The sequence below is a fragment of the Mya arenaria genome, chromosome 1 (assembly GCF_026914265.1).
Source record: "Mya arenaria isolate MELC-2E11 chromosome 1, ASM2691426v1".
Taxonomy (NCBI): domain Eukaryota; kingdom Metazoa; phylum Mollusca; class Bivalvia; order Myida; family Myidae; genus Mya; species Mya arenaria.
In genome coordinates, this window is record NC_069122.1 from 49,740,914 (window position 1) to 49,801,861 (window position 60,948).

General features: G+C 41.0%; 2 protein-coding genes across 9 annotated transcripts; one reads left to right on the forward strand and one right to left on the reverse strand.

Moving 5' to 3' along the window:
• Positions 1 to 7,313: 7,313 nt before the first annotated feature.
• Positions 7,314 to 54,654, reverse strand: LOC128240686 (GATOR complex protein WDR24-like). 7 transcript variants are annotated; one of them, XM_052957434.1, is made up of 21 exons: positions 54,587 to 54,633; positions 52,926 to 53,018; positions 52,074 to 52,179; positions 50,878 to 50,982; positions 50,282 to 50,398; positions 48,797 to 48,874; positions 39,184 to 39,290; positions 38,706 to 38,834; positions 37,327 to 37,458; positions 36,245 to 36,443; positions 35,436 to 35,606; positions 34,930 to 35,060; positions 34,082 to 34,192; positions 31,871 to 32,003; positions 31,138 to 31,203; positions 30,309 to 30,475; positions 29,372 to 29,519; positions 28,995 to 29,104; positions 28,656 to 28,758; positions 11,766 to 11,958; positions 7,314 to 9,538 (listed from the first exon to the last, which is right to left on the reverse strand). In XM_052957434.1, exons 3-21 carry the CDS (start codon positions 52,117 to 52,119, stop codon positions 9,403 to 9,405), a joined length of 2,382 nt encoding a protein of 793 aa, XP_052813394.1. In that variant the 5' UTR covers positions 52,120 to 52,179; positions 52,926 to 53,018; positions 54,587 to 54,633; the 3' UTR covers positions 7,314 to 9,402. The 7 variants fall into 7 exon arrangements, with proteins under 7 accessions (XP_052813394.1, XP_052813386.1, XP_052813424.1 ...); XM_052957426.1 differs by having other exon boundaries at positions 54,559 to 54,603; XM_052957464.1 differs by lacking the exon at positions 52,926 to 53,018 and having other exon boundaries at positions 34,945 to 35,060; positions 54,559 to 54,654.
• A 155-nt stretch (positions 54,655 to 54,809) lies between these two features.
• LOC128239040 (uncharacterized) lies at positions 54,810 to 60,419 on the forward strand. Of its 2 annotated transcripts, none has more exons than XM_052955596.1 (2): positions 54,810 to 55,388; positions 59,096 to 60,419. In XM_052955596.1, the coding sequence occupies exons 1-2, from the start codon at positions 54,906 to 54,908 to the stop codon at positions 59,138 to 59,140; spliced, it is 528 nt and encodes a 175-aa protein (XP_052811556.1). In that variant the 5' UTR covers positions 54,810 to 54,905; the 3' UTR covers positions 59,141 to 60,419. The 2 variants fall into 2 exon arrangements, with proteins under 2 accessions (XP_052811556.1, XP_052811472.1); XM_052955512.1 differs by lacking the exon at positions 59,096 to 60,419 and adding an exon at positions 55,885 to 58,890.
• The last annotated feature ends 529 nt before the right edge of the window (positions 60,420 to 60,948 follow it).

Below are 60,948 nucleotides of genomic sequence, written 5' to 3' on the forward strand. Positions count from 1 at the left end.
AAATTTGTAATCATTATTTTTGTAACTAGAATTCCGCGAAATTGTGTCACCTGTATAGAGTGCCAATCATCGGCAAATTAATAATAACATGGTCAAACTTGATTACAGTGTTTCGTGGCATTATGCCTCGGTCAAGTTTGATCTCGGGGTAAATCGCATCAATGATAGAGTTATGCCCCTTGTATGTTAAGCACTGGTCAAATAATGTCTTGTGCAGACACTTATTTCATTTTTATTATCCATGTTGTGATGGAACTTGGTAACAGCGCGTTTGGACGATATGAATACCGCTCAAGTTTGATTTTATGAGAAATCGCATCGGTAACTCAGTTTCCTACAAAGTTTAGCTCCATTTACATTTAAATTTATGATAAGTATTAGTGATGCCCCCGCCGACAATGACACCGCAACCAACACGAAACGAAATACTTATATGTTGCCTTTCTAGGCGACACAAAAACAATAGTATCAAACGCAATGAATTCAAATGTCTTAATCACATAAATCATAAAGAACACACAAAAAACACCCTTTCCTTTAATTGCAGGGGATATTTCAATAGAAGTGGGCAAAAGCACCGCAATAAATTTACCCGATTAGTCAAATCAGTCTCCTAATCCATGGTAAAGGTCTACCAGCGCCAATATACTTCCACCACCTCATTCCAAGTGCGGTGTTTGGAAACCTATAGGAGGATTTACCTCCACCTTTGCAGACGTTAGGCTGGGAAAATAAAATTAAACGTCACACAACCTGAAAATGGCGAAGAAAGATGGGTAATCCTCGGTCAAAGGAGGTCGACCAGAGTAAGTGCATCTAGCGTTGTAATGGCTTGTCTTCCTCAAAGATGATTCGGAGCAAACCTAATGGATGACCGCGTTTATAAGCTGCGTTATGCCTTCAATCCACCAAATCCCTTTTGCAGTTTATATCTACCGAGGGTCACATAATACACATACACCTTATGATTTCTTTCGAGGGTCACAGAATACACATACACCTCATGACATCTACCGAGGGTTGCAGAATACACATACACCTCGTGATATCTACCGAGGGTCGCAGAATCCACATACACCTTACGATATCTACCGAGGGTCGCATAATCCACATACTACTTATGATTTATTTCGAGGGTCGCAGAAAACACATACACTTCATGATATCAACCGAGGGTCGCAGAATCCTCATACACCTCATGGTATCAACCGAGGGTCGCAGAATCCACATACACCTTATGTTATCTACTGAGGGTCACAGAATACACATACACCTCATGATATCAACCGAGGGTTGCAGAATACACATACACCTCATGATATCTACTGAGGGTCACAGAATCCACATACACCTTATGTTATCTACTGAGGGTCACAGAATACACATACACCTCATGATATCAACCGAGGGTTGCAGAATACACATACACCTCATGGTATCAACCGAGGGTCGCAGAATCCACATACACCTTATGCTATCTACTGAGGGTCACAGAATACACATACACCTCATGATATCAACCGAGGGTTGCAGAAAACACATACACCTCATGATATCTACTGAGGGTCGCAGAATCCACATACACCTCATGATATCAACCGAGGGTTGCAGAATACACATACACCTCATGGTATCTACCGAGGGTTACATAATCCACATACACCTCGTGGTATCTATCGAAGGTCGCAGAATCCACATACACCTCATGATATCAACCGAGGGTTGCAGAATACACATACACCTCATGATATCAACCGAGGGTTGCAGAATCCACATACACCTCATGGTATCTACCGAGGGTCTCAGAATCCACATACACCTCATGATATCTACTGATGGTCACATAATAAACATACACCTCATGATACCAACCGAGGGTTGTAGAATGCTCATACACCTCATGATATTTACCGAGGGTCGCAGAATACACATACACCTCATGATATCTACCGAGGGTCGCAGAATACACATACACATGATATTTACCGAGGGTCCCAGAATCCACATACACCTTATGATATCAACCGAGAGTCGCAGAATCCACATACACCTCATGGTATCAACCGAGGGTCGCAGAATCCACATACACCTCATGTTATCTACCGAGGGTCACAGCATACACATACACCTCATGATATCAACCGAGTATTGCAGAACACACATACACCTCATGATATCTACCGAGGGTCACAGAATCCACATACACCTCATGGTATCTATCGAAGGTCGCAGAATACTCATACACTTTATGATATCAACCGACGGTCGCAGAATCCACATACACCTCATTATATCAACCGAGGGTTGCAGAATACACATACACCTCATGGTATCTACCGAGGGTTGCAGAATACACATACACCTCATGATATCTACTGAGGGTCACAGAATCCACATACACCTCATGGTATCTACCGAAGGTCGCAGAATCCACATACACCTCATTATATCAACCGAGGGTTGCAGAATACACATACACCTCATGGTATCTACCGAGGGTCACATAATCCACATACACCTCGTGGTATCTATCGAAGGTCGCAGAATCCACATACACCTCATGATATCAACCGAGGGTTGCAGAATACACATACACCTCATGATATCAACCGAGGGTTGCAGAATCCACATACACCTCATGGTATCTACCGAGGGTCTCAGAATCCACATACACCTCATGATATCTACTGATGGTCACAGAATAAACATACACCTCATGATACCAACCGAGGGTTGTAGAATGCTCATACACCTCATGATATTTACCGAGGGTCGCAGAATACACATACACCTCATGATATCTACCGAGGGTCGCAGAATACACATACACATGATATTTACCGAGGGTCCCAGAATCCACATACACCTTATGATATCAACCGAGGGTCGCAGAATCCACATACACCTCATGGTATCAACCGAGGGTCGCAGAATCCACATACACGTCATGTTATCTACCGAGGGTCACAGCATACACATACACCTCATGATATCAACCGAGTATTGCAGAACACACATACACCTCATGATATCTACCGAGGGTCACAGAATCCACATACACCTCATGGTATCTATCGAAGGTCGCAGAATACTCATACACTTTATGATATCAACCGACGGTCGCAGAATCCACATACACCTCATTATATCAACCGAGGGTTGCAGAATACACATACACCTCATGGTATCTACCGAGGGTCACAGAATCCACATACACCTCATGGTATCTATCTAAGGTCGCAGAATACTCATACACCTTATGATATCAACCGACGGTCGCAGAATCCACATACACCTCATGGTATCTACCGAGAGTTACAGAATACACATACACCTCATGATATCAACCGAGGGTTGCAGAATACTCATACACCTCATGGTATCTATCGAAGGTCGCAGAACCCGCATAAACCTCATTATATCTACCGAGGGTCACAGAATACACATACACCTCATGATATCTACCGAGGGTTGCAGAATCCACACACCTCATGATATCAACCGAGGGTCACAGAATCCACATACACCTCATGATATCAACCGAGGTTTGCAGAATACTCATGCACCTTATGATATCAACCGAGGGTGGAAGAATCCACATACACCTCATGATATCAACCGAGGGTCTAAGAATCCACATACACCTCATGATATTAACCGAGGGTTGCAGAATACTCATACACCTCATGATATCAACCGAGGATCGCAGAATCCACATACACCTCCAGATATCAACCGAGGGTTGCAGAATCCACATACACCTCATGATATCAACCGAGGGTTGCAGAATACTCATACACCTCATGATATCAACCGAGGGTCGCAGAATAAACATACACCTCATGGTATCAACCGAGGGTCGCAGAATCCACAGAGACATGATATATACCGAGCGTCGAAGAATACACATAGACATGATATATACCGAGGGTCACAGAATACTCATACGCCTCATGATATTTACCGAGGGTCGCAGAATACTCATACACCTCATGATATCAACCGATGGTTGCAGAATACTCATGCACCTCATTATATCTAACGAGGGTCGCAGAACACGCATTCATCTCATTATATCTACCGAGGACCAAACAGAATACACAGACATCTTATGATAGCTACGTAGGTTCGCAATACTATAACTCCTCATGATAGCTACGTAGGTTCGCACAATACCATGACTCCTCATAATAGCTACATGGGTTCGCAATACTATGACTCCTCATGATAACTACGTTGGTTCGCAGAATACTATGACTCGTCATGATAGCTACATGGGTTCGCAATACTATGACTCCTCATGATAGCTACGTAGGTTAGCAATACTATGACTCCTCATGATAACTACGTTGGTTCGCAGAATACTATGACTCGTCATGATAGCTACATGGGTTCGCAATACTATGACTCCTCATGATAGCTACGTAGGTTCGCAATACTATGACTCCTCATGATAGCTACGTAGGTTAGCAATACTATGACTCCTCATGATAGCTACGTAGGTTAGCAATACTATGACTCCTCATGATAGCTACGTAGGTTCGCAATACTATGACTCCTCATGATAGCTACATAGGTTAGCAATACTATGACTCCTCATGATAGCTACGTAGGTTCGCATAACTATGACTCCTCATGATAGCTACGTAGGTTTGCAATACTATGACTCCTCATGATAGCTACGTAGGTTCGCAATACTATTACACTTCATGATAGCTACGTAGGTTCGCAAAACTATTACACCTCATGATAGCTACGTAGGTTCGCCGAATACTATTACACCTCATGATATTTACCGAGGGTCGCAAAACACGCATTCATCTCATTATATCTACCGAGGTTAGCAGAATACACATACACATGATATTTACCGAGGGTCGCAGAATACACATACACCTCATGATATCTACCGAGGGTCGCAGAATACACATACACATGATATTTACCGAGGGTCGCAGAATACACATACACCTCATGATATCTACCGAGGGTCACAGAACACTCATATGCCTCATGATATTTACTGAGGGTCGCAGAATACATTTACACCTCATGATATCAACCAAAGGTTGCAGAAAACTCATACACTTAATTATATACACCTCATTTTATCTACGGAGGGTCCTAGAAAACTATTACACCTTATGATATCTACCGAGGGCCGCAGAATACACAGATATCTTATGATAGCTACGTAGGTTCGCCATTCTATGACACCTCATGATAGCTACGTAGGATCGCAGAATACTATTACACCTCATGATAGCTACCTAAGTTCGCAGAATACTATTACACCTCATGATATCTACCGAGGGCCGCAGAAAACTATTACTGTACACCTCATGATATCTACAGAGGGTCACAGAAAAACTATTACACCTCATGATATCTACAGAGGGTCACAGAAAACTATTACACCAGAAAACTATAACACCTCATGATATCTACAGAGGGCGGCTGAATACACATACATGTGATGGTAGCTATCGAGGGTCAATAAACGGATACAATAAAGAAGACTTGATATCATTATAGATTTAAGTGTACTTTTTTTATTTTTAAAACAAATATCACAGATAGAGCAAAATATAAAAAAAAACAAATACAGAAAAGCATATTGTATAGCATTTTTAGACATCAATGTGAAATAAATTTACTCTATATAAAGGTGAGCAGTGACATACTATTGGACATCCCATAAACACTATTTACAATTATAATCTAGAAATCCAAGAATCAAATATGTCGCTTGTCTGGAGCAACCATCGTTATCGTACCAATTGTTATAGCATTGTTGTTGTTAGTAGGAATGTGCCTTGAATACAACCTAGAAATTACTGTATTTTTAATGTTATTGGAATTCAAGGGTCAACATGCATGTGACAATTACTCGTCAATGGAATAATGCACAAGTTCCATTCTTGTGCATTTAAAATGAGCATTCAAACTATGTACCATGTTCTAGCAATAAAAGATCTGTCACAGGAACATGACAAATGCCCCCCTTTGAAGCATTGTCAGGCAGATACCTACATGCATTTATACAGTGTAAACAAAGGCCCATAAATTATGAATACCCAGGAATATGTTCTTCTGTGTCATTTAACCTACAACAATACAGACTCCATGGATTGCTGAAAGTTTGACAGTATTAACTATAGAAAAAAGTTGATCTCAACATAAAACTAAACCTTGTTTAACATTTTGTACATGTTTGAAGAGCCTCTACTACGTCTCTTAGGGCAGGACATTTAGTGATTATTCATATATAAAAAACAACAACAAAAAATCAAAGTTCAAAATTAAAGTGACACTCTCATTGAAAATCAATACATACACATGTATTACAATCATAAACTTTGAGTGATAAACCATTAACTACTTACTAAATAGTGTATTTATGAAAAATATTAATTACTGATAACAAAATTGTAACCAAGTATTTAATAACTGAACACGCAAAAATATTAAATGATTGGTGAGTGCTAAAAGATTTATAGTGATCAACTATCATCTCATACCGTATTTTCTGCACCATTCTTTCAAATTAAACTCGGTATCCTTCATAAGAACCATTGTTTTCGACATTTATTCATCTATTTTGGTACATCAAAACATTTGAATTGATTCTGGTAAATCTTATTTGGGAGTAAGAGTGCAGCTCTAAGGTAACAAGCATGAAAATTGTGGTTGATTCCATTCAATGGGCTATGAATCGGTTCTTTAGTAATGAAGAAACCAGTTCAAGATACAAGGGTTATAATAGCTGACAGTTGTAAATCCTGAAAAAATAGCTAGGGGCAGGGTTAAGGGGCTTAGACCTCTTAAGAAATTGTTTTCTACATAATTCATATTAATTTCAAGGTACTTCCTACTGTTTTTTGGATGCAAATATCCGAGCCAAAAAACAATCCTTTACAACTGTTCAATAGTCTGAAGATAAATGATCTCAATAGTGTTTTACGGATCAATCATGAACTTACAAACCCCTGAAGATACTCAAATAAGTCTTGAAATTCAAGTTTGAAGGAAAACAATAATGAAAAATAAAATTACTCATTTCAGTACAACAGTTGAAAAAGATATAGAATTGGTAGTACAGATACATATGCATGTATACATGATCATATTCACACAATTTGTACAATCATTATGATAACAGCAAGCAACAACACATAACTTTAACACAGGGGTGTAAGCAATATATAAACAAAATATTAACACAATTAAATGGGGGGAAAAGCTGCCATTAATAATCCTCTCACATCATGAGTGCGCAAAGCCCCCCCCCCCCCCCCCCCCCAAAAAAAAAAGAAAGTTTATTTAAACTTCAATAAAGGAGTAAAAAGGTAATAAAATACGCCCAAAATGCACTATTTTGGACAAAATTTTGATCAAATTTTCTAGGGGAAGCGTCCCCTGCCTATACTTTAAACTATATAGATTTTGGTTCTGAGAGAGGGGCGCAGGTCAAAAGGTTACGCCCCTAAGTTACGCCACCTCCTGGGTCCGCCCTTGTATTCATTTTAATCTTTCTGAACTTTAATGTGCTTCATCTCAATAGATAACATCATAATATGAGGAACAAGGTATATACCACATATTATTTTAAACACATGTGTATATATATGTTTCCAATGCAGTTCCACTCAATGGTTATTTACAGATATGTACCATTAACATAATTATTGTTGTTTGTTTGTTTTTTATTTCTAGTGACCCCATTTAATTTTGGAATCAATTAAAAGGTAATTGCTTGCTGACTACAGTAACTTATAATTTTACACAATATATATATATATATATTATATATGGTTAGATTGATTGATTGGACCATAAAATGTGGGCAAAACTTTCTGATGTAAGATTACTTCTTATGAAGAGTTCCCTTCTTCTTGACAGATAATCAAGATGTTCTTGGCAGTTTTGAAGTGTTTTTAAGTACGGTAAACTCAATGGGTATTTAGGCATACAACGTTCCTTGGTCGCCAATCAAATATACTCAAATATAAAGCAATCCATGCAAGAGTACTGGTTGAGAAGCAGTTTCCGACGGAAAGCAGTTTCCGACAAATCGCTTTTTCGCGTACCTTCCATAGATCTTCATAAAGAATGAACTGCAATTCAGCTATATGGTAACTAGGCAATCAAAAGCTGATTTTTTTTCCGAGACACGTAAAAAACTTTTATTATTATTTAATGTTTAATGTTTATTTTTCATTTTGTACACAAACTTGCACGTGGGGGATCTGCACGCGCAGCGTATTGCGCATGCGTGTGAACCTAATTTGCATATCTATGAATAGCTACAAGGTTTTCCTTAATTGACTTATACAAACGATGATCATTGTGTACATATTTGTGAACACTGGTGTCATGCTTGTTTCGCATCCACATTCACTTAGATGTATACAAACACAAGTTTTCATCAGAAATGAATAAAAAAAATCATTGATATTCAGTCTCTGCCTGATTTCGAGTATGAATTGAAAGTCGTAAATTTTAAGGTTTAAATTTTTTTGTAAATGCTGAAAAATTAAATAACATTTCTCTTATTACAGGATTATGTTTAGTTTATTAAATAAACGGATAATAAAAACACACAACAGGCACCTCAAATATGCCCCGCATTCAGATTGTCGGAAACTGCTTCTCATCACAAGCTAATCAGAACAACGTAAGTACCCTCTTTGCGCCCCTATTAGATACACTATTATGTGACGTCACACATGTTAGAAATATATCGACAATAGCAACTTGAGCTGTAGTTATATAAAATGTGAACACTTTCAGTAGATATTTAAACACGTATAAATAATTCAATAAAAACGTTTAAAAACTGTCGGAAACTGCTTCTCAACCAGTATTCACATTTATGGCAACACCCTGTGGAGTACTCAACGGTTCTTGTTATAACCAAATAAGTTGAGCTCACATATGACCTATGGAATGTTTCCCAACAGATATTCAGTACACTCAAATATATGACAACCTCCAGTGTAGCACTCAATGGTTCTTTATGGAGCTCAAGAAGTTGAAATCACATATGACAAACTCAGTGTTTCCAAACAGCCATCTATCATATTCACATATACATGTATATTGCAGCCTCTATTCAAAATTTTTTGGAAGCAAATGGGTCATGTTCAAATAAGGGGCATTCAATGTCTCTTGACAACTATCAAGTATACTTACTTGTACTTAAACATCCTGTGCAGCACTCAATGTTTATTCGATAGCCAATGAAGGAAATTCACATGTGGTGTGCCCAATATTTTGTGAAACCTTTTAAGTGCACACTAATTGCAAACTAATTGCAACCTCAAATGAGGCACTCAATATTTCTTAAAAGCCAATGAATTGTTTCCATATGTGGAGCACATAATGCTTTCTTAAAAAAAATCAAGTGTATTCGCATACATGGCCACACCCAGTGGGACACTCAATGTTTCTTGACAGCCAGTCTTTCATGTGTTGAATATGACCACCATGGGAGCAACCCTGACACCACAGAAACATCCCTTTTACTGGCAGTGAGCTACAAAGAAATACATACAGTGATGAAAACAAACTGTTTGTATAAAAGTTTACAAAATGTAAATTTATTATTCCATTAATTTTATGAAACACTCCAATGTGATATATGGTTATTTATGGAACGCCGGCACTGTCTTTCGTAGTCCAAAAACTTTAGTAAAATAAAGTTTTGTGTGTGTTTCTTATTACATTATGTACCAAGTGCTTTACATGGTGTACAAACATAGTTATGTTATGTCAGTTTATCTTAATATGTTGTGGTTTGTACTTATATTATGACAGTTTTTATTATATTATGCGGATACATCTATTATATACATATTATGTAGACATTTTAGGTCGCTTCAACTTATTTCTCATCTTATATATAAGCATAACTTTATGGCTGCATAGACAGAGTCATTGTTGGAACCCAATCTATATTGTTTGGTAACTCTACAGCTTAAAACATGGTAAAATAAGTTATGCATGACTATTCATATTAAACGATAACTTCTAAGCTACATGAATGTATGTATTTCTTGAGGTGTATCCCAGGCATCCAATCAAACGTCCAGATTTCAGCTCATTAATTATTCATGAGTATGAGGTTCTTGCAGTCTGTTTGCCAAGTGTATTAAATGCAGTTATACTTAATGAATAGACTCGGTACCAAAGATAAGATAAAATTCCCTTAAGCATTGTGATGGAACTAAACTTACAAAATGATTGATAATAGCTTGCATCTGATTGCAAGCTAGCTAGACATCTTCAAGTTATTATGGCCTTGAACCCAGCAACCACAAAGCAAGCCATAGTTTAGGAACAGTCCTAATTGAGGTATGTAAGATAACTTGAAGACTTAACCGAGCTTTGGCCCCAGTGAGAGAATTGGTCCTGTAAGGTTGTGGTACATCGCCCACAGACAGAATATTAACCTACGTCAGGTCTGCACTGGTTCTTTAATGTGTATTTCACTGACACATAGGACCCACCTTAAATGTATCCCCAACAAGACAATTTGGTATTTTTGGTTGAACCCATGACCCTGGGTTAACAGTCAGGAGTTTTAACTCATGACCCCTGGGTTGAAAGTCAGGAGTTTTACCCCATGACCCCTGGGTTGACAGTCAGGAGTTTTAACCTGAACCCATGACCCCTTTGTTGTCAGTCAGGAGTTTTAACCCATGACCCCTGGGTTGACAGTCAGGAGTTTAAACCCATGACCCCTGGGTTGACAGTCAGGAGTTTTAACCCATGACCCCTGGGTTGTCAGTCAGGAGTTTTACCCCATGTCCCCTGGGTTGACAGTCAGGAGTTTGAACCCATGACCCCTTGGTTGACAGTCAGGAGTTTTAACCCATGACCCCTGGGTTGACAGTCAGGAGTTTTAACCCATGTCCCCTGGGTTGACAGTCAGGAGTTTTAACCCATGACCCCTGGATTGACAGTCAGGAGTTTTACCCCATGACCCCTGGGTTGACAGTCAGGAGTTTGAACCTGAACCCATGACCCCTGGGTTGACAGTCAGGAGTTTGAACCCATGACCCCTGGGTTGACAGTCAGAAGTTTTAACCCATGACCCCTGGGTTGACAGTCAGGAGTTTTAACCCATGACCCCTGGGTTGACAGTCAGGAGTTTTAATCCATGACCCCTGGGTTGACAGTCAGGAGTTTGAACCCATGACCCCTGGGTTGACAGTCAGGAGTTTTAACCCATGACCCCTGGGTTGACAGTCAGGAGTTTTAACCCATGTCCCCTGGGTTGACAGTCAGGAGTTTTAACCAATGACCCCTGGGTTGACAGTCAGGAGTTTGAACCCATGTCCCCTGGGTTGACAGTCAGGAGTTTAAACCCATGACCCCTGGGTTGACAGTCAGGAGTTTTACCCCATGACCCCTGGGTTGAAAGTCAGGAGTTTTAACCCATGTCCCCTGGGTTGACAGTCAGGAGTTTAAACCCATGACCCCTGGGTTGACAGTCAGGAGTTTAAACCCATGACCCCTGGGTTGACAGTCAGGAGTTTTAACCCATGACCCCTGGGTTGTCAGTCAGGAGTTTGAACCCATGACCCCTGGGTTGACAGCCAGGAGTTTTAACCCATGACCCCTGGGTTGACAGTCAGGAGTTTAAACCCATGACCCCTGGGTTGACAGTCAGGAGTTTTAATCCATGTCCCCTGGGTTGACAGTAAGGAGTTGTACCCCTCAGCCACAGAATCCTTGATTTGTGACAGTAAATAACTTACCATATACAGCATCTGTTTATAATTGCCTTGCAGCGATCACACAGCCATCCAGATCTAGCAAGGGGTCTATTGCACATGTTACAGTTGACGTGTATCGAGGTAGATTGTTGATTAAGCATGGACACAGACGGAAGCTTGCTCATCTTGATGATAAAGTTGGCTATAGTCCACTGTTTAAACCTGCCCAGAAGTTCTGAAATTAAAGAAACTTATTTTTTTCAAAGTTCAAAGTTTGTAAATCTATTGTTAAAAATCCATATTATGCAAAAATAATTTTTAAAGGGACATGGTTTGTAAAATGCACTATTTTTTCACGAAATAAAGTGTGGAAAATCATTAGGAGTGTTAACACTAAGATACATGAGGAACCCTTCAGCAAATGGTGATATTTCCTCAAATAACTTCTTTGATGACCACAATTCTCCATAGCATTAATAATGGGTTTCAGCGATTTCGATGTTGCGTGATTGATGATTGACATTATCACGTGATGTTGTCAATGCATGGTTAAATGGTCAATATATCCATGTCTTTTAATTAAGTCCTTGTGGCCTATAGGTTAAGGCGCCAGTTTTCCAAATTTCTCTTTACTTCACCAGCACTGGTTCTCACCCTACTTAAACTAAAAATTTGTTTATACTTTAATCATATTTTTTATGCAACTTGCTATCATAGAGTGATGATAAAAATATCAATCTTATGGAGCTTTGTGTTAAAGACAGTTTACTTAACAAAAAATAGCTAGAAAGGTTAACCACATCTTTAGAAAGCTAGCCCATAAACTAGCCCATGCAACAAGCCCATGAACTAGCCCATGCAACAAGCCCATGAACTAGCCCATGCAACAAGCCCATGAACTAGCCCATGCAACTAGCCCGAGCAACTAGCCCATGAACTAGCCCATGAACTAGCCCATGCAACTAGCCCATGCAACAAGCCCATGAACTAGCCCATGCAACAAGCCCATGAACTAGCCCATGCAACAAGCCCATGAACTAGCCCATGCAACAAGCCCATGAACTAGCCCATGCAACTAGCCCATGCAACAAGCCCATGAACTAGCCCATGCAACAAGCCCATGCAACAAGCCCATGCAACTAGCCCATGAACTAGCCCATGCAACAAGCCCATGCAACTAGCCTGTGAACTAGCCCATGAACTAGCCCATGCAACAAGCCCATGCAACTAGCCTGTGAACTAGCCCATGCAACTAGCCCATGAACTAGCCCATGCAACAAGCCCATGCAACTAGCCTGTGAACTAGCCCATGAACTAGCCCATGCAACAAGCCCATGCAACTAGCCTGTGAACTAGCCCATGCAACTAGCCCATGAACTAGCCCATGCAACAAGCCCATGCAACTAGCCTGTGAACTAGCCCATGAACTAGCCCATGCAACAAGCCCATGCAACTAGCCTGTGAACTAGCCCATGCAACTAGCCCATGCAACAAGCCCATGCAACTAGCCCATGAACTAGCCCATGCAACAAGCCCATGAACTAGCCCATGCAACAAGCCCATGAACTAGCCCACAACTAGCCCACAACTAGCCCATGCAACAAGCCCATGCAACAAGCCCATGCAACTAGCCCATGAACTAGCCCATGCAACAAGCCCATGAACTAGCCCATGCAACAAGCCCATGAACTAGCCCATGCAACTAGCCCATGAACTAGCCCATGCAACAAGCCCATGCAACTAGCCCATGCAACAAGCCCATGCAACTAGCCCATGCAACTAGCCCATGAACTAGCCCATGCAACTAGCCCATGCAACTAGCCCATGCAACAAGCCCATGAAACAAGCCCATGCAACTAGCCCATGAACTAGCCCATGCAACTAGCCCATGAACTAGCCCATGCAACTAGCCCATGCAACAAGCCCATGCAACTAGCCCATGCAACTAGCCCATGCAACTAGCCCATGCAACAAGCCCATGCAACTAGCCCATGCAACTAGCCCACAACTAGCCCATGCAACTAGCCCATGCAACTAGCCCACAACTAGCCCATGCAACTAGCCCATGCAACTAGCCCATGCAACAAGCCCATGCAACTAGCCCATGCAACTAGCCCACAACTAGCCCATGCAACTAGCCCATGCAACTAGCCCACAACTAGCCCATGAACTAGCCCACAAACTAGCCCACAAACTAGCCCATGCAACTAGCCCACAACTAGCCCATGCAACTAGCCCACAAACTAGCCCATGCAACTAGCCCACAAACTAGCCCACGAACTAGCCCATGCAACTAGCCCACAACTAGCCCATGCAACTAGCCGAGCAACTAGCCCATGCAACTAGCCCAAGCAACTAGCCCACAACAAGCCCATGAACTAGCCCATGCAACTAGCCCATGCAACTAGCCCACAACTAGCCCATGCAACTAGCCCATGCAACTAGCCCACAACTAGCCCATGCAACTAGCCCACAACTAGCCCATGCAACTAGCCCACAACTAGCCCATGCAACTAGCCCACAACTAGCCCATGCAACTAGCCCACAACTAGCCCACAACTAGCCCATGCAACTAGCCCACAACTAGCCCATGCAACTAGCCCACAACTAGCCCACAACTAGCCCATGCAACTAGCCCATGCAACAAGCCCATGCAACTAGCCCATGAACTAGCCCATGCAACTAGCCCATGCAACTAGCCCATGCAACTAGCCCATGCAACTAGCCCACAACTAGCCCATGCAACTAGCCCATGCAACTAGCCCACAACTAGCCCATGCAACTAGCCCACAACTAGCCCATGCAACTAGCCCACAACTAGCCCATGCAACTAGCCCACAACTAGCCCATGCAACTAGCCCATGCAACTAGCCCATGCAACTAGCCCATGCAACTAGCCCACAACTAGCCCATGCAACTAGCCCATGCAACTAGCCCACAACTAGCCCACAACTAGCCCATGAACTAGCCCACAAACTAGCCCACAACTAGCCCATGCAACTAGCCCATGCAACTAGCCCACAACTAGCCCATGCAACTAGCCCATGCAACTAGCCCATGCAACTAGCCCACAACTAGCCCATGCAACTAGCCCATGAACTAGCCCATGCAACTAGCCCACAACTAGCCCATGCAACTAGCCCACAACTAGCCCATGCAACTAGCCCATGCAACTAGCCCATGCAACTAGCCCACAACTAGCCCATGCAACTAGCCCATGAACTAGCCCATGCAACTAGCCCACAACTAGCCCATGCAACTAGCCCACAACTAGCCCATGCAACTAGCCCACAACTAGCCCATGCAACTAGCCCACAACTAGCCCATGCAACTAGCCCACAACTAGCCCATGCAACTAGCCCACAACTAGCCCACAACTAGCCCATGCAACTAGCCCATGCAACTAGCCACTGCAACTAGCCCATGCAACTAGCCCACAACTAGCCCACAACTAGCCCACAACTAGCCCATGAACTAGCCCGTGAACTAGCCGAGCAACTAGCCCATGCAACTAGCCCATGCAACTAGCCCACAACTAGCCCACAACTAGCCCATGCAACTAGCCCACAACTAGCCCACAACTAGCCCACAACTAGCCCATGCAACTAGCCCATGCAACTAGCCACTGCAACTAGCCCATGCAACTAGCCCACAACTAGCCCATGCAACTAGCCCATGCAACTAGCCCATGCAACTAGCCCATGCAACTAGCCCATGCAACTAGCCCACAACTAGCCCATGCAACTAGCCCATGCAACTAGCCCACAACTAGCCCACAACTAGCCCATGAACTAGCCCGTGAACTAGCCGAGCAACTAGCCCATGCAACTAGCCCGTGAACTAGCCCATGCAACTAGCCCATGCAACTAGCCCACAACTAGCCCACAACTAGCCCATGAACTAGCCCGTGAACTAGCCGAGCAACTAGCCCATGCAACTAGCCCATGCAACTAGCCCATGAACTAGCCCATGCAACTAGCCCATGCAACTAGCCCATGCAACTAGCCCGTGAACTAGCCCATGCAACTAGCCCATGCAACTAGCCCATGCAACTAGCCCACAACTAGCCCATGAACTAGCCCGTGAACTAGCCGAGAAACTAGCCCATGCAACTAGCCCGTGAACTAGCCCATGCAACTAGCCCGTGAACTAGCCCATGCAACTAGCCCATGCAACTAGCCCATGAACTAGCCCATGCAACTAGCCCATGCAACTAGCCCATGCAACAAGCCCATGAACTAGCCCATGCAACAAGCCCATGAACTAGCCCATGCAACTAGCCCATGCAACTAGCCTGTGAACTAGCCCATGCAACTAGCCCATGCAACTAGCCCGTGAACTAGCCCATGAACTAGCCCATGCAACTAGCCCATGAACTAGCCCATGCAACTAGCCCATGCAACTAGCCCGTGAACTAGCCCATGAACTAGCCCATGCAACAAGCCCATGAACTAGCCCATGAACTAGCCCGTGAACTAGCCCATGCAACTAGCCGAGCAACTAGCTCATGAACTAGCCCATGCAACAAGCCAATGCAACTAGCCCATGCAACAAGCCCATGAACTAGCCCATGCAACAAGCCAATGCAACTAGCCCATGCAACTAGCCCATGCAACAAGCCCATGAACTAGCCCATGCAACTAGCCCGTGAACTAGCCCATGCAACTAGCCCATGCAACAAGCCCATGCAACTAGCCCATGAACTAGCCCATGCAACAAGCCCATGAACTAGCCCATGCAACAAGCCCATGAACTAGCCCATGCAACAAGCCCATGAACTAGCCCATGCAACTAGCCCATGAACTAGCCCATGCAACTAGCCTGTGAACTAGCCCATGCAACTAGCCGAGCAACTAGCCCATGCAACTAGCCCATGCAACAAGCCCATGAACTAGCCCATGCAACAAGCCCATGAACTAGCCCATGCAACAAGCCCATGAACTAGCCCATGCAACTAGCCCATGCAACTAGCCCGTGAACTAGCCCATGCAACTAGCCCATGCAACTAGCCCATGAACTAGCCCATGCAACTAGCCCGTGAACTAGCCCATGCAACAAGCCCATGCAACTAGCCCATGCAACAAGCCCATGCAACTAGCCGAGCAACTAGCCCATGAACTAGCCCATGCAACTAGCCCATGCAACTAGCCCATGCAACTAGCCCATGCAACTAGCCGAGCAACTAGCCCATGCAACTAGCCCATGCAACTAGCCCACAACTAGCCCATGCAACTAGCCCATGCAACTAGCCCATGCAACTAGCCCATGCAACAAGCCCATGAACTAGCCCATGAACTAGCCCACAACTAGCCCACAACTAGCCCACAACTAGCCCATGCAACTAGCCCATGCAACAAGCCCATGCAACTAGCCCATGCAACTAGCCCACAACTAGCCCATGCAACTAGCCCACAAACTAGCCCGTGAACAAGCCCACAAACTAGCCCATGCAACTAGCCCACAAACCAGCCCATGCAACTAGCCCACAACTAGCCCATGCAACTAGCCCATGCAACTAGCCCACAACTAGCCCATGCAACTAGCCCATGCAACTAGCCCATGCAACTAGCCCACAACTAGCCCACAACTAGCCCATGAACTAGCCCACAAACTAGCCCATGCAACTAGCCCACAACTAGCCCATGCAACTAGCCCACAAACTAGCCCATGCAACTAGCCCACAAACTAGCCCATGAACTAGCCCATGCAACTAGCCCACAACTAGCCCATGCAACTAGCCGAGCAACTAGCCCATGCAACTAGCCCACAACAAGCCCATGAACTAGCCCATGCAACTAGCCCATGCAACTAGCCCATGCAACTAGCCCATCCAACTAGCCCATGCAACTAGCCCATGCAACTAGCCCATGAACTAGCCCATGCAACTAGCCCACAACTAGCCACTGCAACTAGCCCATGCAACTAGCCCATGCAACTAGCCCACAACTAGCCCATGCAACTAGCCCATGAACTAGCCCATGCAACTAGCCCACAACTAGCCACTGCAACTAGCCCATGCAACTAGCCCATGCAACTAGCCCACAACTAGCCCATGCAACTAGCCCATGCAACTAGCCCGTGAACTAGCCCACAACTAGCCCATGCAACAAGCCCATGCAACAAGCCCATGCAACTAGCCCATAACTAGCCCATGCAACTAGCCCATGCAACTAGCCCACAACTAGCCCATGCAACTAGCCCATGCAACTAGCCCACAACTAGCCCATGAACTAGCCCGTGAACTAGCCGAGCAACTAGCCCATGCAACTAGCCCGTGAACTAGCCCATGAACTAGCCCATGAACTAGCCCATGCAACTAGCCCATACAACTAGCCCACAACTAGCCCATGAACTAGCCCGTGAACTAGCCGAGCAACTAGCCCATGCAACTAGCCCATGAACTAGCCCATGCAACTAGCCCACAACTAGCCCATGAACTAGCCCGTGAACTAGCCGAGCAACTAGCCCATGCAACTAGCCCGTGAACTAGCCCATGCAACTAGCCCATGCAACTAGCCCACAACTAGCCCATGAACTAGCCCGTGAACTAGCCGAGAAACTAGCCCATGCAACTAGCCCGTGAACTAGCCCATGCAACTAGCCCATGCAACTAGCCCGTGAACTAGCCCATGCAACTAGCCCATGCAACTAGCCCATGCAACTAGCCCATGCAACAAGCCCATGAACTAGCCCATGCAACAAGTCCATGAACTAGCCCATGCAACTAGCCCGTGAACTAGCCCATGCAACTAGCCCATGCAACTAGCCCATGCAACTAGCCCGTGAACTAGCCCATGCAACTAGCCCATGCAACTAGCCCATGCAACTAGCCCATGCAACTAGCCCGTGAACTAGCCCATGCAACTAGCCCATGCAACTAGCCCATGCAACTAGCCCATGCAACTAGCCCGTGCAACTAGCCCGTGAACTAGCCCATGCAACTAGCCCGTGAACTAGCCCATGAACTAGCCCATGAACTAGCCCATGCAACAAGCCCATGAACTAGCCCATGAACTAGCCCATGCAACTAGCCCATGCAACTAGCCCGTGAACTAGCCCATGCAACTAGCCCATGCAACTAGCCCATGCAACTAGCCCATGCAACTAGCCCGTGAACTAGCCCACAACTAGCCCATGCAACTAGCCCACAACAAGCCCATGAACTAGCCCATGCAACTAGCCCATGCAACTAGCCCATGCAACTAGCCCGTGAACTAGCCCATGAACTAGCCCATGCAACAAGCCCATGAACTAGCCCATGAACTAGCCCGTGAACTAGCCCATGCAACTAGCCGAGCAACTAGCTCATGAACTAGCCCATGCAACAAGCCAATGCAACTAGCCCATGCAACAAGCCCATGAACTAGCCCATGCAACAAGCCAATGCAACTAGCCCATGCAACTAGCCCATGCAACAAGCCCATGAACTAGCCCATGCAACTACCCCTTAAACTAGCCCATGCAACTAGCCCATGCAACTAGCCCATGCAACAAGCCCATGCAACTAGCCCATGAACTAGCCCATGCAACAAGCCCATGAACTAGCCCATGCAACAAGCCCATGAACTAGCCCATGCAACAAGCCCATGAACTAGCCCATGCAACTAGCCCATGAACTAGCCCATGCAACTAGCCTGTGAACTAGCCCATGCAACTAGCCGAGCAACTAGCCCATGCAACTAGCCCATGCAACAAGCCCATGAACTAGCCCATGCAACAAGCCCATGAACTAGCCCATGCAACAAGCCCATGAACTAGCCCATGCAACTAGCCCATGAACTAGCCCGTGAACTAGCCCGTGAACTAGCCCATGCAACTAGCCCATGCAACTAGCCCATGAACTAGCCCATGCAACTAGCCCGTGAACTAGCCCATGCAACAAGCCCATGCAACTAGCCCATGCAACAAGCCCATGCAACTAGCCGAGCAACTAGCCCATGAACTAGCCCATGCAACTAGCCCATGCAACTAGCCCATGCAACTAGCCCATGCAACTAGCCCATGCAACTAGCCGAGCAACTAGCCCATGCAACTAGCCCATGCAACTAGCCCACAACTAGCCCATGCAACTAGCCCATGCAACTAGCCCATGCAACTAGCCCATGAACTAGCCCATGCAACAAGCCCATGCAACTAGCCCATGAACTAGCCCATGCAACTAGCCCACAACTAGCCCATGCAACTAGCCCATGCAACAAGCCCATGCAACTAGCCCGTGAACTAGCCCACAACTAGCCCATGCAACAAGCCCATGCAACAAGCCCATGCAACTAGCCCATGCAACTAGCCCATAACTAGCCCATGCAACTAGCCCATGCAACTAGCCCACAACTAGCCCATGCAACTAGCCCATGCAACTAGCCCACAACTAGCCCACAACTAGCCCATGAACTAGCCCGTGAACTAGCCGAGCAACTAGCCCATGCAACTAGCCCGTGAACTAGCCCATGAACTAGCCCATGCAACTAGCCCATACAACTAGCCCACAACTAGCCCACAACTAGCCCATGAACTAGCCCGTGAACTAGCCGAGCAACTAGCCCATGCAACTAGCCCATGAACTAGCCCATGCAACTAGCCCACAACTAGCCCATGAACTAGCCCGTGAACTAGCCGAGCAACTAGCCCATGCAACTAGCCCGTGAACTAGCCCATGCAACTAGCCCATGCAACTAGCCCATGCAACTAGCCCACAACTAGCCCATGAACTAGCCCGTGAACTAGCCGAGAAACTAGCCCATGCAACTAGCCCACAACTAGCCCATGCAACAAGCCCATGAACTAGCCCGTGAACTAGCCCATGCAACTAGCCGAGCAACTAGCCCATGCAACTAGCCCGTGAACTAGCCCATGAACTAGCCCGTGAACTAGCCCGTGAACTAGCCCATGCAACTAGCCGAGCAACTAGCCCATGCAACTAGCCCGTGAACTAGCCCATGCAACTAGCCCGTGAACTAGCCCATGCAACTAGCCCATGCAACTAGCCCGTGAACTAGCCCATGAACTAGCCCGTGAACTAGCCCATGCAACTAGCCGAGCAACTAGCCCATGCAACTAGCCCATGCAACTAGCCCGTGAACTAGCCCATGAACTAGCCCGTGAACTAGCCCATGCAACTAGCCGAGCAACTAGCCCATGCAACTAGCCCATGCAACTAGCCCGTGAACTAGCCCATGAACTAGCCCGTGAACTAGCCCATGCAACTAGCCGAGCAACTAGCCCATGAACTAGCCCATGCAACTAGCCCATGCAACTAGCCCATGAACTAGCCCATGAACTAGCCCATGCAACTAGCCCGTGAACTAGCCCATGAACTAGCCCGTGAACTAGCCCATGCAACTAGCCGAGCAACTAGCCCGTGAACTAGCCCATGCAACTAGCCCATGCAACTAGCCCATGAACTAGCCCATGAACTAGCCCGTGAACTAGCCCATGCAACTAGCCGAGCAACTAGCCCATGCAACTAGCCCATGCAACTAGCCCGTGAACTAGCCCATGAACTATCCCATGCAACTAGCCGAGCAACTAGCCCATGCAACTAGCCCATGCAACTAGCCCGTGAACTAGCCCATGAACTAGCCCATGCAACTAGCCCATGCAACTAGCCCATGCAACTAGCCCATGCAACAAGCCCATGAACTAGCCCGTGAACTAGCCCATGCAACTAGCCCATGCAACTAGCCCATGCAACTAGCCCATGCAACTAGCCCGTGAACTAGCCCATGCAACTAGCCCGTGAACTAGCCCATGCAACTAGCCGAGCAACTAGCCCATGCAACTAGCCCATGCAACTAGCCCATGAACTAGCCCATGCAACTAGCCCATGCAACTAGCCCATGCAACTAGCCCATGCAACTAGCCCGTGAACTAGCCCATGCAACTAGCCCGTGAACTAGCCCATGCAACTAGCCGAGCAACTAGCCCATGCAACTAGCCCATGCAACTAGCCCGTGAACTAGCCCATGAACTAGCCCGTGAACTAGCCCATGCAACTAGCCGAGCAACTAGCCCATGAACTAGCCCATGCAACTAGCCCATGCAACTAGCCCGTGAACTAGCCCATGAACTAGCCCGTGAACTAGCCCATGCAACTAGCCCATGCAACTAGCCCGTGAACTAGCCCATGAACTAGCCCGTGAACTAGCCCGTGAACTAGCCCATGAACTAGCCCATGCTACTAGCCCATGAACTAGCCCATGCAACAAGCCCATGAACAAGCCCATGCAACAAGCCCATGAACAAGCCCATGAACAAGCCCATGCAACTAGCCCATGCAACAAGCCCATGCAACTAGCCCACAACTAGCCCATGAACTAGCCCATGCAACTAGCCCATGCAACAAGCCCATGCAACTAGCCCATGCAACTAGCCCATGCAACAAGCCAATGCAACTAGCCCATGAACTAGCCCATGAACTAGCCCATGCAACAAGCCCATGCAACTAGCCCACAACTAGCCCATGCAATTAGCCCATGAACTAGCCCATGCAACAAGCCCATGCAACTAGCCCACAACAAGCCCATGCAACAAGCCCATGCAACTAGCCCATGCAACTAGCCCATGCAACTAGCCCATGCAACTAGCCCATGAACTAGCCCATGCAACAAGCCCATGAACTAGCCCATGCAACTAGCCCATGAACAAGCCCATGAACTAGCCCATGCAACTAGCCCGTGAACTAGCCCGTGAACTAGCCCATGCAACTAGCCCATGAACTAGCCCACAAACTAGCCCATGCAACTAGCCCATGCAACTAGCCGAGCAACTAGCCCATGCAACTAGCCCATGCAACTAGCCCACAACTAGCCCATGCAACTAGCCCATGCAACTAGCCCACAACTAGCCCACAACTAGCCCACAAACTAGCCCATGAACTAGCCCACAAACTAGCCCATGAACTAGCCCACAAACTAGCCCATGCAACTAGCCCATGCAACTAGCCCACAACTAGCCCATGCAACTAGCCCATGCAACTAGCCCATGCAACTAGCCCGTGAACTAGCCCGTGAACTAGCCCATGCAACTAGCCCATGAACTAGCCTGTGAACTAGCCCATGAACTAGCCCATGCAACTAGCCCATGCAACTAGCCCACAACTAGCCCATGCAACTAGCCCATGCAACTAGCCCATGCAACTAGCCCATGCAACTAGCCCACAACTAGCCCACAACTAGCCCATGCAACTAGCCCATGCAACTAGCCCATGCAACTAGCCCATGCAACTAGCCCATGCAACTAGCCCATGCAACTAGCCCATGCAACTAGCCCATGCAACTAGCCCATGCAACTAGCCTGTGAACTAGCCCATGCAACTAGCCGAGCAACTAGCCCATGCAACTAGCCCATGCAACAAGCCCATGAACTAGCCCATGCAACAAGCCCATGAACTAGCCCATGCAACTAGCCCATGAACTAGCCCGTGAACTAGCCCGTGAACTAGCCCATGCAACTAGCCCATGCAACTAGCCCATGAACTAGCCCATGCAACTAGCCCGTGAACTAGCCCATGCAACAAGCCCATGCAACAAGCCCATGCAACTAGCCGAGCAACTAGCCCATGAACTAGCCCATGCAACTAGCCCATGCAACTAGCCCATGCAACTAGCCCATGCAACTAGCCCATGCAACTAGCCCATGCAACTAGCCGAGCAACTAGCCCATGCAACTAGCCCATGCAACTAGCCCACAACTAGCCCATGCAACTAGCCCATGCAACTAGCCCATGCAACTAGCCCATGAACTAGCCCATGCAACAAGCCCATGCAACTAGCCCATGAACTAGCCCATGCAACTAGCCCACAACTAGCCCATGCAACTAGCCCATGCAACAAGCCCATGCAACTAGCCCGTGAACTAGCCCACAACTAGCCCATGCAACAAGCCCATGCAACAAGCCCATGCAACTAGCCCATGCAACTAGCCCATGCAACTAGCCCATAACTAGCCCATGCAACTAGCCCATGCAACTAGCCCACAACTAGCCCATGCAACTAGCCCATGCAACTAGCCCACAACTAGCCCACAACTAGCCCATGAACTAGCCCGTGAACTAGCCGAGCAACTAGCCCATGCAACTAGCCCGTGAACTAGCCCATGAACTAGCCCATGCAACTAGCCCATACAACTAGCCCACAACTAGCCCACAACTAGCCCATGAACTAGCCCGTGAACTAGCCGAGCAACTAGCCCATGCAACTAGCCCATGAACTAGCCCATGCAACTAGCCCACAACTAGCCCATGAACTAGCCCGTGAACTAGCCGAGCAACTAGCCCATGCAACTAGCCCGTGAACTAGCCCATGCAACTAGCCCATGCAACTAGCCCATGCAACTAGCCCACAACTAGCCCATGAACTAGCCCGTGAACTAGCCGAGAAACTAGCCCATGCAACTAGCCCACAACTAGCCCATGCAACAAGCCCATGAACTAGCCCATGAACTAGCCCATGCAACTAGCCCACAACTAGCCCATGCAACTAGCCCATGCAACTAGCCCATGCAACTAGCCGAGCAACTAGCCCATGCAACTAGCCCATGCAACTAGCCCACAACTAGCCGAGCAACTAGCCCATGCAACTAGCCCATGCAACTAGCCCATGCAACTAGCCTGTGAACTAGCACATGCAACTAGCCGAGCAACTAGCCCATGCAACAAGCCCATGAACTAGCCCATGCAACAAGCCCATGAACTAGCCCATGCAACTAGCCCATGCAACTAGCCCGTGAACTAGCCCATGCAACTAGCCCATGAACTAGCCCATGCAACTAGCCCATGCAACTAGCCCATGAACTAGCCCATGCAACTAGCCCATGCAACTAGCCCGTGAACTAGCCCGTGAACTAGCCCATGCAACTAGCCGAGCAACTAGCCGAGCAACTAGCCCATGCAACTAGCCCATGCAACTAGCCCATGAACTAGCCCATGCAACAAGCCCATGCAACTAGCCCATGCAACAAGCCCATGCAACTAGCCCATGCAACTATCCCATGCAACTAGCCCGTGAACTAGCCCATGCAACTAGCCGAGCAACTAGCCGAGCAACTAGCCCATGCAACTAGCCCATGCAACTAGCCCGTGCAACTAGCCCGTGCAACTAGCCCGTGAACTAGCCCATGAACTAGCCCGTGAACTAGCCCATGCAACTAGCCGAGCAACTAGCCCATGCAACTAGCCCGTGAACTAGCCCATGAACTAGCCCGTGAACTAGCCCGTGAACTAGCCCATGCAACTAGCCGAGCAACTAGCCCATGCAACTAGCCCGTGAACTAGCCCATGCAACTAGCCCGTGAACTAGCCCATGCAACTAGCCCATGCAACTAGCCCGTGAACTAGCCCATGAACTAGCCCATGAACTAGCCCATGCAACTAGCCCACAACTAGCCCATGAACTAGCCCGTGAACTAGCCGAGCAACTAGCCCATGCAACTAGCCCGTGAACTAGCCCATGCAACTAGCCCATGCAACTAGCCCATGCAACTAGCCCACAACTAGCCCATGAACTAGCCCGTGAACTAGCCGAGAAACTAGCCCATGCAACTAGCCCACAACTAGCCCATGCAACAAGCCCATGAACTAGCCCATGAACTAGCCCATGCAACTAGCCCACAACTAGCCCATGCAACTAGCCCATGCAACTAGCCCATGCAACTAGCCGAGCAACTAGCCCATGCAACTAGCCCATGCAACTAGCCCACAACTAGCCGAGCAACTAGCCCATGCAACTAGCCCATGCAACTAGCCCATGCAACTAGCCTGTGAACTAGCACATGCAACTAGCCGAGCAACTAGCCCATGCAACAAGCCCATGAACTAGCCCATGCAACAAGCCCATGAACTAGCCCATGCAACTAGCCCATGCAACTAGCCCGTGAACTAGCCCATGCAACTAGCCCATGAACTAGCCCATGCAACTAGCCCATGCAACTAGCCCATGAACTAGCCCATGCAACTAGCCCATGCAACTAGCCCGTGAACTAGCCCGTGAACTAGCCCATGCAACTAGCCGAGCAACTAGCCGAGCAACTAGCCCATGCAACTAGCCCATGCAACTAGCCCATGAACTAGCCCATGCAACAAGCCCATGCAACTAGCCCATGCAACAAGCCCATGCAACTAGCCCATGCAACTATCCCATGCAACTAGCCCGTGAACTAGCCCATGCAACTAGCCGAGCAACTAGCCGAGCAACTAGCCCATGCAACTAGCCCATGCAACTAGCCCGTGCAACTAGCCCGTGCAACTAGCCCGTGAACTAGCCCATGAACTAGCCCGTGAACTAGCCCATGCAACTAGCCGAGCAACTAGCCCATGCAACTAGCCCGTGAACTAGCCCATGAACTAGCCCGTGAACTAGCCCGTGAACTAGCCCATGCAACTAGCCGAGCAACTAGCCCATGCAACTAGCCCGTGAACTAGCCCATGCAACTAGCCCGTGAACTAGCCCATGCAACTAGCCCATGCAACTAGCCCGTGAACTAGCCCATGAACTAGCCCGTGAACTAGCCCATGCAACTAGCCGAGCAACTAGCCCATGCAACTAGCCCATGCAACTAGCCCGTGAACTAGCCCATGAACTAGCCCGTGAACTAGCCCATGCAACTAGCCGAGCAACTAGCCCATGCAACTAGCCCATGCAACTAGCCCGTGAACTAGCCCATGAACTAGCCCGTGAACTAGCCCATGCAACTAGCCGAGCAACTAGCCCATGAACTAGCCCATGCAACTAGCCCATGCAACTAGCCCATGAACTAGCCCATGAACTAGCCCATGCAACTAGCCCGTGAACTAGCCCATGAACTAGCCCGTGAACTAGCCCATGCAACTAGCCGAGCAACTAGCCCGTGAACTAGCCCATGCAACTAGCCCATGCAACTAGCCCATGAACTAGCCCATGAACTAGCCCGTGAACTAGCCCATGCAACTAGCCGAGCAACTAGCCCATGCAACTAGCCCATGCAACTAGCCCGTGAACTAGCCCATGAACTATCCCATGCAACTAGCCGAGCAACTAGCCCATGCAACTAGCCCATGCAACTAGCCCGTGAACTAGCCCATGAACTAGCCCATGCAACTAGCCCATGCAACTAGCCCATGCAACTAGCCCATGCAACAAGCCCATGAACTAGCCCGTGAACTAGCCCATGCAACTAGCCCATGCAACTAGCCCATGCAACTAGCCCATGCAACTAGCCCGTGAACTAGCCCATGCAACTAGCCCGTGAACTAGCCCATGCAACTAGCCGAGCAACTAGCCCATGCAACTAGCCCATGCAACTAGCCCATGAACTAGCCCATGCAACTAGCCCATGCAACTAGCCCATGCAACTAGCCCGTGAACTAGCCCATGCAACTAGCCCGTGAACTAGCCCATGCAACTAGCCGAGCAACTAGCCCATGCAACTAGCCCATGCAACTAGCCCGTGAACTAGCCCATGAACTAGCCCGTGAACTAGCCCATGCAACTAGCCGAGCAACTAGCCCATGAACTAGCCCATGCAACTAGCCCATGCAACTAGCCCGTGAACTAGCCCATGAACTAGCCCGTGAACTAGCCCATGCAACTAGCCCATGCAACTAGCCCGTGAACTAGCCCATGAACTAGCCCGTGAACTAGCCCGTGAACTAGCCCATGAACTAGCCCATGCTACTAGCCCATGAACTAGCCCATGCAACAAGCCCATGAACAAGCCCATGCAACAAGCCCATGAACAAGCCCATGCAACTAGCCCATGCAACAAGCCCATGCAACTAGCCCACAACTAGCCCATGAACTAGCCCATGCAACTAGCCCATGCAACAAGCCCATGCAACTAGCCCATGCAACTAGCCCATGCAACAAGCCAATGCAACTAGCCCATGAACTAGCCCATGAACTAGCCCATGCAACAAGCCCATGCAACTAGCCCACAACTAGCCCATGCAATTAGCCCATGAACTAGCCCATGCAACAAGCCCATGCAACTAGCCCACAACAAGCCCATGCAACAAGCCCATGCAACTAGCCCATGCAACTAGCCCATGCAACTAGCCCATGCAACTAGCCCATGAACTAGCCCATGCAACAAGCCCATGAACTAGCCCATGCAACTAGCCCATGAACAAGCCCATGAACTAGCCCATGCAACTAGCCCGTGAACTAGCCCGTGAACTAGCCCATGCAACTAGCCCATGAACTAGCCCACAAACTAGCCCATGCAACTAGCCCATGCAACTAGCCGAGCAACTAGCCCATGCAACTAGCCCATGCAACTAGCCCACAACTAGCCCATGCAACTAGCCCATGCAACTAGCCCATGCAACTAGCCCACAACTAGCCCACAACTAGCCCACAAACTAGCCCATGAACTAGCCCACAAACTAGCCCATGAACTAGCCCACAAACTAGCCCATGCAACTAGCCCATGCAACTAGCCCACAACTAGCCCATGCAACTAGCCCATGCAACTAGCCCATGCAACTAGCCCGTGAACTAGCCCGTGAACTAGCCCATGCAACTAGCCCATGAACTAGCCTGTGAACTAGCCCATGAACTAGCCCATGCAACTAGCCCATGCAACTAGCCCACAACTAGCCCATGCAACTAGCCCATGCAACTAGCCCATGCAACTAGCCCATGCAACTAGCCCACAACTAGCCCACAACTAGCCCATGCAACTAGCCCATGCAACTAGCCCATGCAACTAGCCCATGCAACTAGCCCATGCAACTAGCCCATGCAACTAGCCCATGCAACTAGCCCATGCAACTAGCCCATGCAACTAGCCCATGAACTAGCCCATGCAACTAGCCCACAACTAGCCCATGAACTAGCCCATGCAACTAGCCCACAACTAGCCCATGCAACTAGCCCATGCAACTAGCCCATGCAACTAGCCCATGAACTAGCCCATGCAACTAGCCCATGCAACTAGCCCTGGCTCCTATGTTCTTACCTATGTATGAGAGGAACCAGTCTTCTTGTAGATCAGTGTCCACATACTGTCGGAGCTTGTCCTTTAAAACTATCAACATGCTGACTGGGGTCTGCACATCTCCCTAAACAATACGTTCAAATTCAATCAATCTCAGCTGAAATGTGAATTCCTGTGTAATCCATCTAATACTGAAAAAGAAACCCTATGGGGTTTTTCACATAAAAATAAAAGTTTAAAGTCAGATGATGTTCTTTGTAAGTAAAATAATTGTTGTAAGAATCATATAACATGCAGATGAAAGAAATGATAAACAAAAATCTGTTTTTATGTTCTACACATGGCAAACAGTAACCTTACCTCGGCAGCCATGTTTGTCAACATATCTACAACTATATTAGCAAACTCCCAGTCTCCAGTCTCCAGCATGGCCATGTCCACCATAAGGCTTGTCATACCAATACCCTCTCCTGTAAGTATATATTTCCAGCTAAAAACAAATCCTTACTTGAAATGCCTTTGTTAGCATTGATTCATGACCTTGACCTTTGACTGTGAATCAAATGAGGCAATTTTCTGGTCAGTGAAAGGTCCAAAGTAGTGTATAGAAACTGTCTGGTCTACCGACAAAGAAGCCTGATATTACATATTTTGGAAAGATAAATGTACTACTTCTTCAATCAGGGCTCGTCAAACTGCCCAACTCATTCATACTTACTTTTTTATCTGAAACTGACCTGAGCTCTTGTTGACTACTGTATTGGCCTGGTCACTGTCAACCGAGGAGCCTACATGACTGTAGTTAGACTGCAGGGGTTCTAACGGGGCTTCACGATCATGAATCTCATGCCGTGGGTGGAATGCTTCTGATGGCAGCTGCCAATCCTAAATGCACAAGAAACTATTTACATATTATATTTCTTATTACTTCAGTATTACAATACGTTTTTATGATATAAATTGCTTTAATAAACACAATGATTTTATATGCGGTAGTTAAGTTCTTAAGTTTGCAATGTGATGGAATCAAAAATACTACCAAAACACACCCTGGCAAAAACTTTGTGGCACAGTACATTTTTTTTTATACAGCCTAGAGTCATAAATAAACAAGAGATGTTTGTCAAACATTATGCCCCCCCTGAGCGCCATGTTGTCAGGATTATATATCCTTTTACCATTCAAGGTCACTGTGACCTTGACCTTTGGCCCGATGACCCCCAAAAACAATAGGGGTCATCTGATGGTCAGGCCCAACTTCCATATCAAGTTTGATGACCATAGGTCTAGGCATTGTTGAGTTATCACTCGGAAAAGCTTTAAAATTATTTTACCATTAAAGGTCACTGTGACCTTGACCTTTGACCCGATGAGCCCTAAAATCAATAGGGGTCATCTATTGGTCAGCCCCAAACATCATGTCAAGTTTGATGACCATACGTCCAGGAATTGTTGAGTTATCACTCGGACAAGTTTTGGTCTACCGACGGACCGACCGACCGACCGACCGACATACCGATATGCCTGTGCAAAGCAATATACCCCTCTTCTTCGAAGGGGGGCATAATAACAGTAAGAAAGTTGAAAAAAGAGAATTTTCTAAGAGCTTTGTTAATGTCACTTGGCCTTAGAGTCTTATTGAAATTAACACCCAAATAATCAATTTAAAGTTACTTTAATCTTGTTAAGGGCTGGTCCCTCTAGGTAGGAAAAGTCGTCCCCTCCCCCGGGCTCGCCGTCTTGAAACAGGATGTCCCAGTCTGGGTTCACTTGGCCTCGGGCGATACTTGACAGTTTTGTGTCAAACATTTCACGGTCATCTGTCTCTTCATCTGAATTTCCTAAAAATTAATTTTTATAAGCTTAATGTTTTTAATGTTCTTATTTTAAACAAGACATCTCAATCCTGCTTCATTTTGTCAAAAGCCATACGTACAGGAAAGTTTTGTATATAATATTTTGTCACCATGGCGTAATATGTCATGTCAGGCCAATGTAAATTTATTGAAAGACTTTCATCCAAACTTTTTTTTAAATGGGGGCTGGGTGTAAAAAAATTCTTTTTCTTAGATATCTGTTTATTGTTGAATAGGAATTCATGCTCATTCTTTGTGACTAAGGGACCATATGCATGTGCTTCTAGATGAACCACAAAAAAGATCCTAACTATTCTCCTTTTTTACATGTGAATGTGATACATCGAAACTGTTGGTATGAATAAATGGCAATAAACACCATTCACAGACAGAACTGGACCAATATGCAAATACAAAATACAGATCCTAGTTCAACATTTTTATTTGAGTAAATAATAACTAATGGGCATTGTAAAAGGGGCTGGGATGAAAAATCTAGCAATTAATCTATAGTTGTTTTACAAATTTCTTTTAGAAAAAAATACACTTTCACCAATTAAAATTAGATTCAACGGTTGACACATTTGGTGAAATATTTCACTTAAACATTAGGTATTTTGTGTATCAAATGTAAACATCATGCATACCGGAAGTTCCATCCAAAACTTTCTCCTCAATGTCTGTTTCCACCTTGGCATCCTTGTTCAAACGAGCTGAAATATGACAATTACCTTAAAGTACCTACAAATATATTATGTACATACAAAAAAAAAAATGGTAAAATAGTTTGAAAAAACTTTTATGTTAAATAGATAACTTTTAAGTGAATAATGAAGGTAAATGGCTTTATGGTATTTATAGTATTGATATCCTAATATCAATATTCAATAGGAGTCATCTGCTGGTAGTATTTGAACTACATACCAAGTACTCCAAGTACTATATAAGGGTCACTGAATGAAAAAATATCGGTCGTTCATGATTTTCAGTAAGCTGTGACTTGAGAGTCACAATTTAAGTTGAAAGTTTTACTTACAAAGTGATATAACCTTTGCCTTAACCGACCAATAAAGCTCTTAGTTTGAAAAAGATCTTAACGCTTATGACTACTCAGAAATGTTAATCTGAAAAAGTGATCATACGATACAAGCATTGATTAGATTGCCCCCCAAGGTCCCTAGGCCCAAGTGTTCATCAGTAAATGACATGAGCCTTTGAACTACCGTAATTAAAAAGCATGGAAGATTTCTGAAAATGATTCAAACTAATTTCTATCATTCCGCCATTAAGTGTCAAATGATTAGAAATTCAGATTTTTGTTAGAATATGAGAAGGTGTTTGAAGATTTCCAGCTTTGTCAACATATATGTTGAAACTAACCTTTTTCTAGCTCGGACTTATCTTGAGTAGTAGAGGAGAGAACAGAAAATGTTCTATTCTGACTGTACACCTTGGTTTCCGAGACGCTGTACATGCTATACAGGGTCAGCACTGTTAACCAGGCCTGGGCAACCTACAGAGTTGAAAACACATCTGTTAGATCATAGTAATGAAACATGTTTCCTGCCTTGGTTTCCGAGACGCTGTACATGCTATACAGGGTCAGCACTGTTAACCAGGACTGGGCAACCTACAGAGTTGAAAACACATGTGTGAGATCATAGTAATGAAACATGTTTCCTGCCTTGGTTCCGAGACGCTGTACATGCTATACAGGGTCAGCACTGTTAACCAGGCCTGGGCAACCTACAGAGTTGAAAACACATGTGTTAGATCATAGTAATGAAACATGTTTCCTGCCTTGGTTTCCGAGACGCTGTACACAGAGTTGAAAACACATGTGTGAGATCATAGTAATGAGAAATGTTTCCTACCTTGGTTTCAGAGACTCTGTATGAGCCGGTGAGGGTCAGTTACATTAACCACGCCTGAGCAATCAAGAGGGTCAACAAAATGTGAGTGAAATAATAACAGACAAAATCTCAATCCTGAAAATCCTGGCACATAAGTTTGTGTAAAGAGGTTTTTCCCAAAAGTAGGGTTAAGGGGCTTAAATCCCTGTTGGCATTGTTTTCAAAGCCATTATTTTGTAAATCAAGGTACTTCTTACTAGTTTAAATCCAAATATCCAGCAAAAAGACAAGCTAAACAAATGAACAAGAGTTTGAAACTGAAAGCACCAATTCCTGATTTGAAGATTAATCCTAAATTCTATGAAATGAAAAAAGTTTGAGGAAAATTGATATTTATGTTTAAACTAGCACAATAATTATAACATTTAAAGATATTGATAATGCATTAAAATTAAAGAAAGTATTTTTTGGCATCAACCTATATTGTGCGCCTTTAAGGAAAATTAATGTTTACAAAACTTTGTTCATAAATGTCAGTTGATTGATTCATGGCCATAAGGAGCGGAACAAGAGCTGTCACAGAGACAGCGCGCTCGACTATTCCGCCGCTTTTCGGTGTATGGATTGAAAAGTTTTGGCGAAACATGCATGGATCACTGTTAAATTAGATTTCAATGCAAAACATGATGTGCTGAGAAATTTACATAAATTTAATTTGAAAATATTTGTGGTACACAAACTTTAACGTAAATTTTAAGTCGTAAAATGGGCATAATTTTGTCAAAATGCCTGCTAGAGTTACCTCCTCCTGTGTACAGGTTGGGGGCATGATGGTGAACAAACTTGCTAAGTTTAAAAGCCAGATGTCAATGGACTTTGAAAATATTTGAGGTGGTACGCACACTTTAACATAAATTTTAAGTAGAAAAGGGGGCATAATTTTGTCAAAATGCTTGATAGAGTTATCTCCTCCTGTGTACTGGTTGGGGGCATGATGGTGAACAAGCGTGCAAAGTTTCAAAGCCATATGTCAATTGACTTTGAAAATATTTCAGGTGGTACACAAACTCTTACAAAAACTTTAACAGAAGTGGTTCTGCTGACGCCGACGCTCGGTGACTAGGATAGCTCTCCTTATTCTTCGAATAGTCGAGCTAAAAAGGTGACACAAAATTTCAAAATATTTGTAATTGTAAATTCATAGACTATAGTCCATGCAAATATGTAGATATTTCTATGATGGTCCTTTACATTAAGTTTGTCAAATTTACTCCACTATTTCCTTTGGCATGTTGAGCGCTTTTAGCCTATACTACAGGAAGTAAATACATTTAAAACAGATATTTTGTTGAAACGATGTTTTTGATAAGAAGCAACCATGAGACTGGGTCAATAGAATAGCAAGTCAGCGCCACGGAAGGAAAAAGTAAATCTGGCTTGAGTGAGGTCGGGTTAGCCTTCAGAGTTCAGCTCTTTTATTTTCTATCTGTTTTGGCTGTACACTTTTGTCTTTGAGACACTGGACATGCTATATAGGGCAAGTGTTGTTTGAGGTTTAAAACAGAGGTTGAAGCCATCTTGTTTTTGACTTGCATTGTACCTTCAGTTGAAAATTAAATTAATCATTCACAATACCCCTGCCCCTTTTTTATACCCGACTAAAATACTGCATTAGTGTGACGGCCTTCATAACAAATTTTAATCCAACAATATTTCACTTCACAAAAAAACACTTCACCTGATGTCTGTCCAAATTGGCCGCCACTTTACTATTGTGTCGACACAATTCATCCACAGGTTTTCCAACCAACTCGTACTCTTTGGCAGTCTCAACCCAACTTTGTAGATTCTGAATAAAGGGAGCAAAATTAGGGAAATTATGAACATGTTATCAAGTGATGGTAATATGTTTTAAACTTGTGTCCACCTTGTCCAAGGATCCTACCAGAACATATTTCTTGAACCAATCATGAAAGAGGAGAGTCCGTAAATAAAAATGGTGGTGTAGCATGTTCTTTTTCCAGAGAGAATCTTAAATTTCATTGCAAATTTTTCCCAAAATGGGAACAGCCGCCAAACAGCTTCGTAGTGGAGTAAATTCTTAACTAATTGGTAAAAGCCTTAAATGTGTATGATATTGCATTTTATGATAAAACATAAAGTAACTGGTGCATATAAGTTATTGTTTATTGGTTTATCAACCTGGGAAAGTGATATCCACTGAAATCAACACAATGACCCCACTAAAAGGATATATTTTAAAATTTTAAACTTTAAACAATACCAATCCCTATTATCAACTAAACTTATTAACTAAAGCAGAGTAAGTACATCGGCAAAGTGAGTATATCGGCAAAGTAAGTAAATCGACAAAGCGACTAAATCGTCATGGTGACTAAATCGACAAAGTGAGTAAATCGGCAGTGTGTAAATCCGCAAAGTGTGTAAATCGGCATGGTGAGTAAATCATTAAAGTAAGTAAATCGGTATGGATCGGCAAAGTGTGTAAATTGGCAAAGTGTGTAAATCTGCATGGTCAGTAAATCATTTAAGTTAGTAAATCAGCATGGCTAAAAATGAGTGTACCTCGACTGGTTGTACCTGGCCAGTATTAGAGAACTCCTGCATGTACGGAATCACATCCACAAAATGGTCCGTCTTGTCCCCGGTACGCTTGCTGAAGTACGACGACTGGGGATGGAACTCAGACAGCTTCCCTGACATAAGGAAACACTTGTGTTGGATTGTCAGTAAAAGCAATAAGAGTAAATAGTTCTTGCACAGGGTGATTGTGATAAAAAAAACATACTGCAATTCAGAATAGCATTTGAAAGTAAAATAATGGTCATTACCAGTTGCACTAATTTAAGGAAAAGAAGCATTACAAAACACATCAAACGTTACCCATATCTTTCCAGTCATTGAAGTGTTAATGATACCATAGAAATATATTTATGTCATAATGAAGAAACCTGAATGGTTTTCTATGAATAGAACCACAAAGACCATTTTTCTCATTTCATCATTAAAGGACAACAAAAAGTACTTGCTAAACGCTAGTGAAGAGCTATGATGAATATTAAATGTATTACCCTGTCTGTCGCTGTTTGCATGACCGACCATGCCATGTACACTAAGGTCAAGTCCAGAGGGAACCAGGTCCTCCCCTGGTCTTTTGGCATCCCGAAACACGTGTTGACTCAACATGGAATCCTTGCTACCGCTAATCATCACATGGGGGTCCTTGTTCTTAAACAACAGACCTAAAATGCAACAAGACTTCAGGGATCGACACTAACTACAATTCCCCTGGATCATGAAAGGGTGTCCCTTCCTGAAGTCACAAGTCCATTTAACTCTCTTGTGCTACAAATCTGTCAAAAAAATATTTGTTCAGCTTTGAATTATTTTTTAGCTTCAATTTGACATTTACTTTGGGTTCCTATTTAACTTTCTGCTAAAAAATGATGATGTTCCAACAGGACACCTGACTGGAGGTTCTGGGGTTCCTCCAAGAAATGTGGCGTCCTCAGGATCCTGGCACACTGTTGGTGTCGAATGCTGGACTTGTTGTTGAGTAGAAAATATGTTAAATTAACTTAAACAACAAAGAGTCTTAAATGGTACCAATCATAAGACTGATTCTTGTTCTTTAACATCATACCTGTAACACTCAGTCATCATTTGCGACCTTTAAGTCAAGCAGACTGCTTTTATTCCTTCAAATAATGATCAGCATTTGTTTTATTTCTAATTAAAGTTACATTAATTGCAATTAACTAAGTTGCAAGATAATTTATCACCATTGTACATATTGCTTAATTTCTCCAATCTTTTCTTATATTGCATTCCATAACCCTTAAAATTACATTCAAATTAATTGGAAACTCTAATCACATACTTGATGTGACATCTTTATGATCGTCGAATGTAGCAAATGGCACGTAGGGCCTCCTTATATCCCATATGTTGATGCTGCAATCAACGAGGAGGGAGCACGATGCGATATGGAATTTCCGTTGAGGTCGCCATCGGATGCGGGCAAGGGAGGCAATACTGTGTATAGTGTGCAGACATTTGGACTTCGGGACATCCCAGATCTGTAATGGAAAACATGTAAGTGTAATATTACTTTTATTAGAATACAACCTACATTCTCAAACAATGAAATTACAGATAGGTTACCATTAAGTACTAGGCTTAATCATTTAATATTTCAACTTCTGCGGGTGTCCGCATACTGCCATTCATCCAATACACAATCCCTGCATCAGATTTTGTATTTACAATGTGTCAGCCTATGAGGTAGTAGTGAGGTAGTAGTGAGGTAGTAGTGAGGTAGTAGTCTAAGGCAGTAATATAACTTGAAGTTATATTTTAATGATTAAGAATGGATTCCTCACTACATTTACTCTGCCCCCTCTTAATAATTAAAATGTTACTTCATGTCATTATACTATTACATACATTTGACCATTAGCTTTCTAACATATTAAGTAAAGTTGTATATGAAGATGTATGATCATCTCAGAGTAGTTATACCTAAGGCACAATATTTTGACAAAGCAAAATTAAGCTCCTAAAAAATAAAGACAAAAATTGAAAAATTGAAAAGTCAAATTCAATTGCGTATTGAGTCTGAATTTGAGACTCAAGCCCAAGGCTCAAATCTACATATTTTATTTTTTATGTTAAATTGCTCTTTAAATAGCAGTAAGGGTAAATATTGCTGTATTTGGTAAAAACAAACTGGTCAACAAACAGGCACACATCTTTAGTCATATTAAAGATGACTCAAACTCAGCCTCAAAACATTAGTGAAAATGGACCCAGCTGAGCCCAGCTCTCACCGAGAGGGCATTGGTTTCAGTTCCATCGGGAGCGCTTTTCAATGGCTTCTACCCGGACATTAGCGTGATTAATACCACAGCATTTTCTTCACAATATTTGCGCTCAAATGAATTGATACAAACAGAAACTCACCTTGATCATTTTGTCCCTGCCGGCAGTTGCGAGCCAGTTTTTGTCCTCGGGATGCCAGTTTATGGCGAACACAGGTCCACTGTGGGCCGTAACCTGCTTCTCTACTTTGTCTGGCCTTCTCATGTCCCAAATCTGAATGTTCATGGATTTTAAAATAAAGTGCTAAACAAATTAAAGTTGCACTGGAACAGTGTTTAAGTTAAATATGATAGTTCAAATAGTTTGGCAGGTTTAATTGAGTTAAGTTTTGTGTCCAGTTTTGAAGTTTATTTTATGTGCTCTCCAGGTAGTTACACTCAGTGCTCAAATAATTTACATGTGAACCAGTTAACACTGGACAGTCTTTACCAGGTGGCACGAGATTTGCATCCTAGGAATTATAATTATTTTTGCAACTTGCATGATTATTTGCAAGTGCAGTAACCATTGGTGAGGCTTTCTGCCATGATGTCACGTCACAACCGCCAAGGTCATGGTGTAGTCTATTCCCAAATGTGGACAGCTTTTTGACTGTTCTGCCCTTAACTATCAATAAAGAAAATTAATAATGTCCACAAAGAAAAGCCATGTAAAACTCGTTTTAAATCTGCTAGTGTGATGTTTACATCATCGACAAATCCAACATTACGTTATCCAATTAAATTGGGTGCTTCCGCTGTGATGCTACAGTGGCTTAAAACAATGCGTGTAGACTGTACATCTCAATCAGAATTTAGAAACACATACAATAGGTAAATGCTGCAAAAGTTAACAATCTGAGCAAGTTTAAAGGTCATATTTTAAACAACTCATAGGTCCTAATCTGTCGATAATCCTACAATTTCTAAAATCCAATGATTTTTACCCCAAAATAAGCAGTAATGCTGAGGTACGCCAGCGCTGGTCTGTTGATTTCTTTGTCGTAAGGGGCATAATTTGACAATTATTACAGCCTGAGTTATGAGCCTAATGCTATACATGTGTGTCTCTCTCTGGCAACATGCTTGCATACTTAGTTAAAAACTTTCATTTAAATATCTTGAACAGCTTTTGAGTAATGGCCAAAGTCAATGATTTTGCATGTTTTTTTTTAAGGGACCTAACTTGACAATAATAAAGGTAAAAGTTATGGCCTAGGTAAACATCTGCTTAATATCTTTGGCAACATGCCTTAAAAGTTTTATTTGAAAACCTGGAATAGTTTTGAGTAATGGCTAATGTTGAAGATTCAGCAAGATGCCGCAGCTCACCATTGAAACCAAGGCTATCACAAACCATAAATTATTTTCATTTAAAAACAGACAAACTAATAAAAAATAACTCAGTTCCAGTGGAAAAACCCTCCTCATAACAAGAGAGATTTCCTGATTTTCACTACATTAGGGACTAAGAAAACTGACCATGAGTGTGCCAGCTTCATCTGCTGCGGCAAAACCAAAGTAGTTGATTTGTGACGGGCACCACTGAACATCCCGGACACTCGTACTGCCCGTCGTGAAGTTTAGAACTACTTCTTTCTTACGAATATCCTGCAAACAATGATCAATAATTGATAAGTCACAGATATAACATATAGCATATATTATTTATTCTGACATGGTTATCATGTAAATTAAGAGAACATTTTGGGGCAGCATCTGTTTGGAAGATAGTATTATAAAATTATGATGCCATCACATTCTGTTGCAATGTTACTTTTAATATTTTGCTGTGTTAGAGCCTTATTCAATTGCCTAAATCATTTCAGACAAAGTTTGAATGAAAATTTTACAACTTTTTTATGATGAGATAAAATGATATATACATATAGCATGAACAACTTTTTTTATCAACAATCCTTACAATTTTCCAGTAAAATGTAAGATTTTTTTAACTAACATGTAGCTTCATCTGTCCGTCCTGGGAGGCACTCAACAGAAATCTGTGCTCACTCTCATGAAAGCAAACTCTGTTAACCGTCCGTTTGTGCTCCGTAAACACATGCTCTGAAACGTTGTTAAGAATTGGATTTACAGAGAAGTATCCCTGTTGACAGTCTGCCGGATTGGCTGTATTTTATCCATCACTGACACAAATAGTTGAGACCCTCTGAGTTGATGTACCGAGACGCCTATTTATTAATCAATGGTCACAGCTTATTTCCATTGACCTCAATCAAGTTAATCTACGGATCAATTGTATCAGGGCTTCATAAAGTGTGCCACAATAATCATCATGGAAATAATGTTCATCTAACAGTGAAAACTAGGTATACAATTTTTATTAGACATAGAAGAACAAACCATTCTCAGACATATTTGCCTCTAAACCATCTTCTGGTGAATAGGTATTATAAGAAAAGCAAGACCTGTCACAGTAAGTGAGGAATGCCCCCAAAATGCAATTACTGTTATGTACATTCAGGAAAGCAAACATAAGCTATAAGCATATGCCAGATCATGAAGGTTGACCTTAAGTGTAGAGGAGTGATGAAGTAAGTGAAGTAAGAGATAGGGACGTGGTTGTTGTAAACGACACTGGTCTTTATGTACTTAACAAATGTGCCAAAACCCTTTCATATCCCTCCTTGAATGAAGCAAAATTTCAGGCCTGAAATGCCAACTATACTTAATCCATGTGTATATATGCAGTATTCCATAATGATTAAACACCAAGTGTGACCTTGAACTTTGAGGTAGAGTCGTAAGTCTGGCACACATCACATTGACTTTACGTACCTAACACAGGTGCCTTTTAATTTTCAAATCATTTCCTGCAAGACCAATTTAGCAGCCTGGATTTGGAAAACGAGACAGACAATGCTGAAATTTTTATATGCCCACAGTTTTGGTCATAAAAATAGCTCGTCCTGATATTTTTGCATCTGTGTAAAAAAATATATAAGCATTTAAATTGGGTGATAAGTTAAAAACATTTTCATTCATCAAGTATTCAATTATATGACAATGAACCAGAAGTACATTATTATAGTTAGTTAAATCATTTTTGGTTAACACTTCATGTCAATATGGTAGAAACAAGAGCCGTCGTAAGACAGCGCGCTCGACTACGCCGCTTTGACTTAGAATACAATAACCATGTAATAATACCAAGTTTGGTCTCTTTATGTCAAACTTAACTAAAATTATTCGATACATAAGGTGACTTTGATGCTGCCCTCCCACCAGCCCGCCCAAACAATGATGCAAGTCATTCAAATAACTAGATTTCCCATTATGAAAATGTGGTTAAGAATATACAAATATGCCTTTCAAAGGAAATTAAAAACAAGAGGGCCAAATGGCCCTGAATCGCTCACCTGTCATATATTGCACATTCTTCCATTATATACAAATATTGAAAACCTAAGCCTATGAACACGGGGCGTGGCCAATTTTGACCCCAGGGCTAAAGTTTGAACAATCTTAATAGTGGTCCGATAAACGATGCTTCATACCAAATATCTAAGGCCTTCGCCTTTTGGTTTCGGAGAAGAAGATTACTTAAGTTTTCATCATATACATATATAAGGAAACCCATGACCGCCCGGGTGGGGCCATTTTTTGACCCCAGAGCCAAAGATTGAACAATATTGGTACAAGTCAACTAGATGGTATATCATGCCAAATATCTAAGCTCTTGTCACTACTTGATTTTACGTGTGTATCTATATATGTATATTTGTAATTAATTGTTGTATGTGGCCCATATTGAAAATTGGTATGTGTACTAAATATGTTATCCAGTTTAAATTAAGACGTTATTTGTCTTTGTGAGTTCGGAGAAGATTTTTTAAGTTTTCACTATAACCCATATAGAGAAAAACCATTAGCCCCGGGGTGTGGCCAATGTTGACCCCAGGGCCATAATTTGAACAAACTTTGTAGAGGTCCACTAGACGATGAATCATGCCAAATATCTAAGCTCTAAGCCACGTAAGTTCAGAGGAGATGATTTTTGAAGTTTTCACTATAAACATATAGAGAAAACCCATGACCCCCCAAGGGGGCGGGGCCAATTTTGACCCCAAGGCCATAATTTGAACAATCTTTGTAGAGGTCCACTAGATGATGAATCATGCCAAATATCTAAGCTCTAGTCCAAGTAAGTTCAGAGGAGAAGATTTTTGAAGTTTTAACTATAAACATATAGAGAAAACCCATGACCCCCCGGGGCGGGGCCAATTTTGAACAATCTTTGTAGAGGTCCACTAGACGATGAATCATGCCAAATATCTAAGCTCTAAGCAACGTAAGTTCAGAAGAGATTTTTGATTTTATTTACTATAAACATATAGAGAAAACCCATGACCCCCCGGGGCGGGGCCAATTTTGACCCAAAGGCCATAATTTGAACAATCTTTGTAGAGGTCCACTAGACGATGAATCATGCCAAATATCTAAGCTCTAGTCCAAGTAAGTTCAGAGGAGAAGATTTTTGAAGTTTTAACTATAAACATATCAAGTATACCCATGACCCCCCAGGGCGGGGTCAATTTTGACCCCAAGGCCATAATTTGAACAATCTTTGTAGAGGTCAACTAGACGATGAACCATGCCAAATATCTAAGCTCTAGTCCAAGTAAGTTCAAAGGAGAAGATTTTTGAAGTTTTCACTATAAACATATAGAGAAAACCCATTACCCCCAGGGCGGGGCCAATTTTGAATCCAAGGCCATAATTTGAACAATCTTTGTAAAGGTCCACTAGACGATGAATCATGCCAAATATCTAAGCTCTAGTCCAAGTAAGTTCAGAGGAGAAGATTTTTGAAGTTTTAACTATAAACATATAGAGAATACCCATGACCCCCCGGGGCGGGGCCAATTTTGACCCCAGGGCCATAATTTGAACAAACTTTGTAGAGGTCCACTAGACGATGAATCATGCCAAATATCTAAGCTCTAGGCCAAGTAAGTTCAGAGGAGAAGATTTTTTAAGTTTTCACTATAAACATATAGAGAAAATCCATGACCCCCGGGGCAGGGCCAATTTTGACCCAAGGGCCATAATTTGAACAAACTTTGTAGAGGTCCACTAGACGATGAATCATGCCAAATATCTAAGCTCTAGGCCAAGTAAGTTCAGAGGAGAAGATTTTTTAAGGTTTTCACTATAAACATATAGAGAAAACCCATGACCCCTCGGGGCAGCGCCAATTTTGACCCAAAGGCCAAAATTTGAACAAACTTTGTAGAGGTCCACTAGACGATGAATCATGCCAAATATCTAAGCTCTAGTCCAAGTAAGTTAAGAGGAGAAGATTTTTGAAGTTTTAACTATAAACATATCAAGTATACCCATGACCCCCGGGGCGGGGCCAATTTTGACCCCAAGGCCATAATTTGAACAATCTTTGTAAAGGTCCACTAGACAATGAATCATGCCAAATATCTAAGCTCTAGTCCAAGTAAGTTCAGAGGAGAAGATTTTTGAAGTTTTAACTATAAACTTATAGAGAATACCCATGACCCCCCGGGGCGGGGCCAATTTTGACCCCAGGGCCATAATTTGAACAAACTTTGTAGAGGTCCACTAGACGATGAATCATGCCAAATATCTAAGCTCTAGGCCAAGTAAGTTCAGAGGAGAAGATTTTTGAAGTTTTCACTATAAACATATAGAGAAAACCCATGACCCCCCGGGACGGGGCCAACTTTGACCCCAGGGCCATAATTTGAACAAACTTTGTAGAGGTCCACTAGACGATATACCATGCCAAATATCTAAGCTCTAGGCCAAGTAAGTTCAGAGGAGAAGATTTTTTAAGGTTTTCACTATAAACATATAGAGAAAACCCATGACCCCCCGGGGCGGGGCCAATTTTGACCCCAGGGCCATAATTTGATCAAACTTTGTAGAGGTCCACTAGACGATGAACCATGCCAAATATCTAAGCTCTAGTCCAAGTAAGTTCAGAGGAGAAGATTTTTGAAGTTTTCACTATAAACATATAGAGAAAACCCATGACCCCCCGGGGCGGGGCCAATTTTGACCCCAGGGCCATAGTTTGAACAAACTTTGTAGAGGTCCACTAGACGATGAATCATGCCAAATATCTAAGCTCTAGGCCAAGTAAGTTCAGAGGAGAAGATTTTTTAAGTTTTCACTATAAACATATAGAGAAAACCCATGACCCCCGGGACGTGGCCAATTTTGACCCCAGGGCCATAATTTGAACAATCTTGGTAGAGGACCATTTGGTGATCCTACCTACCATATATCAATGGCCTAAGCCTTGTGGTTTGGGAGAAGAAGATTTTTAAAGTTTTTCCTTTTGGTTGCCATGGCAACCAGAGTTCTGTATGGAATTGAATTCTTTGAACAACTTTGATAGAAGACAACCCAAGGAACCTATGAAGTTTTATTAATATTGGCCTAGCGGTTAAGGAGGAGATGTCTTTTAAGTAAATTGTTGACGGACGACGCACGCCGCACGACGGACAAAAGGCGATCACAAAAGCTCACCATGTCACAAAGTGACAGGTGAGCTAAAAAGGCAATTTCATAAAAAAAAATCTAAAAAGATATTATTATAAATTGGAAATAAAATTTAGTAGAATTACGTATGGTTATGTAAATCAATAATAAATCCAAAAATATTTATATAAATATTTATATAATGTGATTGTAAGTCTTAATAAGAACAATTAATATCTGCCATAAATAGAATGATACAAGAAAATCCAAATAGACATTATTTAAGAGTCGGTAGTTGCACTTGCAAAATGATAATCATATTTATCAGATATATGAAACAGCTGAAAGTTCTCAAACATAGACATTTATGTTCAAATATCACCGGTAAATAAAAATAATTGACCTAGTGACCTAGTTTTTGACCTGGGTTGACCCAATATGGAACTTGACCTAGCTTATGTTAAGATGATCATTCTGACCAAGTTTCATTAAGATAAGGCTAAAATTGTGACCTCTATTGTGTTCACAAGGTTTTTCTAATAATTGACCTAGTGACCTAGTTATTGACTGTGTATGACCCAATATCGAACTTGACCCAGATTTTATAGAGATGATCATTCTGACCAAGTTGCATTAAGATTAGCCTAAAATTGTGACCTCTATTGTGTTCACAAGGTTTTTGTAGTAATTGACCTAGTGACCTAGTTATTGACCGCAGATGACCCAATATCGAACTTGACCTAGATTTTATAGAGATGATCATTCTGACCAAGTTGCATTGAGATTAGGCTAAAATTGTGATCTCTATTGTGTTCACAAGGTTTTTGTAATAATTGACCTAGTGACCTAGTTATTGACCGTGAATGACCCAATATCAAACTTGACCTACATTTTATAGCGATGATCATTCTGACCAAGCTGCATTGAGATTAGGCTAAAATTGTGACCTCTATTGTGTTCACAAGGTTTTTGTAATAATTGACCTAGTGACCTAGTTATTGACCGTGAATGACCCAATATCAAACTTGACCTACATTTTATAGCGATGATCATTCTGACCAAGTTGCATTGAGATTAGGCTAAAATTGTGACCTCTATTGTGTTCACAAGGTTTTTCTACTAATTGACCTAGTGACCTAGTTATTGACCGCGGATGACCCAATATCGAACTTGACCTAAATTTTATAGAGATGATCATTCTGACCAAGTTGCATTGAAATTAGGCTAAAATTGTGACCTCTAATGTGTTCACAAGGTATTTCTACTAATTGACCTACTGACCTAGTTTTTGACCCCAGATGACCCAATATCGAACTTGACCTAGATTTCATAGAGATGATCAGTCTGACCAAGTTTCATAAAGATTAGGTCAAAATTGTGACCTCTGTTGTGTTCACAAGGTTTTTCTAATAATTGACCTAGTGACCTAGTTATTGACTGCGGATGACCCAATATCGAACTTGACCTAGATTTTATAGAGATGATTATTCTGACCAACTTGCATTGAGATTAGGCTAAAATTGTGACCTCTATTGTGTTCACAAGGTTTTTGTACTAATTGACCTAGTGACCTAGTTGTTGACCGCGGATGACCCAATATCGAACTTGACCTACATTTTATAGAGATGATCATTCTGACCAAGTTGCATTGAGATTAGGCTAAAATTGTGACCTCTAATGTGTTCACAAGGTATTTCTACTAATTGACCTACTGACCTAGTTTTTGACCCCAGATGACCCAATATCGAACTTGACCTAGATTTCATAGAGATGATCAGTCTGACCAAGTTTCATAAAGATTAGGTCAAAATTGTGACCTCTGTTGTGTTCACAAGGTTTTTCTAATAATTGACCTAGTGACCTAGTTATTGACTGCGGATGACCCAATATCGAACTTGACCTAGATTTTATAGAGATGATTATTCTGACCAAGTTGCATTGAGATTAGGCTAAAATTGTGACCTCTATTGTGTTCACAAGGTTTTTGTACTAATTGACCTAGTGACCTAGTTGTTGACCGCGGATGACCCAATATCGAACTTGACCTACATTTTATAGAGATGATCATTCTGACCAAGTTGCATTGAGATTAGGCTAAAATTGTGACCTCTATTGTGTTCACAAGGTTTTTCTACTAATTGACCTAGTGACCTAATTATTGACCGCGGATGACCCGATATCGAACTTGACCTAGATTTTATAGAGATGACCATTCTGACCAAGTTGCATTGAGATTAGGCTAAAATTGTGACCTCTATTGTGTTCACAAGGTTTTTCTACTAATTGACCTAGTGACCTAGTTTTTGACCCCAGATGACCCAATATCGAACTTGACCTAGATTTTATAGAGATGATCAGTCTGACCAAGTTTCATAAAGATTAGGTCAAAATTGTGACCTCTATTGTGTTCACAAGCAATTGTGAACGGACGGACGGACGGACGGACGGACGACGGACGAAGAGTGATCACAAAAGCTCACCTTGTCACTACGTGACAGGTGAGCTAAAAAATAACAAAAAAACAAAAATTCAAGGGCCATAATTTTTATTTAGGCTTAAACGGAGTTATGTTTCTTGTTGTGAGATGGTTGTAAATAATTTTGAATTTATTAAGTGCATTTAATGAACGGTAAAGAAGTTTTTTTATTAAAATCCCAACTTGCCCTTAACTTTTACTTGCCTAAAACTTTAACCTAAGTCAATCAGGGGCCATAACTTGTATTAAGGATATGGAGTTATGTAACCTCATTGGGTAATGGTCCTGAACAAATGTGTGAAGTATTAAGTCAATTGAATGAAGGGTATAGAAGTTATTAAACAATATCCCAACCTGCCCTAAAACTTTAACCCAAGTTCCATAGTCAATCAGGGGCCATAGTTTGTATAAAAGATCATATGTAGTTATCTAACCTCATTATGTGATGGCTCTGAACATCTGTGTGAAGTATTAAGTCAATTGAATGAATGGTATTGGAGTTTTAAGTGAAAATCCCAACTTGCCCTAAAACTTTAACCTGCCCTAAAACTTTAACCTAAGTCAATCAGGGGCCATAACTTGTATTTAGGATAATATGGAGTTATATAACCTCATTGTGTGATGGTCCTGAACAACTGTGTGAAGTATTTAGTCAATTGAACAAAGGATATAGAAGTTATTAATAAATATTCCAACTTGCCCTAAAACTTTAACCTAAGTTCCATCGTCAATCAGGGGCCATAAGCTGTGTAAAGAATAATATGGAGTTATCTAACCTCATCATGTGATGGCCCTGAACAACTGCGTGAAGAATTAAGTCAATTGAATGTAGGGTATTGAACTTATAAGTGAAAATCCCAACTTGCCCTAAAACTTTAATCAGACGCCGACGTTGGGGCGAGTAGTATAGCCCACCTATTCTTCGAATAGTCGAGCTAAAATGCATAAATTACAGACGAATGCATAATTCTAGACTGAAATTAGCCAAATAAAATGCTCCCCCTCTCCAAACATTTTATGAGCATGATGGATTATTTGTCTGTTTCCAGGGGAGGGGGCACATGTGCCCAAGTTGCGCCTTCCAAGTGTTCCCCCTCTTAACCCAAATCCTTGATTTGAACTGTTGGGTGTATAATGGCCAGGCAATGTTAATGGCAATGAATAGCCCCATCAAATTTAGATGCTACCTTGTACCATAATGTTGTATATTATTTTGTTTGGGGGGGGGGGGAGTAGTATTTTTGATTTGTGAATGAGGACTCAATTTAGTTCAGACCTATTTTTAGTAAGAGAGAGAATACTCAGTTATTTGGATGTATTTCCTGCCTTGGAATAATCACACTTCCTGGATTTGAAGCCCTGAACATTGGTAAATATGCAACACACAAAATAACCAATTTTCAAACACAACTACACAGATAAAAATAAATGTGTTCAATTTCATTTAAAAATAAATTATAAGTGCTTTACAATGGTTACAATATGTAAAATTAAAGTGAGCGAAAACTGCACTAGTTTAAAGCTGCACTCACACAGATATACCGTTTTTACAACTTTCTTATTTTTTGTCTTGAAAAGAGCAAATTTTTGCGTTAATACCTGCCAACCTATGATAAAAGATTGCTGACAAATGATCAGAATGCAGATTTTCATATTTCAATTCAAAATTTAATGTTTTACGGCTTAAACCGCTATAAAACATCATTTTTTGAACTTAAATATAAAAATCTGCGATCTGATTTTTTGTCAGCTGTCTTATAAAACTGGTTTCCATGCATTTTCCGCAATAATTGGCTCGTTCCAAGACAAAAAAAAAAGTTGTCAAAATGCTCAATCTGTGAGAGTGCAGCTTTAAAGAGGGATAAAAAAAACATATGACTGTGTGTCCTCCACTTCAGCCAACATACATGTATTAGCAACCAAACATGAATGGAACAGATCTTGCCATTGTCACATGCAATTTGTAAGCAAATATTGTACTTACTTGAGATAGACATCTCTATTGCAAAAGTTTGTAGATACAAAAATTGACTCTCAGGAAGGAATTGATTTTTAAACATGGAATTGCCAATCAATTGCTTTAACATGCATAATGACTATAATTGATTATTCAAACATAAAGCAAATATTTGAATAGTCTAACAGACACGTTCTGTTTTATCAACAAAATAAAGCCGTTTTTAAGAGACATTATCAATTAAAACTCTTCAGAAGAGATCAAAATAAAATAATCTAAATCATGGTGTATACTATAGATTACAGCTATAAGAAAATCTGGCAAAGTTGCAAGCTAACAAACACCAAAAAATTTAATGGTGAACCAAGCCTCAACTGTCATCAGAAATGAGTGCATTCATACCAAATATTACAATGAACCGAACACAGTCATTCTCCCCCATTATATGTTTAATAAAAAAAATGTCTGCAACTGAAACAAATTATTCCTAGTTCATTACGCACCGTACGATAGATCGTATAAATAATCTTGGCATAAGTTGTTTCAGTTTTGCTTATTCCTTTTGTACTAAACACTAGAAAGAGACTTTACCTATTTTTGTCACTATTTTTCCCTAATTATTTTCAATCCTAGAATATTATCTACAGGAAAGTTCAGTACCTTGTTTACAGCGAGTTGGTTTGTTCAGGTCCCAAAGCACAACTGCGCCATTTGTGGCCCCGGTTGCCAGAAGATTGTCTGAAAAGGCATTTAAGTTTGTTAGGGCTATTCCATAGTACCACCGCGGTAAAGGCACTTTTAAAACATACCACCCCCCTACAGAAGCAAATTTACCCTTTCAGGGTCCAAATTAGCAAAAAAAACACCCACCCATAAACTATTTAAATAATTGCCTTCCCCTCCGTGGGATATATGTTTTACTGGAATAGCCCTTACACAGACCGGTATTATATCATTTTAAAACGTACACCATGTGCTTATATGATCTGTAGAAAGACATCATTTTTTATCAACATAAGAACTAAAGTCCTCCTACGTAAATATCGGCTGTGTTTGTGCTATAATTATAATTCCAATGAAAAAGAGAATAACAATGCAGGCTTTATTTTGAATTTAACAGATGAACTCAATATACCTTACAATTGCACTAAAAGTGACACTCTTATTCAAAATCAATACAAACACATGTATAACAAACATAAATTTGGATTGATAAACCCTCAACTACTTAATATATAATGCATTTTTGGAAAATATTGATTGCTGATAACAATATTTTACCCGTGTAATTTATAGCTGAAAAAGCAAAAATATTAAATGATTGGTGAATGCTTAAAGTATCATGTACAGGCCTTCCAGCAGCCACTAACAAAAAAGTAGGAGGTTTTCTGACAGAAAAGAAGGAAATAGTAAGAATATTTTTTACAAAAAAGTAGGAATATTTTTGGTTAAATATGTAATTATTAATAGCTATTAACTTACCTTAGGAGATGTTTTAATGCAAAATCATACCATTCTATATGCCACATTGAATATTTTAGTGAATGATGCTTGGTTGGTTTCTGTTGCTGAACTGTGTGGGTGAAAAGATGATGCACGTCAAAGTGGAACATGTTGCCACACCTTTCAACAACAGAAACCAGCCAGTTTGACATCTTTTGTTCATTTTCTGCAAATAAAACTAGCACAAAGATCAAACTTTAATTTTTTGGCGGACTTTATTTTCAAAAAAGTAGGAATAGTAGGAGTTTTTTAGAAAAAAGTAGGAAGCTGTTAAAAAAAATAGGAAAAAGTAGGAACGCTGGAAGGCCTGCATGTATGTATAATGTTATTTACTATTCATGTTGTTTATTTTCATGTCCATGTAAGTGCATCCCTTACTGAAATAAATCTATCTATCTATCTATAAAGATTTACTGCGATCTTCTATCATCTCATAAGGTAGCAATACCATTAGTTCTGCATATTACTTTCAAATTAAACTCAGTATCCTTCATAAGCACAATTGTTTTCGACATTTGTTCATCCTTTTTGGTATTTTAAAAGAATTCTATTAAATGTCTTCAACCTTATTTAGGAGTAATAGTGCATCTTTGATTTCTATGAAAGTGCTATGTTTCATAATCAAATAACGTGCTAAAATACCATCAATGTTATTCCATGCAATGTCAAGGGCACAGTAGTTAAGGTTGACATGTTTGCCAACACGCAGGTTAAACTTCTCCTCAAAACAGTCATCTTCCACATTGTAGATCTTAAAAACTGGAAAAAATAAATATTGTTATTGAAAGTGAAAAAAGAATAAATGTATTTCGATTTATAAAAGAATTTCAATGACTAGTGAACTGGAACAATAAGAAACATATCTAAAAGGGTGTTCAAGAATTTGTTTGTTTTTGGCATCCCGTGAAACATGTTTTACATGAAAAAGGAATATAAAAAAACCTTGAAATTATCTATGACCTTCACAACATGTAACACCATTGGTGCAGCCCAATGAAATCAATGACATCATATCTCTCGCTTATGTCATACTTGTTATAGAACCAACTCAAACTCGCTGCAGTTCTAATAGACTTCTTTAAATTACATGCTAATAAAACTGGTTTTAAGATGCAGCTGTGAAGTAATTACTGTAATAATGTTGTTCAGACAAGGTCATATTTAACAAAATTATTTATAAACCCCTTTTTTTCCATTCCATGTGAAAAAGATTTGGGTCTTCAACAATTTGTTTATACCTGTCCTTCCCCCGACCACAACCTGTGTTCCATCCCTGTTCTGAGCTATCGCACTGATTGGTCCACCACAATTTACGGACATGGTCACAGGATTTGATGATGCAACTGCCAAAAATAACAAAAACACAAAGGTTACATTTTATTCAATAAAAAAACTGCTTGCACCATGTATGTTTTCCAAAAATAGGTACTGCAAATAAAGAGAACAAAGTTAAAGCTAGAAATATGACCTACTTCTGTATCAAGACGATTCGACCCATATAACCAATTATATGTATGTATGATATCAACATACCACTGGTAGTCAGTATTGAAGCTGCAGAAGTGAGTTGAGCAGTTCAAAATTTTAGGATATCTTCATCTTAAGTTTATACTTATTTTTTTAAACCTGATTGTGAACACAGCTGAAAGCTGATAAGAATAACTCTCAGTCCCTGGGTAAAACCAGTACTCCAGGTGTCAACTTAAAGAGGCCATGAGAAAGAATCCCCTGATGGGGATCATACCCGCAACCTCTTGTGTGAGAGGCAGACACCGAAATCACTCAACCACTCTCATCTACTTCATCTTAGATCATTTCATGTCATGTCCCAGCCTGGGTACATGTGTGTTTGGTTTGTGGTCACCAAGCCCAACAAGTGGGTTTCCTCCAGGTACTCTGGTTTCCCCCACAACACAAAACCACACTCTCCCGTAAAATTGTGCCAACAAGAGTGATTAATATATAGTAATAACTTGTTTCACATTAATAAATATGTTTAAACTAAACTAAGAAAACTAGTTAAATTGGGTCAGATTCCTTAAAGCTGCACTCTCACTGATTGAACGTTTTGACAACTTTTCTTTGTTGTCTTCGAACGAGCCAATTTTTGTGAAAATCCATTGAAACCTGAGTGATATAATACTGACGACAAAAAATCAGATCACAGATTTTTATATTTAAGTTAAAAAATTAATGTTTTATGCCTTTTTCTTAAACCGTTAGCAATGATGACAAAAACATTCTTACATTAACCATAAAACATTAATTTTCGAATCGAAATATGAAAATCTACAATCTGATTTTTAGTCAGCAATCTTATATCATTGGTTTGCAGATATTTACGCAAAAACTTGCTCTTTCCAAGACAAAAAATAAAAAAGTTGTTAAAATGGTAAATCTGAGAGAGTGCAGCTTTAAATCACATTGCACATACCTCTGTCATGCACCATCCTGGAGATGTTCTGCGACACGGCCTGCATGTTGCTAGCAAAGAGAACAGGAGTCAGGCCAAGATTCTAAAACTTTCCCATCATGCACATCTAGAAAAATAAGTATTTTGAAGTTAACTGCTGCAACTTTAGATATGTAAGAGTATCAAAGTATATTTAAGACTTATTCAAAATGTTAAAACTTTTTTGATGAATATTTTAGAAAAATAATAATGTTTTTTAAAAAAAAGGCAAAAAAGGTTTTCTTAACGACCGCTCCTATATTTTCCACCCAAAATCGGAAAGAATACCAAAAAACGCATTTGTTAATTTATTAGTAAAGATGCAGATAATGTGAACATTTGATACCAAACAACTTAAATGCATGTTATTATATCAATTTATATGTCTTTGCCAGCTTCCAGAACTATTCAACTAAATACATTTATTTCTTTTAAAACATTTCATTCTGGAACCTCTCCAATTTAAGGAACCCTGAATATATCTGAGATTTTTTCGATAACTCAGAAAGGCCTGGTCATCATAACTGGCAGATTTATAAAATATTACAAATTTTAAGACAGGTTATATCTTAAGTTTCTATACTTAACGTCATTTTAGGAAATATTGTGAAAGTTTCATGAAATTAATTAAATTAAATATTTTCTTGCTGGGTCAATTTTATTTACCACAAATTGAAATGAAAAAAGGAGAACAAATTGCTTAGACCTTAAAGGAACAAAAACATTTGGGGTTTTAAGTGTGTGTTTTTATATATGTAGTTTAGAACTTTTAAAGCTTTATACAGAATCTAATACTTTAACACCATTTTCCAATGATGACAAAAACGTTCTTACATTAAGCAGGGATGTGATTGACCTGGCAGCTGGAGGGCTGAAACATTTTCGGCCTTGGGTTTATGGGGCGCTCTTGGGGTCAAAAGCGCACTGCTGTAGAAGAAAAAATGGCTTTTTAGAAGCTCTTTTGAGGGCTCTCCTGACTTTAAATATGAAGCAAACTTGAATATTAACTTAAACAACTGAAAGCAACCAAATAAATTTTTTCAGGTAAAAAAAGAATATATATATATATATATTTTTTTCTTTTGGAGGGGGGGTCTCTAGGGGCCATTAGATCCGCAGAATTCCGCGAATCCACGGACAAATCACATCCCTGATTAAGGCTGATAAAAAAGGCCTACCTACCCTACATGTTTTTGAAAAGGATGTAACCGGTAAACCCTAACCAAACCATTTTTTGGCCTTATAAAAAGTTTTCTATTAAAGATGTACTCTTACTCCCAAATAAAATATACCATAATTAATGTAATTGTTTTAATGTATACCAAAAAGGATGAATTAATTTCAAAAACAATGCTTCTTATGAAAGATACCGATTTTAATTTCAAAGATAGGTGCAGAAAACAAGGTAATTCTACATTATGAGACGAGAGTAGATCGCAGAAAATCTTTAAGCATTCACAAATCATTTCATATTCTTGCGTTTTCAGCTATTTGATACATGGTTACAATCTTGCTATCAGTAATTAATATTTTCCATAAATGCATTATTTAGAAAGTAGTTAAAGGTTTATCACTCAAATTTATGTTTGTCATACAAGTGTATATATTGATTTTGAATAAGAGTGTCACTTTAAGTATTTAAATAGAAATTATATTGGAAAGAAGGTTCTCTGCTCCTGTATTTAGTTGAAATAAATTGTTGTTGTTTTAATTCTCCTGCCTGCTCCAATATCTTTCTGCAAAAATCTGATGATGAAAAAAAAAGATATGATATCGCCTAAAGGCTAAATGTTGAAAAAGGGCCATTTTTTCCAACTTAAATCTACAATGTACTGTAGAATTTAGAGGAACTGTTCCTCAGTGTCACTCTGATTTTAATGAGCTGACTATTTTACCATGTAAGGAGAAACTATAAACTTGTTGACACCTTTCAGGCAAGCATATCTATAGTGTTAACTGATAATGACTTTAATTACTCTACAATTTTGTTAGGTAAACAAACTAGTTATCAACAAGTGCAAAGACAGTGACAGATGTCAACATCTGAGACTGTAGACAAATTGACTATAACCTGAGGCTGATTACAAACTTGATTACATTGTTTTCAAAGATTTTCATGTTTAAACTTCAACCTTTTTTATATTAATGAAGTTTTACTATACTTATAATTACATTAATTGGATTTGGAACAGTCTATGGCTTACTGAAACAGCTTCACGAATCATTTGAAAAACAAAACGTAAGTTAAATAATTTCAGACCGTTTTTTAATGTAATTCGAGTCAATTTTATTATCTGCCTGCTAAAAAATATCATGAAACAGATACACTATTGAATTAATGTGTTTATAATGTAGTTGAAATATAGTTTTTATATACAACTGATAAATCAACATTTATTTAAGTTAGATTTTTTATTTATTCACTGATACTTATCTACCATTGCATGCTGTTAAGCACTTATCGTACCTGATGTAATGAACATTTGGTTTGTTACCTGATGTTTGTTTCAACAGACACCACACATTTGAGCAAAAAATCAATTTTACTTTCGTTGTGACTTAAGAATGGTTCGATAGAATATGAGTACTAATCTAATAGACTGGTTTGAGCTATCTGAGTCTTGTAGGCGCTTACATTTAACACATTATATAGAAAATCAAGCGCTTAAACAATTAAACATATCAAGAACCAGTCCATTTGTATTTGGCTTACTTAAACTTCCGGCGAATCTTTGATTATTTTGTTTGTTTTTTTTACACAAATTAGTATATCAGACATTGTATATTTACAGATTTTGCGTTAAAGAAATAATCATGGACTTCATACCTTTTAACCAAAATACGAACCTAAAGCAAAGTGATGGGTCTGGTAGGAAAAATTCGCCAAATCAGAATATGAAAGCCCAGTCTTTCGGAGGGTCAGCAAACAAAATGCCGTCGTTTGGTAGCCCTGCACTTCCATTTGGCAGCCCGGCTATGAATAACTCAGGAAACGCATATAACAGAACACCTAGTCCAAGGCATCAGTCACCTTATTCACCGAGAGGGTATAATAATGGACATAGTGGACGTGGCTATAATCATCAGGGTTATAACAGTAGAAATTCAGGACATTTTCAACATAATTCAATGAGTCCAAGACATCAGTTTAGTCCCAGTCACGGTCCACCCATGAAATACTCCCCATACAGTCCAGTGGAATACCAAAGGCAGATGTCAGAACCTGCCAATTTCAAGACTCCTCAAAGCTTTGGTCGAGGCAATGGCAGAAAGTCGTTCACAAAAACATTTGAAAAGGTATAAATTGGATCCAAAGTATTTAACATGATTATATCAATATTTGCAAAACAAGTTTAGTAAAATATTTTTTTAAGTTAGAATGCAAAAGGTGTTCAAAGTCTTTCATGATATATAAGCATTTGAATTCAATTGGAGGCAAATATGATCACAAACCCAACTGACATCAATTAATTCTAGCCGAGAATCGAACCATATCTCATTGTAAAAGAAACAGCAAATGTTGATAGTTGTATATAGTATTGCCATAGCAAGATGTCGTAACAACATACAAGATTTTGAAAACATTCCTAAAACTTTATATTTTATACATGTATGTGAGTTCAATAACTTTGTCTAGTGCTAAAATCTTTTTATATAAATACAGTCTTGTATTTCAATTTGATGTTTGAGGCTTCTGAATTATTTTTTTTATATTCTTAGTAATCTAACATGTTATTTTCAATCATAAATGTCAAGAAAAATGCATAACAATTGATTACATATTTTTTCACAGACACCAAGATTTAATTGTAATCCCGGCGGAAGTAATAGTATTGAGGATTATTACAATTCAAGTATGGTTGAGGATCCATGGCATAATCTTAATCCAGTCTTAGTTCAGACATAGAACCACATTGATCGGACGCAAGGATTTTTACTGGAATTTTAACCGATTGGATTTTATATCATGGAGACATCTTTGGGATGATAAGATTTGCTGAATTGTGGAAAGAAAAATATGTGTGTGGTTTTGTGGCTGTTATAACAGCATAATTCATTATATATGCAGAAAAGAATGTTACAAACCTTGTAAGGATCTGATCTCACTAAATAGGTTGATATGCTGTAATGCATGTATGTAAACTATATGTAATGAAGAGTTATAACTTACAGTACCATACATGGCATGAAACTGTTGAAGTGAGTTTATTAGGAAACTGCAGCAGTAAAAGTATGTTTCTAATCTGTATATATTAAAATATAAACCGCCATCTCATAAAGAAAATAGAAAAGGCAGCGATCACTTCATCATGATTAGGGCAGGGACAAATTGAAACATTCATTACATCTCTCATAAATTTGCGTTATTTTATATTTTACATTTTATGCTGATTAAATTTGAAGTGGATGAATTATTGTAAATACCTTGAATTTTATTACCACTTTGCTTTTATGTATGAACATATTTATATATATATTCATCTGTATCACCTTGAGTTCTCCTACTTGCATTAATTACAGGATTCATTACAATACAATGTTAGTTACTAATTGTTATCATCTATGACATTTTGGTAATAAATAAGCCTTTGTTATGATTTATAAATAAAATTTGAAACACCTAGTAAATCTTCATACTGCTACCTAAATTTAACCGTCAATACAAGAATTATATCTTGTTATATCTTATAATAATTTTGTTTAAAATTTGGACCCAACGGGCATTCACTATAATTATTTATTAGTCTTATTGATCAGGGTTTGATCTTAAGATTTCTGGAAGGGTGCTGCACCATGTGTCTTTAGCTCGACTATTCGAAGAATAAGGAGAGCTATACTACAGTCAGTACTCACCCTGGCATCGGCGTCACACCTTGGTAAAGGTTTTGCGTGCAAGCACACAAAGGTTAATTTCTCAGCAACTACTTGATGTATTGCATTGAGACTTCATACATTATGGTACTCAACCATCCAACCTACTTAATTTACCAAGTTAGATAGCTCTAGTTTGCATTTAATGCAAATAATTGCCCTTTATTATTCGACTTAGAAATTCTGGTTAAGGTTTTGCATGCAAGCACACATAGGTTAATATCTCAGCAACTACGTGAGGTATTGCATTGAGACTTTATACAATGGTACTCAACCATCCAACCTACTTAATAAACCAAGTGAGATAACTCTTGTTTGCATTTAATACAAATAATTGCCCTTTATTATTCGACTTAGAAATTCTGGTTAAGAATTTGCGTGCAAGCACACATAGGTTACCGGTAATATATCGGCAACTACTTGATGTATTGCATTGAGACTTCATACAATTGTACTTAACCATACAACCTACTTAATTTACCAACTTAGATAGCTCTAGTTTGCATTTAATACAAATAATTTCCCATTATTATTCGACTTAGAAAGTCTGGTTAAGGTTAATATCTCAGCAACTACTTCATGTATTGCATTGAGAGTTTATACAATGGTACTCAACCGTCCAGTCTACTTAAATAACCAAGTAAGATAACTCTAGTTTGCCTTAATTTCAAATAATGGCCCTTTTTATTTGACATAGAAATTCTGGTTAAGGTTTTGCATGTAACCACTTTCAAGTCAATACCTCAGTGAATACATCATCTATTGCATTGAAACTTTATACACAGGCTCCCAGCCATTCAACCTTCTTAATAAATTAAATTAGATAACTCTATCTTGCATATAATATAAATTTTGCCCCTTTATTATTCGACTTCGCAATCATGGTTAAGGGTTTGCATGTAAGCACATGTAAGTCAATAACTCAGTATACAACTTGATGTATATTGCATTGAGACTTAACACAACGATACCCAACGTTCAAGCATACCACATTTTAAGTCAATATCTCAGCAAATACTTTGTGTATTTCCAACTATCCAACAGACTGAACTAATCAAGTAAGATAACTCTATTTTGCATATAATGTAAATTATGGGTCTTTGTGACTTTCTCACACTGAAAAGCGACAGAATAGTTGAGCGCGCTGTCGCTGTGACAGCTCTTGTTAAACATGTACCATACTTTATCTTAGAGCAGGTACTGAAAAATGTCTAGCCTAGGGTTAAATTATGAAGCTTAGTACTGATTTCTTAAGTTTCACAGATATTTTGGGAAAAAGACAAAAAAACATCATTGATCGCATGATAATATATATACCGGTACTAGAGTTTGCGAAATCCGTCTGGCCCTCCATCCAAGCCTGGTAAAATTTGAGAAGGATTCGTAAAATGTGTGCAAAACTTAAAATAGACAAAGTACTAAAATGATTGGAAATGTATTTGTACTTATAATCAGTCGCCGGTATACTATTAAACATGACTGTACTGATTATTAAACTGATAGTGAGAAAACTGCTCAACACCCTGCCAAAAGTATGCAATACACATATTAGGATTATAAATATACAATTTTGTTACAGCTTTATTTTCCAGTCAACTTTACATGTACACTTCATGAAACTACCATAAGACCATAATGGGGCTTGCAACCATGCATATTCAGTGGTCAAAAACTCACCAGGATTTTGTGAATACATCTTATAAATTTTGCAAAAACATATTTTGCAATATGATGTGTTTTAAATTGAGGTAAATTTATTGATCAATTGATAAATTTTGAAATTGGTTTTTGGAATAAAATATTTTTAATAATATTTTTATCTTACAATGCTTACTATTTTAGCGACGCCATAATTATAACTATATAAATTTCAATAATTCAAAACATTTGCATAAATTTATTTTGGGAAAAATCATGTTTCAAACGTTAACATATACTGCAGTATGATTTTTAATGGCATACTCTTGTGCTAAGGAAAAGAAAGTAAGATTAAAAAACGATGGCAAACGAGAAACAATAGATTTTCAAGAGTTATCTTTTTCTGCATTCATTTTATCGAAATGTTTAATATAAGATTTTGTTCATGAACATTTACAAAGCATAGTCATTGACAGTGTTTGTTTTCATTTCAGAGAAAGGCAGATGTTAAAACACTCTGGCCCATGACACCTGGATGAAGGGAATGGACATACTCATCTGTAGCTTTAGATCTTTTTCTTATGGTGTACAGACAGTGTTGTGGTAGTTTTGAGAATCAGTCCTAATTTTGCTATCCATTGAAAACCGATCAATGATTGATTTATAATCGATTGTTTCCATTCTTGTACAAACACTTCACTCTGTTTTGGCTTCACTTTGTTGTGGCTTTATTATTATGGCCCCTTCAAAGAAGTGAGGGTATATATTGCTTGTCACATTATGACCCCCGGTCGATAGAACAAACGTTGTTCGATTGATAACTAGTGTATGATTGGTTTTACGGACATCAAACTTGGCAGGGAGGTTGGTCAGGGCCAGCCAACGTCCCCAATTTATGTTGAGATCAGTAGGTCAAAGGTCACTGTCGTGGTGACTTGCTAAAAAAATGCTTGTCCGATTGATAAAATATGCTTGGCCCTACGGTCCTCGGCAGGGAGGTTGGTCATGACTAGCCGATGACCCATTTTGATGTTGAAGCCAGAAGGTAAAAGTTTTCGGTCCTGATGGCTTTGAACCCCAAAAGTATGCGATTAGTGACTAGAGTATGCTTGGTTCTGTGGTCCTTAAATTTAAAAGGGTGGTTGGTCATGACCAGCAGATGACCCCTCTTGATTTTAAGGTCAGTAGATCGAAGGCCATGGTCTCTGTGATCTCGGTCACAAAAAGCTCGTCCGATTTATAACTGGTGAATGCTTCTACGTACTGTCCTAAAAATGGTAGAGAGGTTAAACATGACCAGCAGATGACCCTTATTGATTTCAAGGGCCGAAGGTCACGGTCACGAAGATCTTGAACACCAAAATGAAAGCTACAGTTGGTTTTAAGGTACCTATAGGTTTGTAACTGTAAATGTAACAGTGGAGCGTGGTATTATGATAACATGTCGATATACACCATGCGCATATACACGCTTCATTACCAGTGGATTGTCAAATATCAACTCTATCGTGGAGGACATTTTTTCTGGTTAAAAATAGCGGTGGAACCCACTTGTATACGGTCGTGCATCTTGGCAATTATTTCTGTTTGTTGAGCCACCTTTACTGCGGTGAAATGATTATTTAAATTACTTTGTGTATTAATATGCATGGTTAAAATTAATTATATTTATTACTAATATAAAATAACAAATAAATGTATAGACTAGTCTTTTATAAGCTTACATTTGCAGCTTCTGTACTATGTTTAACATGAAGGATGTCCTGCATATTTGTTTTGTGTATTGTTTGAAAATACGTTTGGGTCAATCAACCAACCATTGTCTGTGGTACATATTTTGTGATAAACTATTTTGTCAACCGAGGGACTCGTTCACGTTTTATAGGATCAGACATCGGAAACTTACACGTGAACTGTGGCAAATTTGCTTGTCGCAGTGATAAATTATCGTCACAAGTTCAAATAAAAGCGCCGCAATTGTTCACAATAAAAATACGGCAATTTTTTTTTGCCGAAAAGCGTCAATAATGCCTCACACATTCTCGTTTTTGACTGCCGTGCTTGATATATAACCATTCCCGATTAAAATGTGTCAAAAGTCCGATCGAAATCCTGTGACTCGTAGCTGGAAATAAAAAAAAAAATGTTAAAACATTCATTCAATCACGACAACAATCAGATATTGTCCAGGAAGCATACCGAATCGGCCGTTCCGAACTTGTCGATTTCGTCCCGATTATTCTGTTCTCAATCAGATTCTGATCCGATGTGCCTTTTGCATGGTAAAAAGGAAACCGATTGAACATTCTGTACCGAAGGCGTCCCGATTATCCCGGATGCGATCAGA

What these genes read in the sequence shown, in the direction of transcription:
- LOC128240686 (XM_052957408.1), bottom strand. Translation starts at nt 52,119, where the DNA reads ATGCAGGCCGTGTCGCAGAACATCTCCAGGATGGTGCATGACAGAG. An exon ending in ACCAACTCGCTGTAAACAAG is followed by an intron (nt 39,291 to 48,796) that starts GTACTGAACTTT and finishes ACAACGTTTCAG; the next exon opens with AGCATGTGTTTACGGAGCAC. An exon ending in GCCAGGTACAACCAGTCGAG is followed by an intron (nt 34,193 to 34,929) that starts GTACACTCATTT and finishes CCCTTTATTCAG; the next exon opens with AATCTACAAAGTTGGGTTGA.
- LOC128239040 (XM_052955512.1), top strand. Translation starts at nt 54,906, where the DNA reads ATGGACTTCATACCTTTTAACCAAAATACGAACCTAAAGCAAAGTGAT. An exon ending in TCACAAAAACATTTGAAAAG is followed by an intron (nt 55,389 to 55,884) that starts GTATAAATTGGA and finishes ATTTTTTCACAG; the next exon opens with ACACCAAGATTTAATTGTAA.